Source organism: Xiphophorus hellerii, chromosome 24, assembly GCF_003331165.1.
Source record: "Xiphophorus hellerii strain 12219 chromosome 24, Xiphophorus_hellerii-4.1, whole genome shotgun sequence".
NCBI classification, from domain to species: Eukaryota; Metazoa; Chordata; class Actinopteri; order Cyprinodontiformes; family Poeciliidae; genus Xiphophorus; species Xiphophorus hellerii.
In genome coordinates this window covers 12,104,793-12,169,502 of record NC_045695.1, presented here as the reverse complement: position 1 = coordinate 12,169,502, position 64,710 = coordinate 12,104,793, and the positions used below count along the sequence as shown (strand labels likewise).

General features: G+C 39.0%; 3 protein-coding genes across 3 annotated transcripts in view; all 3 read right to left on the bottom strand.

Annotated features, from left to right (window-relative positions):
* Nucleotides 1-11,097: 11,097 nt before the first annotated feature.
* LOC116716311 (NLR family CARD domain-containing protein 3-like) lies at nt 11,098-27,448 on the bottom strand. Its single transcript, XM_032557231.1, has 8 exons — nt 27,211-27,448; nt 18,562-18,622; nt 18,463-18,514; nt 14,947-16,214; nt 13,516-13,695; nt 12,358-12,531; nt 11,669-11,821; nt 11,098-11,149 (listed from the first exon to the last, which is right to left on the bottom strand). Exons 1-8 carry the CDS (start codon nt 27,446-27,448, stop codon nt 11,134-11,136), a joined length of 2,142 nt encoding a protein of 713 aa, XP_032413122.1. The 3' UTR covers nt 11,098-11,133.
* A 33,439-nt stretch (nt 27,449-60,887) lies between these two features.
* On the bottom strand, nt 60,888-63,482 carry LOC116715946 (ribonuclease inhibitor-like). The gene is made up of 4 exons (XM_032556721.1): nt 63,298-63,482; nt 62,146-62,319; nt 61,457-61,609; nt 60,888-60,937 (listed from the first exon to the last, which is right to left on the bottom strand). Exons 1-4 carry the CDS (start codon nt 63,351-63,353, stop codon nt 60,928-60,930), a joined length of 393 nt encoding a protein of 130 aa, XP_032412612.1. The 5' UTR covers nt 63,354-63,482; the 3' UTR covers nt 60,888-60,927.
* Nucleotides 63,483-64,203: 721 nt separating this feature from the next.
* The window catches only part of LOC116716310 (secretin receptor-like), a 2,342-nt gene continuing 1,835 nt past the window's right edge, over nt 64,204-64,710 (bottom strand). The window contains exons 5-6 of the mRNA XM_032557230.1: nt 64,547-64,679; nt 64,204-64,458 (exon numbers count right to left, since the gene is read on the bottom strand). Coding sequence (XP_032413121.1) covers nt 64,291-64,458; nt 64,547-64,679 — 301 coding nt within the window. The 3' untranslated portion in view covers nt 64,204-64,290. The remainder of the gene's footprint in view (nt 64,459-64,546; nt 64,680-64,710) is intronic.

Below are 64,710 nucleotides of genomic sequence, written 5' to 3'. Positions count from 1 at the left end.
TGAAAATACATATTTCACCAAATGCTAAATAATAAATAATAGCACTTCAAATTGGACCCATATGGTCAGGATAACAATCGGGCCCCAGATGGTATTTACCACAGATTAAGAAACTGACTGTGGGTTTAATGTACAACAACTCAAATTACATTTATTTGGCCTGAAACATCAGTTCTGCATTCTGGTTTAAACAGCAAAATATTCTTAGAAAAACATGGAGCAGGTTTGTTTCGACTTTAAAAATAAATTTGTTGCATAATTTGGAATATTTCTTCCTACAGTAATCACTGTGTGTGAAGTATCTGGTGTTGGATCATGAAAAACGTCAGTCTCTCCAGAACCAGGAGACTCTTTGTGTCTTGAAAGCCTCTCATTGGTCAGGAAAGGTCCAGAGAGCCGAGAGACACGGAGGGACTCGGAGCAGCAACACTTACCTCTGTTAACAAGTCAACAAGTTATTTCCATCCTGCGGGTCAAAATGGACGCTGTTCTGAAGGAGACCAAAGTTGGTTTCAATTTCTTTTTCACACAAAGTCACACTTGTGTTTTCTTCAGCGTCTAGAAATAAAGTTTAATTCATCTGAATAAATATTAACTGTTCAATTTGAGTTTACAGAGTGAAACAAAACTAGAATAAAGATAGAAAACTTTAACTGTTTCTGTTTGCTGTTAGTGATTTGAAGCTGAGAAGCTTTTTTCATGGATTCAGCAGAAAACCAGCAGAACAAACTATTTTTATCTTTAATGGTGGATTATGAGCGCTCACTGCCCTCTGGCGGTGAACTATCGTAACTACAGGTATTCCTATTCATGTTGACTCAACCAGATCATTTGTTTAACTTAATTTGTTCTCATTTTCACTTTTATCAGTTCAAATAAAATCAACTTAAATTAATGTTGTTAAAGAGCCACTACAGGGTTAATAAATGGAAAAGAAAATTAAACTTACTTCAGAAAAATCTTCTCAAAAAGATAAACTGTCGGTAAATATGAGAATCAAAGCCTGAAAATATAAACAATGAAAATGTGCTTGTGATAAAATCCAACCCGCTGAGATCAGAGCATTGAGCAGGATGAAAATATCTAATGGAGAAAAATTAAATATAAAAAGTTAAAGTTTAAAAATGTTTCTAGTTAATATTACTTAGTTAATTGTATGACTGAATTAATCTGTGAATAAATTTATTACACATAAAATAATATGTTGCTGCTATTAATTTTATTTAAATACTTTTATCTGTTTGACATGACTATCTAGGAATAGGAAAATTATATAGTGGTGGTTGAAAACCTCAGCAGTTTAATTTGGTGCTTTTGAATAAACATTTCAGGGAGGAAAAAGAAAAACTAAAACGTTATTTAATATGAAAGCTAACCGAGAATATTAACTCGTTTCTGTAGCTCTTAATGTGAAAGTACCTACCGGAAGTGAATATGGTTTGTAAATTCTCTAGCTTATTAGAGAAGCTGTAGTTACCATCTGAGTCCACTAGAGGGCAATAACCGCCCTGCTCTGAGAGAAGTTCAGTTTGCTTCTTCTGCATCAATCTTCTGAATGTTTCCAGGATAATTTAATCGATCATAAATATTCTCCTAACTTCTAACCGCAAAATCAGCGTCTAAACCAGAGTTGTAGAGCTTCGTTTCAGCTCTGATGGAGCCAAAGCTCCTCTGAAGCTGCTGCCAGAGTCTGTTAGCATCGCTAGCTCCGTTAAGAGTCTCTGCGGCTGTTTTCAACTCCGTGGAGCTGCTTCTAGTTCACACTGACCGATAAAACACTGATTGCATGTTAAAGTAGGCAGAAGAGTTAATATTAACATTAAATTATTCATTTTAATATCAATATTTATAATGAGTGATATAAACGTGATCAACTTAGAAGTCAGAAACCAGCTGCAGCTCTACAAACTCACCTCTAGATTCAGAACGGGATATTTCCGCCCCCTGGTGGCCATAGTGGGAACTACAGTCCTGATAATGCTGCATTATTTACATTTAATATCCACTTCTCCACTTTATATAGAGAAAAACTAACAATCTTCCTCAGTTATATCCGCCGTTTTCCGACTCAAATATGATTTTGAAATATTTTAAATATATTTGATTTTATATTTGTAATAAAGAGTTTTAAATCATAAAAGATAGCTGATGTGTTAAACACTTTACAGGAAGTTTTGTGACTCTAATTTACGGTACTAACATATGCTGACTTGATAAAAGTGAAGATTAAAACAAAGATAAATAAACATCCGGCTGAAAAATGTACTTGAAGAATGTCTGTAGTTACGACAGTTCACCACCAGAGGGCAGTAAGAACTCACTCAACCATCATAAAACTGATCAACTTTATACTTTTCACGAAACAGTTTCTAATAACTATATTGACTTAATTCTGTAGACAGTAATCTGCAGAATTAGGATTCATACTTTATGTTATTAGAACTGGAGAATCTTTATTAAAATAATTCAAAACGGAAGGTAAATAACAGCTATTTAGAAATAGTAACGGCAGGTGGAAATGTAGTTACCTAAAAAAAAAAAGAAAACGTTAAATTTTATTCAGTTAAAATCCTTACAAAAATATTAACTGTGGGTAATTTTGAGAATCAAAGAATGGAAAAACTATAAACATTACGAAAAATATATTTATTAGTGATAAAAGTCAACCAGCTGAGATTTGAGCAGAATAAAACCATCTAAAGGGAAAAAATAAATAAATATTTTTAAAATTAAAAACTCAATGAAGCTTTTAAAAATATTTGAGCACTGTAGTAAACAGAAGATTATTTACATTTTTAGGTTTGTTTTAACAAGTTACTCACTCTGTACTGCCCTCCTGTGGTGACACACTGTAACTACACACTAAAACCATTCAGACGAGTTTAATGATAAAATTGAATAATGATAAAACTTTGATCAATGATCAGTGAACTGAAGGACAGTCGCTGCTGTTCAGCATCAGAGTTTAAATTTGCAGCTGCTGATAATCAGTTTGTGTGTAAAACCAGCTGCTGGAGCCTGTTAGCATCGTTAGCATCGTTAGCTCCGCTCAGAGTCTCTGCGGGCTGTTTTCATCTCTGTGGAGCTGCTTCTAGTTCACACTGACAGATAAAACATTGATTTCATGTTAAAGTCGAAAGAAGATTTAAGAAATAAAACCGCAGAAACACGAAGAAAGCAACACGGGCTTCATTAGCCAATCAGGAGCGGGAAACTAGCTAGCTGCTAACTTAGACTTCTGCCCCCTAGTGGACGCAGTATGTAAATACAACCAGAGTAAAGCTAGAGAGTCGATATGTGAATAGCACTTCCTGTGGATTCCTTCAAAGTAAAACACAAGGAACCAAATTCTCCTCTAAGTACATTTTAGCTTGTTAGTTATTATTTATCAGAAAGCATAAGTGTGTAATTTTCTTAGGATGTGATATAAATTATATAATTGGGCTCTGAAGCAAAATTATCATAATTATTCTGTTTTCCAGAAAAAAATAATATATCATAAATATTCTCCTGACTCTAAAACGGAAACTCGGCATCTTGGTGAACAAACCAGTTATTTATTTCATCAGGAAACATTAATATGTAATTTATTTAGGATATATAGATGAGTTATCTGTATGTAAATAAAACATCTATATATTAAATCAGCTGTCAGTCCTTTAGACAGACCATAATAATATTAGTATTTATAATGAGAAAGATATAAACGTGATCAACTTAACAGAAGTCAGAAACCAGCTGCAGCTCTACAAACTCACCTCTATATTCAGAGCGGGGAATTTCCGCCCTCTGGTGGCCACAGTGGGAACTACAGTCCTGATAATGCTGCATTGTTTACATTTAATATCCACTTAATGTGGAGTTTAGAGAAAAACTAACAGTCTTCCTGAGTCATATTGACAATTTACTGACTCACATATTATCCTGACATTTTTTTTAACCGTTTGGAGTTATATATGTAATAAAAACAGTTTGAAATCATAAAATAAAGCTGCTGTGTTAAACTCTTACAGGAAGATTTTTCTGGTCAGACTGAATAAAATCCTGCAGTGACTCTTATTAAACGACAGTAATGTAAGCTGACTTGATCTGACTTTATAAAATTTAAAATTAAAACAAAGATAAAAATCCCGTTGAACAATTTACATGAAGAACGTCTGTAGTTATGATAGTTCACCAGCAGAGGGCAGTAAGAACTCAACCAACCATCATAAAACTGATAAACTTTAAACTTTTCACTAAATAGTTTCTAATAACAACAGCGATATTAACTTAATCCTATGAATAATAATCTATATATTTTATATCTGTATGTTATTAGATATGGCGATTAATTATTAAAATAATTTAGAGACAAAGTGAACAACAACTACTTAGAAAGTAACAATTTCTATTACTCTAGATGAAAATTTATTTGAAATAAAATTACATTGTATTCTGTAAAAATCCCAGAAATATTAATTGTGGGTAATTTTGAGAATCAAAGTCTCAAAAAGCTACAAATATTATGAAAAATATATTTATTAGTGATCAGCTGAGATCCGAGCATCAAGCTGGATAAAACCACCTAAAGTACAATTAATAAAATTAAAACGTCAATGAAGCTTTTAAATATATCTGAGCACTGAAGTAAACAGATTATTTAACTTTTATATGTTGGAAGAGACTCGCTCTCTACCGCCCCCCTGTGGTCAGACCCTGTAACTACACACTAAAATTCTTTATACTAGTTTAATAATAAATTAATGAGCGATTATTAATTTCCTTTGTCCTTTATACTAGTTTAATAATAAATTAATGAGCGATTATTAATTTCCTTTGTCCTTTATACTAGTTTAATAATAAATTAATGAGCGATTATTAATTTCCTTTGTCCTTTATACTAGTTTAATAATAAATTAATGAGTGATTATCAGTGAACTGAAGGACAGTCGCTGCTGTTCAGCATCAGAGTTTAAATTTGCAGCTGCTGATAATCAGTTTGTGTGTAAAACCAGCTGCTGGAGCCTGTTAGCATCGTTAGCATCGTTAGCTCCGCTCAGAGTCTCTGCGGGCTGTTTTCATCTCTGTGGAGCTGCTTCTAGTTCACACTGACAGATAAAACATTGATTTCATGTTAAAGTCGAAAGAAGATTTAAGAAATAAAACCGCAGAAACACGAAGAAAGCAACACGGGCTTCATTAGCCAATCAGGAGCGGGAAACTAGCTAGCTGCTAACTTAGACTTCTGCCCCCTAGTGGACGCAGTATGTAAATACAACCAGAGTAAAGCTAGAGAGTCGATATGTGAATAGCACTTCCTGTGGATTCCTTCAAAGTAAAACACAAGGAACCAAATTCTCCTCTAAGTACATTTTAGCTTGTTAGTTTATTATTTTATCAGAAAGCATAAGTGTGTAATTTTCTTAGGATGTGATATAAATTATATAATTGGGCTCTGAAGCAAAATTATCATAATTATTCTGTTTTCCAGAAAAAAATAATATATCATAAATATTCTCCTGACTCTAAAACGGAAACTCGGCATCTTGGTGAACAAACCAGTTATTTATTTCATCAGGAAACATTAATATGTAATTTATTTAGGATATATAGATGAGTTATCTGTATGTAAATAAACATCTATATATTAAATCAGTGTCAGTCCTTTAGACAGACCATAATAATATTAGTATTTATAATGAGAAAGATATAAACGTGATCAACTTAACAGAAGTCAGAAACCAGCTGCAGCTCTACAAACTCACCTCTATATTCAGAGCGGGGAATTTCCGCCCTCTGGTGGCCACAGTGGGAACTACAGTCCTGATAATGCTGCATTGTTTACATTTAATATCCACTTAATGTGGAGTTTAGAGAAAAACTAACAGTCTTCCTGAGTCATATTGACAATTTACTGACTCACATATTATCCTGACATTTTTTAATTCACTTTTTGGAGTTATATATGTAATAAAAACTGTTTAAAAATAATAAAATGCAGCTGCTGTGTTAAACTCTTACAGGAAGATTTTTCTGGTCAGACTGAATAAAATCCTGCAGTGACTCTTATTTAACGACAGTAATGTAAGCTGACTTGATCTGAATTAAAATAAAGATAAACATCTGGTTGAACAATTTCCATTGATGATGTAAATAATGAATAAATCCAGAAAGACGGCAGGGTGACCGATGGAGAATGTGCTGATATGTGATGAAAATCGACTGTTTCATCTCATGTAGATCTGAACATATAAACTCATATCCAAGCATCATCATAGGTGGAGTCGTTGGTCCCGTCCGTATTAGCGCTGAATTTTCCTGCTGCCCTGAACACATCTTCAGTAAAACCAGCCTCACTGAGGCCAATAGACCAGCGCTACGTTGCAGGAAAACTCTGAAGCTTCTTGGCTGGTTTTGGCCTCTAAACTGAGACGCTCTCATATGACGTGAAATGTTGCACATTTAAGGTGCTGGAGATGACCTTTAACCCTTGCTGTCCCAGGTTTTAGGTAGTGTGGAGGTGAAGAGCCAGACTCCTGATCTGCTGTGAGTGACGTGACGCTCGGTGGAAGTCCTGCATCCTGTTCCATCTTCATGTTGGAGACGTGAGGCTTTGCTTCTCCTGTCTGGGATTTGATGGGAAACGAGTCACAAGATTCAGATGATTTCACAGTCGTCACTTTGACGATGCAAACTCTGGTTCCTCTCAGTGTTTGGTCTGTCAGAACGCTGCTCAGGTTCCTCCTCAAGGTTTTACTGCTTTTCTTTAAAGTTGTTCGACTTTAAATCCACACAAATAAACCAAGAAAGTCGGTTATTATCTCATCTTCTAATGCAAATTTTTGTCCGTCAACAAAAGCTGGAAAACAAAACTGTTCTACTTGAACAACAGCTGTGCAAACTGATCCCATCAGATCTGTGAGCAACATGGAGTTTATCTTTGTTTCATTTCAACTTTGACCTTTTGTTCCTTCCTGTTGCATCAGAAACTTCCCGTCCTTAAAGTGAATCAGACGGTTTGAGTGAAACCAGGTTTCAGGTGGACTGAAGTCGTCTTCACTGTGAACTTCATCAACTTTCTGCTTCACAACAAAACCTTTCAAAGCCAAACACACATCCAAGCAGCTGAGTCACAAATGATCCAAGTTCAAATCTTGTGTTTCTTTTCTCTGGAGGATCTGCTCAGGACGTCTGGATCTGTTCTGAAGTGGATTTAATGCTACAGATCCGGAGGAAGTTTTAGTGTTTGGCTCTGAATCTATAGAGCTGCTATCATGTCTCATTTTAGCTCAAGTTTTTTCACCACAACAGAATAAAATCACATTTTGCCCCATTAACATGCTCTTTAAAGCTTTTTAAATGAAATTAATACTTCATATTTCTGCTGAATTCAACTCTTCTAACTTGAACTCAGAGTATCCTCTCAGGAACCAGAGTTCCAGTGTTTTATCTTCAAACATTATTTTAAGATAAATATAGCCTTCTCAAAAATAAAAACACTTTTACTCTGAAGAAATTTAAAGAACTAATAAAATTAGAATTAGTTTTATTATAATGAAACTATTTTGGATAAAAACCAAATTAAAAACTAAAACTTTTCATAATAATGACAAAAAAGAATCTGAATTTGTAATAAAAACAAAATAAAAAGCCAATAAAAAGAGAATAGTTTTTAAAGCCATGAAGCCAGAACAAGATTTAATCCTGTTCCTGTTATTCCATGTAACATTCTGGAATAAAACCAGGGATTTAATCCACACAATGTTCAGATTTTTCTCCTTCCATGTTTCCAGCTGGTGGCCTCAGAGAACAGAAGATGTTTTAAAATCAAAACTTCAAACCAGAATGAAAAACAAAAGCAGCATCAAGCTGCATTGTAGCTGAAAACCCATTGAGCTTCAGTGAAGCTGCTGAGATGAATCGTTCTCACCTCCATGTCCAACTGGAAACTCCTGACAGCAAAAACTGCAGAAAGTTTTAATCCCGTCGCCACTGACAGGCTGAACCAGATTCTTTGCTTCTCATTCCTGCTGCAGCTGCAGAGTCTCTTGTTCTTTCTAGTTTCCTCCATATGAATCTAGGAGAGAAATGTTTCTAATTAGATGTGACCTCTGACCTGAAGAATCCTCTGCAGACGAAGCTCATCTGCACTTTTTTCTTCTTCTTCTATTTTTATGGAAGTTGGCAAAAAACTTAAAGTGTCGCCGACACGATAAAACCACTGACATGATTTACAAAGATGAACTATTGACCTTTCATTGTGTGGACACAAAAACCTCCATCATGTGACCTGAAGGCCTCTGATTGGTCGCCTCTAGTGATGTCATCAGAGGCTGGTTGTTGCTCTGCATGAGACAAAGTGTCTAAAGAGTAGTGATGGTCAAATGAAGCCTCATGAAGCAATGAAGCTTCCCGGCCCATTGCTTTGCCCAAAAGTTCATAACTCGATGCTTCATTCATTTCTCACTAGTGACATCTGCTGGTGAAACTGTGGCAGCCTTGTCACTCAGATAGACATATTTAAAAACAATTAGTAAATGCAATATTGTCAAAGTTCTTGTCAAACTCACGTTTAGTAACAGGAGAGTCAATTAAATCCTATTTAACTCATCTTTATTAGTTATTACAATCATTTGTAGTCAATCCTGATATATGTTGACGGTCAGTGGCTGTTTTCTTTGTCACTGACTGATTTGACAATAAATATTGTTTTAGTGGATTCGGAGTGCAGCGCTTGTTGGGGCAAACAGTTTTCTTTGAGTTTTGATTTGCCTCCTGAAAAACTAAAATTCTTCAAAAGTTATTTTTCTTGGATTTCTATTGGCTCTCTGATCTGATCCCTTATATTTTTACTCATCAGCCAGAATTTTACTTTTCCAGCAGCTTTAAGTCGTTTCTGCTGTGCAAGACTGATATATTTTTGCAGAGCAAAGAAATAGTGGAAATAATTTCAAGAAGGTGAGAATTTTGGAGGTGAAGGGTTTAATTATTGTTTTTGAAGAATCTTGTGAGCGAACATATCAAGTTTTCCCTGATTTTTTCTTCTTGCTGGCTCCTTTTCAATCAGGTTTATTTGTGTAGCACATTTCAGCAACAATGCAGTGTCAAAGTGTTTTACATAATAAAAACACACAAATATAAAGTCACAAAATAATCAACCATTGAGAAAACTGGTAACAAACATTACATTTGTGAAGCCATCATCAAAATCATTAATACACATGAACTATAAAAGGTTCCTTTTATTTCGGCCACTGATGAAGACAAATATTCCTCTGATGCGATCAAATACAATAACCCATGAAGCTGCGGCTCATCACGCTTTTATTGTGAAAACCGACACGCAAAATGAAGCAGGAGGAAGAGCAGCAGAACCAGTAAAGATACTGGAACCAGTTCAGCTCAGCAACAGGAAACTGCAGCTTTAAGAGAGCTTGTAGAAATCTGCTGTCAGTTTGTTAGTTATGATCAGCAGGAAACCAGAACCCGACCAGAACCACAGCTCCATGAAGCCAGCAGCTTGGCTCTGAAGGAGAACCGGGCCGAGTTCTGGTTCTGGTTCCTCCACAGAGAGAAAACCCAGAGAGGAAAACAAGAAGAAGTGAAAACTCACCTGATCCAGACTCTGCTCTGCTGCTGCATGGAGTCTGAACCGGTTCTGATCCAAACCTGACTAGAGCTGAGGCCCCGCCCCTTCACTCACCTGAGGCTCCGCCCCCTTCCAGGTGATATTAAATTCCTTTCCTTCCATGTTTCCTCTCTTTGTTTTCTCAGTGAGTTGAGCTGTAAAACTTTAGGTCAGATTTGAACTTTTTCAGGTTTTTCTCAGTTTTCTGCTCATTTCCAACCAACATTTTATTGCAGGAAATCATTTCAGGAAGGAACCAGAAGATTCAGGAGTCTGGGAGATGAGACTGTAACCGACCTGAACACTGAGGCCCCAGAGCGCCCCCTGCAGGATCTGCTGCACCATTAACCAGACAGAAATGGCAGTTTTATACAAGTTATTATTCTAATTCAATAGCTGATTTAATTAATCGAGTTTTGATTGAAAAGATTGGTTCTCATCTGTTTTATTAAAAAAACATCTTCAGTCTGAATACTGCAAAAATAAACTGCTGGCTAAATTAGTAGCTTAAAGCTGAAATCAACTTGAGATGTTTCTGCTTTTACTAATTTAAGCTGTGAAACTAAATGTGAAAACTTATAATACAGCAAAAATGGCCTGGAGGATTAAAATGAAGGTTTAGTTATTATATGTGTACACAGTCAGCTGCATAAAAAATACACAAAGATTTTTTAAAAACTTTATTTGGTCGTTAAACGTCCAGCAACCCACATTGCATTAGAAGAATTATGAAAATCAAACATGAACCAATCAGCACATTATCCCAGTGATTCTCTGAGGTTTGAATAAATCAGTAAAATCACAGTAAAGAGCCTGAAGTTCTCTAGAAAACTCAAAACATGAAATATGGAGTTAAAAAAGTAAAAACCAAAACAAACAGAGAAATTAAAGCTGAGAATCAATGATGACGTAAAACTTCAAGATTTAGTTTTTACAATGAACATAAAATATAAAATCTTTTTTTTCCAGGTTCCACATGTTCCTGAAAACTGCTCTAAGATCAGAGTTTCTGTAGGACATCCAGTTCTAAACTGGTTAAACTGGTTTCTGTGATGGAAGCTGAAGTTTCTCTGCAGTTTCCAGTAAAGCATCTTTTTATCTGTGGAGCTTTGAGGAACATTTTCATGTCAGCAGAAGGAAGAAGCAGCAGAGAAAAGAGGTTTGAAGTGTCTTTCATGGCTTCAAAGCTGAACTGAAAATGATTCCCATGTTTCCATTCTCAGACCATTTCTGGTTCCAGGATGAAAATGAATCAGAGAGAAAAAAGATCAACTTTCCAGTTGAATCCAGTTCAGATCAAAACTCCATGAAGCCTCTAAATGGAGCCCAGTTTGAATTGGATCTTTATTGATCCAAAGAGACAAACAATATCAGACACTAAATGACAGACATGAGAAAATAAACGAGAGGAAAACCTTGGAGGTCAGAGGTCATCATCATGATCCAGTCAGAGTCTCTAAAGACTCAAACTGCTGCAGCTTCAACCTCTGAGGATCAGCAGGACACTGAGACCATTCTCTACTTCACACAGGCCAGAACCTGCAGAGAGAAGAAGGAAGGAGAGAGCAGATCAGTGAGTGTTTCCAGCCTCTCTCCAGCAGCAGTCAGTGACGCAGCACATCCACTAGATGGTTTCCAGGCTGCAGTCAGACTGATCTCAGAGCTGTGACCAAGATGAACCCGATCAGTTGTTTCCTGTTGAACTGAGAGAACAAACAGATCTGAGATAAGATCTGCTGCTGCCACAGTTTGATGGATGAGGACCACTGTCTCTAGACATGTTGGACGGCTGGACGCTGGAGTCCAGCTGGACTTCCTGGAGACATGGACACAGCAACAACACTCATCTTCACACCAACACAAACGCAGGAACACAGCAAGCTGCTGCTCCTCTGATTGGCTGATTGCTGTCTCTGTGTCCAATCAGGAAGCCTGAACCATTCTCCTCCCACTGAGAAGCTGCAGCTTTACTGGGAACACTGGATCTTTGCTTTGATGCTAACTGGGTTCAGTTCAATATGCTGACAGGAGATGGACTCACTAGAAACATTTACTTACTCTAAAGTCTTTACAAGCTTCTTCAGCCGCCGAACATTTGAATCCTTCAGGTTGTTTCCTCTCAGGTCCAGATATGTCAGACGGGTCGGGTTGGACTTCAGAGTTGAGGCCAAATAATCACAGCTGATCTTTGACAAACTGCAGTCAAACAATCTGAATAAAGAATAAAAGATGTGAGCTGAAGCCAACAGGATGCAGGTTAACCAGTCCAACAGAACCAGTTAAAGATTCTCATCAATATTAATGCCAACAAGCTGCTGCTTCAATAAAGACCTGCTGACTTCAGAACCAGAACCAGAACCAGAACCTGGTACTGGGTCATGTTGTGTTGGAGGATTTTAGTCAGTAAAATCATTCCAGGTTCTGATCAAAGTGTTGAAGCATCAATCATTGATTATTGATTAGTTCCTGTCAGATTCCAGGAATTCACTTTTCTAGACTGGGTTGAATGACCTTTGACCTGCTTCACATGAGGGGGATTTCTACATACTGGGGGTCCGAATGCTGTCCTGTTCTGACCTCAGGTCAGCAGGTCCAACTCAGTTACACAGAGGGACTAAATTAAACTCTGGATCCAAGTCCAGGAACAAACTCAGAAAATATTTATTAGAACAGAAGAAATTAATTTGATTTATGATCAATTATATATAATTATTCACAGAATTATCAATAATTATAGAATTAAATACCTCAATGTCTCCAGTCTGCAGCCTTCAGTCTGTAGAAAACCACAGAGCTCCTTCAGTCCAGAATCTCCCAGGTTGATGCTGGTCAGGTCCAGTCTTGTCAGATGGGTCGGTTTGGACTTCAGAGCTGAGAACAGAGAAGTCCAGCTGGTCTCTGACAAACTGCAGTCCATCAAGCTGAATAAAGAATAAAAGATGTGAGCTGAAGCCAACAGGATGCAGGTTAAAACTGAAACATGAACAAATAAATAATAAAAATGTAGAAAATTAATTTCCCTGAATGTAAAAGAAACATGATGAACTGATTCTAACATCTGATCCAGTCAAACTGGTTTAAAGAGTCCAAACCAGCAGAACCAGAACATTTGATCAATAAAGAAACTCAAAGTTTTCTATCAGCCTGGATGAGTTGAGCTATTTCTGCTGGTTCCTGATCATCAGCTGGAGACCCGACTTGGTAACTGGATCAGAACCACTCAGTTTCTTCATTAATGGCCTTGGGTTCTTATTAAAGCTGCTGAAAGCCAATGGAGGCCATTATTTCCTAAGGAGACGTGACCTGATGAAGCATCATCACAGAGACGAGGCTCCAACCGACTGACAGCTGTCAGACTGAAGAGGACGGTTCCTCTCTGACCCGGCCCAACAGAACCACAGCTTCAGGACAAAGCTGAGGAACCTGCTGCTGCTGCAAACCTCACTTTCATTCATTTCATCTAGATTTGCTTTTCTACAATCAGTCATTTCTTAGATTTGCTCATTAATGATGATTTGAACTTGTCAGTGTTTGTGGCTCGACTCTGGAGGAAAACATTTCATTCTGGATGTAAAGATGAGAATCAGAAATGAGAAATAAAACAATCTGAATCTTTACCAAACCAAACTGAAACATCTCCATCATTAATTTACATCATTTGAATTATTTTACTCATTTTGTTCATCAGTAAAAAACATTTTAAAGTAAAAAACTGAAAAACAAAGTTCAATAATCTCAAAGTCTGATATAAGAAAAAAATAATATATAAGGTAAAAAGTTTTAGAGATTTTATTCTGACATTTAAACAGGTTGTTATGAAATAAAATGTTAGAATAAAAGCATTAATTAAACTAATGTTTAAAGTATAAATGAATGATTTTATTGTATAAATAAAGAAAACAAACCTCAGAATCTTCACTTTACTGACTGAACTCTCCAGGATCTCAAGCTGAGGCTTCAGATCAGAGTCTCCACCTTTATTTATGAAGATCTGATTTATTTCCAGTTCAGTCAGATCTGGGTTGGACTTCAGAGCCGAGGCCAAAACTTCATATTCAGCCTTTTCGAGCGAACAGCCTCCAAGTCTGTGATTAGAGAAGAAATAAATTCAGTTCTAATGAAATCAATCTGGATCATAAACAGACTAAAATATGATAACAGTGATGTCATCATCTGATCAACATCTGATCTTCAATTTACTGAGTTTGACCCCACAGAGAATCTGTGCAGTTCCTGGTTAAAGTTCAGGTTCTGGTTCTGGTGCTGGTCCAGGCTTCATGTCCTCAGACCTTCAGCTGCAGTCAGATGTTGAAGATCTTCTATCATCTGTGAAGGAAAGTTCAGTTTTCTGCAGCATCTGATGGAGCTGCAGCATCAGAGCCTCAAAGGAGCTGAAGCAGCTGATGAAGAGGCTGACTGAGCTGATGAAGGAAACTACTGGAGATGATGGAGAGGAGGAGGAACTGCTCACAGCTCGGACTTGGACTAGACCGTGTGGCTCAGAGGAACAAAGGTTTGGATGTTAGACGAAATTGTTGCTAAACTCTTAAAGAGCTGAAGACCAAAACAGAGTGTTTGGGTCCAGCAGCATTTTTCATGGTGAAGCAGTGAAAGTTCTCCAGTAACTAGAAGAGGCTGGGATGTCTAAAGAGTTGAAGCTCATGTCTCTCCAGGTCTTCATGGCTAACAGCTTCAACAAAAGCTGCAGATGAAGAGTTGATGAGGAAAATGGTTCCAGCTCTGGAAGCAGAGTTCTCAGAGCTTTGGGAGGATCTGACAGAAACTAGGACTTTTTCTGGAGCCAGACAACAATCACCACATTTTGCTCTCATTTACAAACTCAGAGGAAACTAGTGGGGGAGGAAAAGTTGGTTCACTAAGTTTCTAACTGGTTTCCATGACAACAGCAGCAATGTGGTTATTTGAAAGTGTCCATCAAACCTAAACAGTGATTTTATTTTTAAAAAAAGACAAAGATCCTAAAAGGAGTAGCGGCTCAATGAGTGAAGAGGAGTTTAAAGTGTAAAAGTCTCTCTGGCTGATTGGATCTTTCAGACAAATATATTTTTTTCTAGAGTTCAGGGTTTTCTATTCATTTAAACATGAAAACTGATAAAAAGATAAATATTTTTAAAATGATCAAAATGTCTAAAACCAGAAGCTGCAGCTGTCCTGGATGAGCTGAATGTTTAGATGGTTGAATGTCTGAAATAGTCCAGAGGATGAAGGAAGAAGTTAAAGACCAAAAACATCCAGAAGCAACTTGAAGAAGAAGAAGAAACAGGAGGACAATAGAGCTGAATCAGCATTCACACAATGAAAACATCTGGACTCACCGAGCCTTTCTGCAGTTCCTCACAGCTGGAACCAGTCTCAGTCGTCCATCTGATGATGTGTTGTACTTCTCCAGGTCCAACTCATCCAGAACCTCTGACATCTGCAGCATGAAGGCCAGAGCTGAACAGTCAGTCTCTGAGAGCTTCTTCCCTGAATCCAGCAGCCGTTGGATCTCCTGATAAAATGAGACGTCGTTCATCTCCACCAGACAGTAGAAGATGTTGATGCTTCTGTCAGGAGAGATTCTATTAGTGTTCATCTCCTTCAGGTTGATGATGATTCTCTGGATGGTTTCTGGACTGTTCTCTGTCTGACCCAGCAGATCTTCTAAGAGTCTCTGGTTGGACTCCACAGTGAGACCATGAAGGAAGCGGACAAACAGGTCCAGGTGGCCATTTTTACTGCGGAGGGATTTCTCCATGACTTTCTTCATGAACTCATCTAGAGATGTTTCTCTGTATTTTTCTCCCAGAAACGTCTTGATCACCTCTGACTTCCTGCTGGTGAAACAGTGGAGCATGTAGACTGCAGCCAGAAACTCCTGGATGCTCAGATGAACAAAGGAGTAGACGGAGATGTCGCACGTCCCTCTCTCTCTTTTAAACATTTCAGTGAACACTCCTGAGAACAACGCAGCATCTTTGATGTTGATGCCGCACTTTTTGAGCTCTTTGTCATAGAAGATCAGGTTTCCCTTCAGCAGCTGCTCAAAAGCCAGTTTTCCTAGAGACTCAATCAGCTTCTTGTTCTCTGGACTCCAGATTGATCTTGTCTTTTTTCCTCCATCATACTTTTCCTTCTTGATTGCGAAGTTAACCTCCAGGAATGCTATGTACATCTCAGTCAGAGTCTTTGGCAGTTTTCCTCCCTCTCTGGTCTTCATCACATCCTCCAGAACTTTAGCAGTGATCCAGCAGAAAACTGGGATGTGACACATGATGTGGAGACTTTTTGATTTCTGGATGTGGGAGATGATCCTGCTGGCCTTCTCTTCATCATCTCTGAATCTCTTCCTGAAGTACTCCTCCTTCTGGGGGTCAGTGAACCCTCTGACCTCTGTTGCCATGCCAACACACTCAGCAGGGATCTGATTGGCTGCTGCAGGTCGTGTGGTTATCCAGAGGAGAGCAGAGGGAAGCAGTTTCCTCCTGATGAGGTTTGTCACCAGAACATCCACTGAGCTGGACTCTGTAACATCAGTCAGGATCGGATTGTTCTTGAAATCCAGAGTAAATCGACTTTCATCCAGACCATCAAAGATGAACAGAACCTGGAACGTTTCAAAGCTGCTGATTTCTTTGGTTTTAGAAAATAATTTATGAATCAGTCCTAATAAACTGAACTTTTCTTCTTTCAACATATTCAGCTCTCTGAAAGTGAATGGAAATATGAAATCAATGTTCTGGTTGGTTTTGCCTTCAGCCCAGTCCAGAGTGAACTTCTGTGTTAACAGTGTTTTCCCAATGCCAGCCACTCCCATGGTCATCACTGTTCTGATTGGTTGATCTCTTCCAGGTGGGACTTTAAAGATGTCTTCTCTTCTGATTGTTTCTTGTTTCCTGGATGCTGTTTCAATGTGTCTGACCTCATGTTCCTGGTTGACCTCTCTAGTTAACCCCTCTGTGATGTGGAGCTCTGTGTAGATCTGGTTCAGAACGGTTTGATTTCCAGGTTCAGCGACGCCTTCAAAGAGACTCTGGAACTTCTTCTTCAGAGACGCTTTATGGTCACTCTGACACCGTATATCAAAATCTGAAGAAAGAGACAAAGACAGGAGAGGAGACACTTCAGCTGAACATAAGGAAAACAATAATTTTTTGATATTCTCAGAGACAATTTGTGCATCAGCTTTAATGGATGAGAAAAAAGTAAATCAATAAATAAAAAGCCCAAATTTTATAAAAACTCTGCATGGTAAGAATAACGAAAGTCACGACTGTAACTACGGTTCGATGAATCCCAGATGACCGCCAGAGGCGGTGCTTAAAGCACTGAATGATCTCACCTGAGTGAAGTTGGCCCCCCCACCTTCTTCAAATCAGACGAAATGGGTGTCAATCAACTCGGCTACGTTTGTGCAGCAAAGATTTTCATTTGTGCTCCTATCATTCTAAAGATATAAAGAAAAATGTTCTCCAGGGGTATTTAAAATATATATATATTAAATATTTTATGTTTTTGTATAGCAAAAATTGTCATTTGTACTGCTATCATTTTGTAAGTTGCTAACCTATGAATATGAATACTTTAATTTTAACCTGGAAGAAATTCAATTCAAACTTGGTCTTATTTCGAATGAACAGGTTGCTACAATGCCTCCCAAAACAATCTTGGTGACCTGTATCTTAGCTTCTGATCACTAGAGGGTGCTATTAGACAAACTGTACTTTTTAAATACAAAAAATAAGAAAATAACCAAACATGTGCTTGGCATGTACTCAGCCCTTTTGAGGTCAATGTTATGAATGACAGCAACACTTCTTTTCAATACTTCATAGCAGTGCATCAAGGTAAGTTTGTCCACTTGCACCTGCAGTATGCAAGATTCATAAAAGGAATGTATTTTTACATATTTTCCAAAATTGTTACTGTTTCAGTACAGTATGATATAAGACAGCTCATCTGTGCCAAAATATATATATACATATATTCAGGCTTCTCCTCCAACCTATGCTATTGCAATCTGCAGAAATGCACCCTCAACAAACCCTCAGAGCCAGGAGATTGTCTCAACGCTGTGATAATGGCAGAAAAACAATGTACTGACAATAGATTTTCTGCAGTCATCAGTGGCTATGCTAAGTAGCCAGAGCTGTCATGACATGCAATGCTATTGGGAGAAGGCTCTAAAATAGCAAAGAGTAAAGTGGTTTGCATAGACATTTTGAATGTCAAGCAGAAAAAAGTCACCAGGTGTTGCACATGGAACCTCTACATGCCTTAGTAGTGAGTTTTGCTATACAAAAACATAAAATATTTAATATATTATATTTTAAATACCCCTGGAGAACATTTTTCTTTACATCTTTAGAATGATAGGAGCACAAATGAAAATCTTTGCTGCACAAACCAGCACAAACGTAGCCGAGTTGATTGACACCCATTTCGTCTGATTTGAAGAAGGTGGGGGGTCTGGTTGACCTTTGATGACCTCTAAAAACATTTCTTTATATCTTTAAAATGATAGCAGTACAAACAAAAAATTTTGCTGCACAAACCAGCACAAACGTAGCACAAACGTTTGACACCAATTTTGTCTGATTTAATAAAAGTGGGGGGGCCAACTTCACTCAGGTAATGATCTCTCTTGCACAGGTCGAGAATCTTATACCAACATGGTCACATGTGACCCCCGGTGACAACAGTAAGTCTATATAGTCACGTGACAATGACAGCTCAGTCCCTCAATCTTCTCGTGAAACACGATGATTCTGAGGGACCGAGCGCTCTGGCGGTCATCCGGGATTCATAGAACCGTAGTTACAGTCGAAACTTTTGTTCTATTTCATCCCTACTGACCGCCAGAGGCGGTGCTTAAAGCACTGGATGACGATTACCGACAGAGTCCTGAGAAATCACACACAGAAAAGAAACAACCCCGAAAACATGCCCACCTCACTGGGATGATGATGAGCGCTGGGATAGGATCCCAGGTGAAAGGTGGCCCAGTTAACCCTGTAAAACCCAGCAAAGGTATTTGGGGATGACCAAGAGGCTGCTGCACATATAGCCTCCAGAGTGACCCCAGACACCCAGCATCTCACGCTCACAGGACTCGGTCAGGTCGAGCTGAAATCGCCACTCTTGACCCGTAAACCGACGAGCGAATAGGCCAGGAAACACGGCTGCACAATGTAACAAAAGCAAACCTGAAGCAGCTACGATAATAAATAAAGACAAGCCAGATATGGAGGCACAATATAAGAAAAAGCAATCCCAAAAACGGAAATTAATTGAAACCTTCAATTCATCCATGTGCTGAAGATGTTTGACCATCAATCTGCAGGCTCTCTGTTCTTCTTCATCACAGCATCTATTTTGTTGCAGTCCTTGTCTGCTCTGGTTTGGTTCTTCTCAAGTTTACCTTCTATCTCTGAATGTTTAAAGACGCGATCTGATAGAAGGTCATCAAGGAGCTGTTAACTCTCAATATTATTGGTGAATATTGTGATGAAAATATTGACTGATTAACAAACATTTTCATCACTTTTTTTCTCCTTTCTTTATCATCACCAGCACATGAGTTCCAGTTACACCAGCTGAAATAATTGATCACTAAAAGACTTTTAAACCTTAAATTTCCAAATCTCAACTAAAGACGTGGATCTGGTCCAACAGAGACGACAGGAAGCTCTGATTGGAGGAGTTCAGTCTCACCTGGAGAACAGCTGCTCTGATTGGCTGTCGGCCGTTCAGCTCCTGTTCTGGGTCTTTCTTCACACTTCCTCCTCCTGTAAAGACATTTCTTCATCAGTGAAATATTTCACTATCAACAGGCTGGAGCTGAACATGTTCATGAAGGTCCACCACAAACTAGAGACCAGAACTGGGTCAGAACAGAACCTGAGATCGTTGATGATCTCTGGTTTGAAGTTCTTCATTGTATCATATCTGGTATCATGACTGATACCAGTGTTCCCAGTCTGGAAGCTCCAGTGCTTCACTGGGTTTAGAGACAATCTGAGTCGTTGCTCCTCACATTGTTGGTTGTTTTTGTTTTCAAGAAACATTTTCATCATTGATTCATTCAGACTTTCATTCAAACTCTGATTTACTGACCAACATCCTTCATGACTAACTTTAAATTAATATCTCAGAAAATTAAGTTACTGTTTATTAAAACACTGAAGATCAACCAGTTAATATCTTTTATTTTATATCTCTATAGATTCACATGAATCAGTTAGAAAATGGTTTCTTACTTTCTGTCTGATGGTTCAGGTTCATTACTGAAGTCTGGAGGATCATGTTTGGACCGGTCACTCCTCATAGATGGACTGATGGGTCCTGGAGGTTCTGCTCTGTCCTGATCTTTCATCTTCTGGCCTTTTGGAGAGAGAAACCAGAACCAGTCAGTCCAGTGATCCGGTTCCAGTAACTGTCCTGTGAAGCAGAAAGCTGGTTCCCATCATGTGTTCAGAGGATCAGAGTGAATCATTTGAATGAATGAGTGAACATTTCCTATGAACTAGTGAACTTATTTAGCTCCCAGTGGACTTGAACGCATCATGACTCTATTGTAGCTCTGTATGGAGGGAGTCAGTGAGCAGAAGGTTCTGAGGGAGCAGCAGCTCAGGTCGGGTCCACAGCTCTCCTCCAGACAGAACCGGGTCCAGCTGGGATCTCAGCAACATGTCAGCCTCTGTGTGCAGCTCAGCAGGATTTCCTCTCAGCTCAAGAGACACAAAGCAGCTTTCGGGGACCACAGCATCCAGCTGAGGTACCAGCTGGACCCACTGCAAGGAATCATGGGTAAACAGCTGCTTCAATAGGGGGAAGCCCCCAAACACTCAGCGAGGCCTGAAACATATTTAGTCTATTGATCTGATTGAACTTCAAAATAAAGAGACACATTAATGCAACTCTTTTAGTTAGAAACTAGTTTGTTACAACTGATCTAAAATGTTTGTGAAATTATTTATTTTATTATTATTGCTCCATTTAAAAGTATTGTTATTTTTAGGGTTGAACCGACTGCAGTTTTCTGGCTGATCGATTCCGATTTTGCAGATACTGATTGCTAAACACAGCAACCTTTCAGGTAAGAGTCAGTCTGGATCTGGATGCATTTTTCCAGCAGAGCTTTGAGAGACAAAGAGTTTCTTCCTGCTGAAAGGAACAACAAGAGGAAAACCTGGAAAAAGATCAAACTCAGTGAGGAGGAAGAGAGGAAATCTGTGGACGGCTTAAAGCCGGTTCTGATCCACAGACAAGAGAAACATCAGTTTCTGCTGAACCCCAGACTGATGAGGGACGGAGTGATGTGATTCACTTCCTGCTGATTTCAACAAGCAGAGAAACTAGTTTACAATGTTTTAGTTCTGCTTTTTAGGTTAAAACACCAGAGAGAGTCGCTGCAGCAAGAACTGATGGACTGTAAAAGTTACATTAAGTTCTCAGTTTATTTAGATTAAATCTGAAAAGTTCATTATTGCTCCACACAAACAGATCAGCTTTAGATGCTGCTGTCATGGTAGATCATAGCTGATCATTCACCAGGTTAACTGCGCAGTAACTGAGCTGTGTGTTTATAGTGTGTTCAATATTTCTCTTTTTGTTCCTTATAGTCGCATAATGTAACCTCACTTAGCATCACTTTATAAGCAGCAACGTCTCACAATAAAGTTTTTCATTTGATCTAATTCCTTTCTAGATCAGGCCTTCAATAAAGTAAACAGAGCGCTGCTGCGGGGACCAGGCCCTATGAGAGCCGAGCGACCCAGGCCGAGGTGACTGAGGCCCCGGGAAGCCTCGGTGGGTTCATCGGTTAGAAAGGCTCCAGAGAGCCGAGAGACACGGAGGGACCCGGAGCGGCAACACTTACCTCTAGTAACAAGTCAGCAAGTTATTTCCATCCTGCAGCTCAAAATGGAGGCTGATCTGAAGGAGACCAAAGTTGGTTTCAGTTTCTATTTTCACAGGAAGTTACGTAACTTGTGTTTTCCTCTAGAGCCAAAGTTTGATTCATCTGAATAAACATTAATAGTTCAGTTAGATTTAACAGAGTGAAAAAACTAGAGTGAAGATGGAAAAGCTTCAGTATTTCTGTTTTGCTGTTAGTGAAGCAGATCTGAAGCTGAGCAGCTTTTTTCATGGATTCAGCAGAAAACCAGCAGAACAAACTGCAGTTTAACAGGCGTTTGATGGAGGATTGTGAGCGCTCACTGCCCTCTGGTGGTGAACTATCGCAACTACAGATATTCCTCTTCATATTAATTACAGTTTATTTGATCTCATTTTCACTTTTATCAGGCCAAATCAAATCAGCTTACATTAATGTTCAATAAGAGTCACTGCAGGGTTAGTACATGGAAATGAAAACTAAACTTACTTTAGTAAAAATCTTCCAAGAAAGATTAATTGTGGGTAATTTTGAGAATCAAAATGTAAATAAATGTAAATGTAAACAATAAAAATGTGTTTGATATATAATCCAAACAGCTGAGACCATAACATCACACAGGATGAAAACACATAATGGATAAATATTATATGGAAAAAGTTAATAAAGTTTAAAATATTAGTACTTAATATTACTTAGTTAAATGCAGTATTTTGTAGAACTGAATTCATTTCTGAATAAATGTATTACACATACAACAACATTATGCTGCTCTTGTTAATGTCATTTAAATACTTTTATCTGTTTTTACAGACTGTCTATAGAAATAACAATATTATACAGTGGTGGTGCAAAACCTCACCGGAGTTTGATTTGCTGCTTTAAAATAAAAGTTTCGGGAAGGAAAGAAGAAAAGTAAAATTTATTATTTAATATGAAAACTAATTGAGAAAATTAACTCGTTTCTATGGCTCTTAATGTGAAAGTACTAACCGGAAGTGAATGTGGTTTAACTTTATCTAACTTTATCAAGTAGCTGTAGTTACCATCTGGGTCCACTAGAGCAGTGGTTCCCAACCACCGGTCCGCGGACCAATTGGTACAGGGCCGCGCAAGAAATAATGAACTACTTCCGGATCTTTTATTTTGAAAATCCTAAACCGGATTTGACCGGTTACGTCTTGCGAGTCAAAATTGAGCCAACTTGCAGCAGAATGAGTAACAAAACAACATCAGAGTTCAGTGAACCCTCGTTATATCGCGGTTCACCTTTGTGTTCTGCATTCTGATTGGCTAAACAGTCTCTCCGCTTCTTCTCTACCTGTGTGTCAACAACGTTGCGGTTTAATATGTAGGCCTACACAAACGTAAAACAGCTTGCCAAATTTAACATAATCGATGGTGGCATGTCGGTTTATAAGAATCTTTTTGCCCAGAAGAAAAAAGAGCGACAACAACTACCGATAACTATGATCTTCTCTCGAAAAAACACACCTGCACCGCGGGCTTTAGAAGAAAAAAAAACCGCTACAGAGCGGAGTCAGGATGCAGCGGCTCAGTCAGAAGTGCAGTGAAATACTCGTGAGTCACTGTTTGTCCTACTGTACTTTGTTTGTTTTTTTTGTTTTTTCATAATAATTTTTTATTTTCTCCCGTTCTAATCCAATAACTCAGGTCGCGGTGGGGCGGCGCTGATCTCCGCAATTCGGGCACAGGAATCCGCCTTCAGTTCATATTTAAATTATTTTTTACAGTACAGTAGGTATTTGTAAAAAAAAAAAAATTAATTTATACAGTACTTTTTATTTGTTAAGCAAATGTTTGGGCCTGTAAAGAGGTTTTGTTCTTTGGTTTCAATGTATTATGAAATATTTCATTGTATAATAAAGGTTCCTACTTCGCGGATTTCGCCTATCACAGGTTCTTTTTGGAACGTAACCGCCGCGAAAAACGAAGGATTTAAACATCCGGCTGAACAATTTACATGAAGAACGTCTGTAGTTATGATAGTTCACCACCAGAGGGCAGTAAGAACTCAACCAACCATCATAAAACTGATAAACTTTAAACTTTTCACTAAATAGTTTCTAATAACCACAGCGATATTAACTTAATCCTATGAATAATAATCTATATATTTTATATTTGTATGTTATTAGATTTGGCGATTAACTTTAAAATAATTTAGACACAAAGTAAACAACAACTAATTAGAAAGTAACAATTTCTATTACTCTAGATGAAAATTTATTTGAAAAAAAAATACATTTTATTCTGTAAAAATCCCAGAAATATTAGCTGTGGGTAATTTTGAGAATCAAAGTCTCAAAAAGCTACAAATATTATGAAAATTATATTTATTAGTAATCAGCTGAGATCAGAGCATCAAGCTGGATAAAACCACCTAAAGGACAATTAATAAAATTAAAACGTCAATGAAGCTTTTAAATATATCTGAGCACTGCAGTAAACAGATTATTTAACTTTTATTTGTTGGAAGAGACTCGCTCTCTACCGCCCTCCTGTGGTCAGACACTGTAACTACACACTAAAATTCTTTATACTAGTTTAATAATAAATTAATGAGCGATTATTAATTTCCTTTGTCCTTTATACTAGTTTAATAATAAATTAATGAGTGATTATCAGTGAACTGAAGGACAGTCGCTGCTGTTCAGCATCAGAGTTTAAATTTGCAGCTGCTGATAATCAGTTTGTGTGTAAAACCAGCTGCTGGAGCCTGTTAGCATCGTTAGCATCGTTAGCTCCGCTCAGAGTCTCTGCGGCTGTTTTCATCTCTGTGGAGCTGCTTCTAGTTCACACTGACAGATAAAACATTGATTTCATGTTAAAGTCGAAAGAAGATTTAAGAAATAAAACAGCAGAAACACGAAGAAAGCAACACGGGCTACATTAGCCAATCAGGAGCGGGAAACTAGCTAGCTGCTAACTTAGCCTTCTGCCCCCTAGTGGACGCAGTATGTAAATACAACCAGAGTAAAGCTAGAGAGCTGATATGTGAATAGCACTTCCTGTGGATTCCTTCAAAGTAAAACACAAGGAACCAAATTCTCCTCTAAGTACATTTTAGCTTGTTAGTTTATTATATTATCAGAAAGCATAAGTGTGTAATTTTCTTAGGATGTGATATAAATTATATAATTGGGCTCTGAAGCAAAATTATCATAATTATTCTGTTTTCCAAATAAAATATTATAATATTCTCCTGATTCTAAAATGGAAACTCGGCATCTTGGTAAACAAACCAGTTATTTCATCAGGAAACATTATTATGTAATTTATTTAGGATATATAGATGAGTTATCTGTATGTAAAATAACACATCTATATATTAAATCAGCTGTCAGTCCTTTAGACAGACCATAATAATATTAGTATTTATAATGAGAAAGATATAAACGTGATCAACTTAACAGAAGTCAGAAACCAGCTGCAGCTCTACAAACTCACCTCTATATTCAGAGCGGGGAATTTCCGCCCTCTGGTGGCCATAGTGGGAACTACAGTCCTGATAATGCTGCATTGTTTACATTTAATATCCACTTAATGTGGAGTTTAGAGAAAAACTAACAGTCTTCCTGAGTCATATTGACAATTTACTGACTCACATATTATCCTGACATTTTTTAATTCACTTTTTGGAGTTATATATGTAATAAAAACAGTTTAAAATAATAAAATGCAGCTGCTGTGTTAAACTCTTACAGGAAGATTTTTCTGGTCAGACTGAATAAAATCCTGCAGTGACTCTTATTTAACAAGAGTAATGTAAGCTGACTTGATCTGAATTAAAATAAAGATAAACATCTGGTTGAACAATTTCCATTGATGATGTAAATAATGAATAAATCCAGAAAGACGGCAGGGTGACCGATGGAGAATGTGCTGATATGTGATGAAAATCGACTGTTTCATCTCATGTAGATCTGAACATATAAACTCATATCCAAGCATCATCATAGGTGGAGTCGTTGGTCCCGTCCGTATTAGCGCTGAATTTTCCTGCTGCCCTGAACACATCTTCAGTAAAACCAGCCTCACTGAGGCCAATAGACCAGCGCTACGTTGCAGGAAAACTCTGAAGCTTCTTGGCTGGTTTTGGCCTCTAAACTGAGACGCTCTCATATGAAGTGAAATGTTGCACATTTAAGGTGCTGGAGATGACCTTTAACCCTCGCTGTCCCAGGTTTTAGGTAGTGTCGAGGTGAAGAGCCAGACTCCTGATCTGCTGTGAGTGACGTGACGCTCGGTGGAAGTCCTGCATCCTGTTCCATCTTCATGTTGGAGACGTGAGGCTTTGCTTCTCCTGTCTGGGATTTGATGGGAAACGAGTCACAAGATTCAGATGATTTCACAGTCGTCACTTTGACGATGCAAACTCTGGTTCCTCTCAGTGTTTGGTCTGTCAGAACGCTGCTCAGGTTCCTCCTCAAGGTTTTCCTGCTTTTCTTTAAAGTTGTACGACTTTAAATCCACACAAATAAACCAAAGAAAGTCGGTTATTATCTCATCTTCTAATGCAAATTTTCATCCGTCAACAAAAGCTGAAAAACAAAACTGTTGTCCTGGAATAACAGCTGTGCAAACTGATCCATCAGATCTGTGAGCAACATGATGTTTATCTCTGTTTCATTTCAACTTTGACCTTTTGTTCCTTCCTGTTGCATCAGAAACTTCCCGTCCTTAAAGTGAATCAGACGGTTTGAGTGAAACCAGGTTTCAGGTGGACTGAAGTCGTCTTCACTGTGAACTTCATCAACTTTCTGCTTCACAACAAAACCTTTCAAAGCCAAACACACATCCAAGCAGCTGAGTCACAAATGATCCAAGTTCAAATCTTGTGTTTCTTTTCTCTGGAGGATCTGCTCAGGACGTCTGGATCTGTTCTGAAGTGGATTTAATGCTACAGATCCGGAGGAAGTTTTAGTGTTTGGCTCTGAATCTATAGAGCTGCTATCATGTCTTATTTTAGCTCAAGTTTTTTCACCACAACAGAATAAAATGACATTTTGCCCCATTAACATGCTGTTTAAAGCTTTTTAAATGAAATTAATACTTCATATTTCTGCTGAATTCAACTCTTGTATCTTGAACTCAGAGTATTTTTCTCTCTTCTGTTCCTGCAGATCATCAAACAGATCAGATGAAAAATAAAACTGAAAATCTTCAACATCCTGATCGACGTCTGGAAACTATTTGAAATAGAAACGTAAAATGTTCTGAGGTCGGTGACCGCCTCGTCGTCGGCCTGTTGCTACACCTGCACGTGAAACCAGCAGAAACGCTGTTGCCATGGAAACGCTACGGGGACACCTCGGGTCCAAACATGGAGGAGGCGGCATCATGCTGAGGGGAAGCTGGTCCCAGTTGATGTGAGTCATTTTGATGCTTTTCAAGGTCATAGTGAAAGTAAAAGCTTCAACATATAAAACATTATTTTAAGATAAATATAGCCTTCTCAAAAATAAAAACACTTTTTACTCTGAAGAATTTTAAAGAACTCATAAAATTAGAATTAGTTTTATTATGAAACTATTTTGGATAAAAACCAAATTAAAAACTAAAACTTTTCATAATAATGACAAAAAAGAATCTGAATTTGTAATAAAAACAAAATAAAAAGCCAATAAAAAGAGAAAAGTGTTTAAAGCCATAAAGTAGAAAGATAAATAAAGCGTACTTCTTGAGGAGGAGTCGGTCCAGCGCTCCGTTGAGGTCGTCTCCATGGTGACCTTCAGCGTCTCCTTGACCTCTTTGAGCCGAGGGTCTCCGGTCCGACGCCCCGTGGATTTCAGGGGCGTCGGACTGCCACCGCCGGGCCCCGAGGGCCGCTGGTGTCTGGGTGCTGCAGCAGCAGCCAGAATAAGCTGCGGCGATGAAGGCCTGGAGGAGTCTTCATCACGCTGGGAGGTTTCCATGACAACTGTCAGCAAATCTCAGTTTGTTTTCTGCTAATGTCAAAAAAACACAATTTCACTGTTGCAGTGTTTCCATGAAATAAGAAATGAAATTAAAACCACATGTGAATAATTTATCTCCAGGATTCAGAGGGAACCAGAACAACCTCAGAGATCTTCTCTAATATCCAGCTGAATACCTCAATTTAGGCTTTGATGAGAAGAGAGCTGCTCTTTTCTCATCAAAACCTAAACTGAGGTATTCAGCTGGATAATGTTCAGGTTGGCACTTAACACTTGCTTGTCAACCTCTCTGGATGTCCACTCAAGGCGTCACAACACCAAATTATTATTCTCTTTGCAGTTGTGAAACGTTTAAAACTTCCCATATTATTTCATTCCTCATAAATCATTTGCTTACTTAAACAAGCCACTCTAAAGAGAAAACTGTTCTCTGAATTTAGAAAACTAAAACTACATCAAAATCTTGCCTTATGCGATGATCATGACTTCTCTACTGTCAGACAGACCACAAAACAATCCTCACTCCCTCCTTGCATGAACTTCCTCTCACCTACTTTTCTTTCCAGCTTTTAGATAATTCATTATTTTTCATTTTGTTTACTAAATCATTTATTTATTATCTATACTCTATATCTTCAAAATCTTCTTTTTATTTTCTTTCTGTATTTGGTTGCTTAAGAGGAAAGGAGATGGGCTTTTTCTGTTGTTGCTCCTCTTCTATGGAACAATCTACTTTTCCAAATTAGATCTGCCCACAGCCTGGATCATTTTAAATGCTTCTTAAAACTCATTTTATTCCTTGGCATTTAATTGAACTAGTGTTTTGATACTCTGTTTTTATTCATTCGTGTTATTGTCATTCTTGTGCAGCACTTTGGTGCAGTTTTATGCCTGTTTTTAAAGTGTATATAAATAAATTTGACATTGCTTTTTTCTTATAACTCCTACCTGAGCTCCTCCCTGCTCTGCTGCCTGATCTGCTTCATCCTTCTTGCTCTCCTGTTTTATCCTAACTTTTCTGATTGCCTTCTTCTCTTTTTAGCTCCTCCATCCACTTTTCTAACTCGCCCATTCCTTCACTACTCATATTTTTTTGATTTGATTTTTGTTTTCTGTCTACTTCATCCTATAACTCAGTCAGTTCGTTTGAGTGTTTAATTGGCCCTGAAAGTAATATTTTTCTATCAATTATTTAAATTCTTTACTGAGTTAGGGTTTTGTCTTTCCATAAACTTCCAGTCCTTACACTGGAGTTTATCTTTCGGTGTTAATTTGCTATTCCCTTTTCCCATTTTGAGCAAATTAGTCAATTTCGTTCCAGTCTTAAAAACACATAGGGTGGACTCTAAAAGACTGGATAAATTCTTAGCAGGACGGTGATCAATCCCCTGTTGTGGTAATTCCCTCTTCAACCTTTTCAGGTGGGAAATTCTTGCCTACATGCATCCACCAGAGGTTCACCGTTTGCACTCCTGCCGTTTGGTATGAGGACAAATACCTAGTATTTAATTCCTCCAAGTACTCTCACACTCACACACACACTTGGTATTACGGGTTTTTCAGTTTGCGGACTCCGCCGTCCTTCTGTTACCTATCAGTGCCTAGGATTCATGGGGTTTTACACCCCAAAGACCCTCAATGTTCGCTCACTTTTTAATTTAAACGCTACTCACTTGTCCCCCCTTCACGGACGTCCCGTCAGCAGTTGGTTTCCAGCAGGCGTATCGGACTCCGGCTTCGAAGGAGCAATTTATCCATCCATCCATCTTCTTCCGCTTATCCAGGGTCAGGTGGGGGGGTAGCAGCTTCAGAAGGGAGGCCCAGACTTCCCTCTCCCCGGCCACTTCTTCCAGCTCCTCCGGGGGAATCCCGAGGCGTTCCCAGGCCAGCTGAGAGACATAGTCCCTCCAGCGTGTCCTGGGTCTTCTCCGGGGCCTCCTCCCGGTGGGACGTGCCCGGAGCACCTCACCAGGGAGGCGTCCAGGAGGCATCCTGACCAGATGCCCGAGCCTCAACTGGCTCCTCTCAATGTGAAGGAGCAGCGGCTCTACTCTGAGTCCCTCCCGGATGACTGAGCTTCTCACCCTGTCTCTAAGGGAGAGCCCAGACACCCTACGGAGAAAACCCTTTTCGGCCGCTTGTATCCGCGATCTCGTTCTTTCGGTCACGACCCAAAGCTCATGACCATAGATGAGGGTGGGAACGTAGATCGACCGGTAAATCGAGAGCTTCGCTTTTTGGCTCAGCTCTCTCTTCACCACGACGGACCGGTACAGCGCCCGCTTGACTGCAGACGCTGCGCCAATCCGCCTGTCGACCTCCCGCTCCCTTCTTCCCCCATTCGTGAACAAGATCCCGAGATACTTGAACTCCTCCACTTGGGGCAGGACAAACCCCCTGACCCGGAGAAGGCACTCTACCCTTTTCCGGCTCAAAAAAATGGCCTTGGATTTGGAGGCACTGATCCTCATCCCGGCCGCTTCACACTCGGCTGCGAACCGCTCCAGCGAGAGCTGTAGATCACGGCCTGATGAAGCCAAAAGGACCACATCGTCGCAAAAAGCAGAGATGAGATCCTAAGGCCACCAAATCGGATCCCCTCAACACCTTGGCTGCGCCTAGAAATTCTGTCCATGAAAGTGATGAACAGAATCGGTGACAAAGCTCAGCCCTGGCGGAGTCCAACTCTCACCGGAAACGAGCCCAACTTACTGCCGGCAATGCGGACCAGACTCTGACACCGGTCATACAGGGACCTGACAGCCCGTATCAAAGGGCCCGGTACCCATACTCCCGGAGAACCCCCCACAGGGCTCCCCGAGGGACACGGTCGAACGCCTTCTCCAAGTCCACAAAACACATGTAGACTAGTTGGGCGAACTCCCGTGCACCCTCCAGGACCCTGCAGGTAGCTGGTCCAGTGTTCCACGACCAGGACGAAAACCACACTGCTCTTCCTGAATCCGAGGTTCGACTGTCCGACGGATAGTTTCCAGCAGGCGGGTCGGAGACACAGTCCTGGAAAGGATCTGTGAGACTCCTAGGAGCCTGCGGTGGTCACGGTCTTCTGATGTCCGTTCCTCCCGCTGGAAGCCGCAGATTTCTGCCTCTGCTCTCAAGCTTCATCTGAATCTAGCCCTGCTTTTGTGGTCGCTATTTAATCTTATTTCGAAATTAAAATATCCAGGGTGGCACCCAATACCTCAAAGTCCCTGATTGGTACATTTTGATGAACGTTCTCCCAATTATCTGAAATAAATTTGATTTCTCTTCTTTACTTTCTTCATCCGGGGTCTGAATCTCTGTTTGGTCCATCTTTTCTTCGTCAGCCTTTAAATTTTCTTCCCTGGCTTTAAGTTTGTCCATCTTCAATTTAAGTCCAGCAATTTCTTGAGTGAGCTCTTCGTTCACCTTGCCAATCCAGTACAACTGTTGCGATTTCTCCTTCATTGAATTGTTAAAGTTTTTTTTATCGACCATTGTTCCCCATTTTACCTTCTTATTATGTGTTGACAGGGCTTTGCTTTCTGATTGTAATTGTTCAACTGTCGCTTTAGCCTCGTCCAATTCACTATTTAAAGTCTTGAATTGTTGCTTCAAATAATCATTTTTGTTGACCAGCCTTTCATTCTCTGTCTGCCAGGTATCTTTTTTCCTGGCATTCAGTCTCTCAATCTTCAGCCTCAGATTTTCGACAGTTTTCTGAAGCTTCTTGTTCTCTCCTGTAAGCTTCCGGCAGCTCTTCTCCAAACTTTCCACGTTCTCCAGCAATTCATTTCGTGCGCCATCGTTCAGTTTTGTTTGAGATTGAAGACTGCAAATGAATTTCTCTGTGGAACCTGGGAATACAAAGACAGGCGGCTGTGATGTCACAGACAGGATGAGTGACATCACAGCTTCACGTCAAAGCCACAAGAAGTCTGTTGGGTGAGGAGGGAGGGAGAGGGGGGCGGATGTTTTTTTTTTTAAACTTTATTCGCAGACACACTGTATAACGACAGAGTTATGCCTCATTTGTTCTGCCTCAAGAAAAAACAAATACAGATAAACATATTCAAGATAAAGAAAAAGCTAAGGGTTCATTTAAAGCAATACAGATTTTAATTGTTTTATTTTCTGTAGCTCTTTTTCTGTCATCTTCATGTCGAATCTTCACATTCAAAGACAAACTCCCAGGATTTTCTGGTTTTTATTCATTTTTATTTTCACAGATTGTGAGAACATCCCACCTTTAAATGGCTTGTTTTCCGATAGAGAAGAGACATTAAAAAAAAAATTAAGATAGGCAACAAGATTCTATGAAACAGTGTCATTGTTTTTATTGTTTTATACTTGTGCATATGTATTAATTGTTTTTATCTTGTAACCAGGTTGCTATGTATTGCAAATTTTTTGCTCAGGTCCCTCTTGAAAATGAGATCTAGATCTCAACGGGGTTTACCTGATTAAATAAAGGAATATGAATTACACCCATTGAGTAAATATGAATGCAGCAGCGCCCTCTGCTGTTTGACAAAGGTTAAAAAAACCCCCAAAAAACTACTTGCCGCATGTTTACGTTTATTAAGTGTTATGTCACCGAATATCTTACAAAACTCAAACTCTTATGCATCACTTTTTACACAAAGTGATGCATTTCAAACAGTTATTTTCATGATCCAATCAACTTCTATTCAGACACAAGAAAGTTCCTAACAAAGTTGATAAAATGTCAAATAAAAATGATTTTACAAATCCTTTAAACACTTTACTTTGAGCCATGATGGATGGTTTTGATGTTATTTGGATTTGCATTCATCTTTCACTTAGAAAATATCTGTATTTTTACAGACTCTGTGTGCTGATGACCACACCTATGCCAAAACAGCCGAGGCACAAAATGAGGTTAATTTTTAAAATTTACACATAACTAGTAATTTTGATTTGTATATCTTTATGTGCAAATGAGACTAAAACCCTAAATGGTTTAAAAAAATAATTATTGTAATTCATTATTTGGACAGCATTTTTTATACCATTAGAGATGGAAAGGATAATATACTGAGAGATATAAAGTGTTAATTATTGTTTAATGCTCTTCACCATGCAGGTACAAAGGATACCACCAATCTTACAGGTAAGATTTAGTCATAATCATATGTGTCATAGCCATTCTTCCGGTATGACAGTCTTGCAATGCACCAGGTTTTTTGTTTTGTTTGTTTGTTTGTTTTATTTTCAGATGCCTTTGAATGTTCTTGACGCTGTTCTCCAGGAGGTGATACCAGCACAGGGAGACTCAGCTTACCTCACCTTGGCATTGACATGCAAGACCTTTCAAGCCATTGTGTCTGACCCTGTTTTCAGGAAGAAGACTCACTTTGCTTGGCTGGATGGTAAGGACCTTTGACTTTTTTCACCCAAAACATGCGAAATTAGATTTTAACTACATGAAATCGATTTTTCATTAACAGGTGAGATCAACTGGGGCAAATTTTCAAAAACATTCAAGGCAGAAAACCGGATTCCTTTTGCGGTTGTAACATGTTCCTCCTGCAACCGGCAATATAAAGACTGCGTGGGCTTCACCGGCAATGGAAGACGAGGAGAGTACCCTGGTTACTACTGTGATGGCTGACCTGGACTTTGCCCTGAGTGCCAATACTGAATTCTAAGAGAATATAAGTTGCTTTCCACAATCTGTCACACATTTCAGTTGTCACACATTGTTTGTTTTTTTTGTGACATGCCATTTTAAATAATTTCTGATAAAGCACATTTACCTTTTGACTTGTGCAGTCATCCTTTTTAATAATGTGTTCTTTCAATATTATTTACATTTTTGAATGTTCCTTTTGTTGTAGCTCAGTTGATTTACATAATTTAGTTTTCATAGAAATGGTGCCGTTTCCACACAAAGTTACATTGTGGCTGTAATTTGTTGGAGAAAGTAGAACCAATAAAGTAGTTGTAAATATATTCTAACAGCGTTGTTTAACAATAGGATAACCTGTTTTAAAATTTTAATGCAAGCAAATCTAATAACTTGCAATATACTGTGTTTCCTATACATTTTGAACAATTACTGGAATTCAATACAAATTTTCTTTACAAACCTGACATACAGCCAAGTTGTTTATGTTTTAACAGTCAGAATCAACTTGGGCTTTTTTTGTAATAAAGCAGCACATACATCAAGCCGGACTTTATGAAGGGTGGAGGAGATGAGCCCGGCGCTGTTAGACTGGGATGGAGACACCTGATCAGGTGATTGGCTGAGCAGGTGAGATGAAGACAGTTATAGTTTAGAATTTACACACTGGTTTAATTTATGTAACCAGTGACTTTATTCAAAAAGGTTTTCATATAGAACAAAGATCATTCTCTCTGGCAGTTACCAGCGCAGTGTCTACTGCCGGGGTCCGAGCGCCAAAGATTATTTCTTGTCAAATAAACTTTATAAAACCTACTTTCTTTCTGTGTGAGTCTTTCCAGGCTGAAGCTACATTTAAAGTTTTAAATGAATCTCTTTGGGTTTTGCAACAATTGGATATTTAAGGGCTTTATTTTATGAATTGATTGCAATTGGTAGAATTGATATGGGATTTCTAAATGGAATAGTGGGACACCAATCAGTTTACTGGTTGAACTGGAGTCCTTATAGCAAACGTTTCCAATGAGACATTATGGTAAACAATGATAATAGCTGAGCCAGGTCACCTGCTACCAAAAATATTCTAGTTTTCTGAATGGCACTTGTTAGAAGTTCAAAAGTCCTTTGGTTTGTTTGTAAATTATATTCACAATGTGAATAATAAGAAAAATATTTGGCAAATAAACAACAAAAGTGCGCTGTGAATGGACGTACTAAGTTGGCCAAAATTGTTGACTAAATGTTTTACAGACCAAACCTCTTTTCCATCTAGTTCTTATTTAATAAGCCAGAGGCTATTATAGTTTAGATTGTAACTTATTTATTTTAAGAGTACCATTCACAACATCAAAATATATTATTTGAACTTCATTTGTTTATATCTGTTTTCTTAATCTGCGATGGACTGGCGATCTGTCCAGGGTCAGCAGCCCTCATGACCCACTATAGGGATAATTCATGATAATTAATGGATGGATAAATGTGCTCTTAATGTAATGTACATTTGTCTCCAAAATATTGATTTGATTTATGTTTTATTACTTTTGTTTGAGATAGATTGGGTGTAAGGATAGATAAATACATCTCCATAATGTTTCCTTATTGTTGCTTATTCTAGATTGTTTGTTACTAATATAATTTTAAATAAAGATTTAATAAAGATTTGGAAATAAAAAAGTGACTTACCACGTGACAGACATACCACGTGACATATCACGTTTTGTAGCCATTTCTTTACTATTTAATTTGTATTTTTAATGTTGAAAGTCTTCTTGGGTGTTTTAAAAGGCGTTGTCAAATAAAATACGTTATTATTAGTATAATTATTATAACACGGTCGGTACAGGAAATAGTGTCACTAGCGCCCCCTTCATTTCCGGAATGAAATAGTCCCATTTCCATATAAGGTATGAGACTGACAGTGGTCCGTCCCCGCCCCATTCTGTTTGCTGCAGCGAGGTGTACTTGATTCTGTTTGCTGCAGCGAGGTGTACTTGATTCTGTTTGCTGCAGCGAGGTGTACTTGCACTGTCCCCCTGCTGAGTTTACACCGCGGAGAGGCAGGAGGGAAGTCAGACACAAGGTGAGAAACCTCTTCCGGATACGAGTTTCAAAATAAAATAGAAGAAATATGTGAGGCAAATGTTTTTTCGTGTTTTTATTTTTGCTTTAATTCCCTCACCTAAATGTTTAAGACTATCATATAACCCGAGTATATGCGGAAAGGCAGATAAAGCTTTCCAAACCATCTAGAGCTTACTTGCTGACTATAGCTAGATTTGCTACTTTTGTTTGGCCAGATTTTTGGATGCAGTTTCACTAACAACATTCAGCCCCTCCACCACATAATTCAGAATAATAATAATAAAAAAACGTTGAGAAAAAAAGTCATTAAGTGTAATTTTTTTTAAAAAATCCGCCATTAAGATAATCTGGATTTGGACAACTTGCCATAGTTAATAATAATAATAATAATAATAATAATAATAATAATAATTTGTGCTTTCCACCATCCGACCTTAACAGTCGGAGAAACAAGACATTTTAGACCTTTGATGGTGATTTTATGTTTTTATTTTAGATATAAAAGGGAAAAAAATAATAAAATTACATTCGAGTCTGTGCATATTTTTTTAAATATTTTATACTGGCTATTTCAGGTAAATTATTGAAGCTAACAAGTACAAACACACGTCTCCCAGCGATAGTTCTATTTTCCTTTTTGGTGGTTTTATTTTTGAAGACATCCGCTTCGTCCCGTCTTTTCCCTCGTGGCAGATTTCTCCTTGATATACTGACAAAAGACAGGTAGATTCTGGGTCCAAGTGATGCTTTTATGGGCTATTTGTTATTGTAAACGATGACGTCATTAGCTGACATCAACAAGATGAGGCTGCTGCAGGTTTTTTGCACCTTCTGTGTTTTTTTTAAATCTTGTTTTTGTTCCCAGTTTTTTTCTCATGTCATTTTCAAATTAGGACAGAAAAATCCTCACTTCTATAAGTGAGCCTGGTGCTGGAAATTCGACACGATTCGCTTTTAAATATGCGAATCGTACTCAGAAGCATCAACTCAGCTTCTGAGTTGATGCTGTAAGAACTGAAAAACTCCCAACAAGTTTTAAAAGTGTAATATATAGCCCCAAGTGGAGCAGAAACACATTAATCTGATTGATTTAAAAACACAGCGTTTTATCAGTCCGGTGTCTAATGCAGCACTCTGTGTCAACATGACAAAGTTCTGGTCTGGACAAACGAGTTCAGGGAATCCTGGAGGTTTCTGGAGAAATTCTTCATCTTGTCAGAGAGTCTGGCGTTTACCAGCGAAACATGAATGCGCCACCAGCAGACATGGAGGGCGAGGTTTCCAGCGGGAGCGTGTCGGCTGGTTTGAGTCGAGTCCAGGTTCTGGTTCAGATCTGAACTCGCTGCAGTTTGGGTTCTGATGGAGCTTCAGCGGCTTCTCCAGACGCGAAAAGTTTCTGAAGAACAAAAAACATTGCAGAACAGAAGTGAGATTCAACAAACTCTGAGTTTCTTCAGGAAGTCAGGGTTCAGTAATGTGAACGGAACACTTTACTGCACTTTATTCTAACATTTCTGTGAGCAGGTCAGTGTGTTTCTTTGTGTGTGTGTGTGTGTGTGTGTCTCTCCTACAGGTCAGTTCATGTTAAAACCAACAGATTTTAAAAGGCGTTTAGCTAGACCAGGGGTCGGCAACCAATGGCTCCGGAGCCACGTGTGGCTCTTTCATCCTTTTGTTGTGGCTCCCAGTGACTTTGGGAAGTAGAATATTTTATTAAAATTAAATCATTAAAAAATTATAAATTAAAATCATTTTTAAATAAATGTCTAAATCTGAAGATTATGGTAAACTTGTAACATTAAAACAAAAGTTTTGAACATTTTTAGCACCCAAATATACGTCATGTCCGCCGATGTGCGACAGGCATTCCTGGCGAACCCCACATGTCTGGCAGACCGCATTTTTTTAGTGCACTGATTTATTGATTTATTTTGATCCTTGCCTGGAAGATACATCATGAATAAATCCAAGAAAAGGAAACATTCTGAAGATGGCAGAACATTTAATGCTACGTGGACAGATCATTTTGCTTTCACCGCTGATGAAACTGGTTCACCTTCTGCTTAATATGTGGCGAAAGACTGGCAAACAACAAGAAGTCAAATGTTGAAAAACATTTCAAGAGCAAACGCTCTGTCTTTGCTAAAAAAATATCCCGAGGGAGAGGAGAGAAAAAAGGCCGTTTCGGAGCTGATGCGAAAGGCTGAAGCGTACGGAGGCCCCTAGGGGACATGGGGATTTTTTTTCTATTGCGTTCCCTCGCAATACTGTACTGGTCAGTTATGCAGCATAATTGAACACTGCAAGCCTTTCTTACGGTGGGCGCCGTATTTTCTGCTTCAATATAAGGTTATGTGAGGTTTTTCCATGAATGTTAGAATCTTTTTGTGAAATATCTGAAGTTTTATATCTTTCTTTAGGATAGAAAGGCACCACAAACCTACGATATAAACAGAAACCTTCCGTAAGAAAGAAATAAAAATACATCCTAATTTGGACTATTTCTGAGTTATTATCGCGGGTAATAAATAATCTGACAGTTTTGATTGTGTCTCTGTTGTGTTCGTATCTGAATGGTTTAAAGAGCTGCTTTCAGTGCCGCTCCATCTTCGCCTTAACAGACATAAACATGCAGTAAAAAATAAATCGATTTTCAATCAGTGTTTTGCACCAAACAGTTAATAATAATAAACAAGTTTTCACTGAGGCTCTGTAAGAGCCATATGAATGAAATAAGTAATTATTGATATGACAGGAGCAGGAGGCTTTGACACTTAGGTGTGTCGACGTGGGAGTGACGTCACCAGGTATGAATGGGAAGGATACTGGCTTTGTGTGTATTAGGAAGCGGTGAGCGGTCAGTCCTTGCAAAAGTTTGGAGCAACTTCAGATAATCATCAAAATGGAATAAATCGATAATTGTGACAGAACAAAGAAAAGGTTTGGAGTTGATTGATACACAGACAGATGAGATTCCCCGAGTTAACCCAGTGCGGCCCTTTACCATCATTAGTTTGTCGTGTTTTTAATAATAAAAACTTAATAGTAAAAACTGTTTGGTGCAAAACACTGATAGAAAATCAATTTTTTTACTGCATGTTTATGTCTGTTAAGGCGAAGATGGAGCGGCACTGAAAGCAGCTCTTTAAACCATTCAGACTACGAACACAACAGAGACACAATCAAAACTGTCAGATGATTTATTACCCGCGATAATAATTCAGAAATAGTCCAAATAGTTTGGATCTATTTTTATTTCTTTCCTACTTACGGAAACATAGTATCGGTTTTTGTACATGGCATATAGGTTTTATATATATGACGTCAAAATGGGTTGTGGCTCCAAGTGCTTTCTTTTTATTGGGAGGCGGTCCCAAATGGCTCTTTGAGTAGAAAAGGTTGCCGACCCCTGAGCTAGACCTTATTATTACCTGTTATTATTATAGTTATTATTATCGGTTACTTTCTGAAAGATGTGAAACAGAATATAGAAACAATAAGTTGTGTATTGAATAATGTTTAAAACTTGTGCTGAAATGTGGCTTTTTCATCCATGATTCTTGTCATTGTTGTTTGGACGCCGAACGTCATCTTAGCATTTGCTTGCTAAATGGATCATTATCAGCTGCGACCGCAAGAGGGCGGTAGAGGACCAAAAAGAAAATCATCTTTGTTCATTACAGTGGGCTCTTTGCACCTGCCGCGCTGACTTCACAACGCAAATGCGGCTCTTGTTTTCCGCTTTGAGTTCTCATGACAGCTAGAAAAGACAAAGTGTTGTTTCAGACGAAAATAAAACCATACTATGAACATTGCTTTCTTCACACAGCGAAGTTTCCAGCCTTCACTTGACTCCGGATCAACTTCTTCAGCCTAATGAACAAGGTAAAGGAGCCTCCTGAGTTTCTGTCCAAAACAAATAATCCTACAGTATTTATTGTTGTCAAAGGCGTGTGGTCTAATGTTGATAAAGATTTTATTAATTTCTTGATTAAAAATGAAAAGAATTACCTGATGTTCTATATGATTGTTTTAATAGGAAACTCCATCTGAAATAGATTTTTATTCACCGGACGAATAGAATAGCCATATTCTTTTAGAGGAAGCAATGGGTGATGGGAAATCCCCATGGAGATGGAATAAAAATCCTGTGGTCTTCCAGACATGAAGAGGCCCTGGCATGGTGTTAAACTTTTATATGAAACCCTACTTTGTTATATTTGTACAAGTTCAATCACGTAAGAAATCGGTTGCTTGTTTGGAACTGTGGTTTGTGTCTATGCTTTGAAAAACATTGACCCTGGATTCAAGTCCAAGCAAAACCTACGTAGCGGTATTTGTACAAGTTTGAATCGATGAGTTGTCAGTTGCTTGGTTGGCACTATGGATAGAGTCTGTGTTTTGGGCACATGCATCCTGGGTTTGAGTCCAGCTTATTACCTGGTATCTGAATTTTTTTAAGCCAAACCTATGTAGTGGTATTTGTAGAAGTTTTAATGCATTAATTGTCAATTGCTTGGTTGGCACAATGGATAGCGTCTGTGCTTTGGACACGTGCATCCTGGGTTCGAGTCCAGCTTATTACCTGGTATCAGACTTTTTCTTAAGCCAAACCTATGTGGTGGTATTTGTAGAAGTCTGAATGCATAAGTTGCCAATTGCTTGGTTGGCACAATGGATATTGTCTGTGCTTTGGACACGTACATCCTGGGTTCGAGTCCAGGTCACTGCATTGTTTTTCTTTTGGATCTTATGTCAAGCAGCATAGTATTTGTAGACGTTTGAGCGATGCATGTGTTGGGCTCTCTGGTGGCACAGTGGTTTGAGTCTTTGCATGTGGCCCAGTTAACCCGGGTTCAAGACTCGTGCCTGCACAGAGTGAGTGAGTGAGTGTTGGTTCCCCTTTTAGTGACCCTGGGGGTCTCTCCCCCTACTTGGAGTTGAGTGAGGGTCACCTCTCTCTCTGCCTAGCTTGAGTGAGTGACCCTGGGGTCCACTCGTTACCTGTTATCATAATTTTGTAAGCAAAACCAGCTTAGTGGTACTTGTACAAGTTCGAATCGATCAGTTTTCAGTTGCTTGGATGGCACAATGGATAGTGTCTGTGCTTTGGACGCATGAATCCTGTGTTCGAGTCCAGCTCGTTACCTGTTATCATAATTTTGTAAGCAAAATCCGCTTAATGGTACTTGTACAAGTGTGATATTATTTTAAAACAATGTGGTTGCAAGGAAGTAAATTTGGTAAGACTTTATTTGAAGGGGTGCATGTAAAAAGAACATAGGATTCTTTATAAATGTTGAATTAGGTTTGAATTAGGTCCGCTGTATTTTATATTTCTGTTTTTTTGTAAATGTTTTTGTAGCGATCTGGAAAGGTAATGTCCTGTTCTGCAGTGCCGGGGGGCCAGACGGGTGTAAAGATAATTTTCTGGACCCGGACTCAGACCTCAGAGACGCAGAGTGATGGATCCTCTGGGGAGTCAGAGGCAGGAGGCTTAAATGAAGTGAGCTCTGCTACGTGAGCGCTGAGGATTAGAACAAGCAGAAACTATTATTAGTGGTTTATTGTGTTGCTGAGCAGAAACTTGGTGCAGCTTTGGCTATTTTATAAAAGTCTTTATAGATAAAACTGAATCTGATCAACTTGAAAATCTTTATTAATTTAATGAAATAGTAATGGAAAAAAAATCTTGAAATGTTTAAACATAAATAATCTTTACACTGAAATGTGAACTGGTTGTTATTTTCCATTTATTTCCTGGTAGTGATGATCAGACAGGATTCTTCTCATTAGCAACACACCTCTGCTGTGAGAGGGGGCGGAGCCTCAGGTGGGTCCGGTTCAAGTTCTGGAGAATCGGGTCCAGTTCGTTCCGACTCGGTTTGTGTGAACAGAAGGAGAAGCAAAGATCTGATCAGGTGAGTTTTAACTCCACATTCTTCTGGTTTCCAGTCCTGACTGGGTTTTCTCTCTTTGAGCTGCTGGACAGAACCAGAACCAGAACTGGGCCTGGTTCTGGTTCTGGTTCTGGTTTTGGTTATGATGCAGAGCTGCAGCACCTGGTTTCAATCAGGAACTCTGATTTTCTCTGAGTTTTCATCTGTAACCCAGACAACAAGCTGAGTTTGCTCCCAGTTTGGAGTCAAACTGGTACCAGTAGGTCCTGAGTGTTTGTGGCCCGGCTGAGATATCTGGGTTTCTGATTGGTGGATGGAAAATATTTCAATATGAAGTCTATAATTTATTGATCAGAGAGGATTTCTCTGGGCTTTTATCAGTAGAAAATCCAGATTGAATCAGACATTTTGGATCAAATGCGTTACTTTATGGACTTTCTTTAATATGGAAAACTTGACCTCTTTCTGACCATCGCTCCATTTCTGAGTCTTTCCGGTTTTAAATGTTTGCTCATTAGAAAATCATAAAATTGTTGGTTGAATCACAGCAATAATTTCCACAGCTGTTTGCCAACTTGCTAGGAAAGTTGTTTTATGTATTTTATATTTGAGTCACTGAATACAATCACGGACATTTCAAATATCCATGTTTTTCCTTTACTCTGATTTTGTTTTAATGAGGAAAATCAAAGTCCCTGGTGAACTAATGAATGAAACGTATTCATACCCCTTTAAATTTCTCACTCTGTTTCATTGCAGTCATTTGCTAATCTCAGAAAAGTTCATATTTCTTATGTTTCTTCTCATAACTTAACTTAATAAGCATTAGCTACAATAATGCAGAAAACATCTACCGTGCAAGCAAGAAAAACGATTTACACCGCACGCTGAATTGAAGATGAAGACTGAATTGAACTTTGTATACTTCTTTGACTGCCATCAGGGAATCAATGTTTAAAGTGTCTGAATGGTTCTCCAACATGTTGGTAGGTGGTACAAGTCAAAGTAGCGTCTTTGTGACTGGTAGGACTATAGATGTCTCAGCAAAAAACATTTCCTAAACCATTGCACTGCCCCCACCAGCTGACCTTCTCTCCGTAGTGCAGAGTGTAATGCACACCCACCAGATCAACGTGACTCAAAAACCCAGGATGCTTTCTTTGATTGCTGTTTTTTGCTATGCTCATGTGTCCATTGTTGTTTGCCAATAGACAGGGGTCATCAGGTGTCTTCTAACTGGTCTTTTGCTATGCAAACCAGCCTTCACTTTGCCAACAATCACTTTATTGCTTATATGCCATTGTTTCTGTGGATCCCTTTTGTGAAAAACATATCACTACAGAGTAGGAACACCCAAAAAGAGCAGCGACTTTTACAGTTTCAGCTGTTTTCCATTGGCACACATTCCTTAAGATAAAGACCCAACCTATCTATTCATATCCGCTATCAATTGTCTTAACAAGACAATTGAAAGCATTTTTTCTAGACAGGTTGACTGTTCCACTATACCAGTAATGCTGCAAATTATTTGGTGTTGGTTTGCATTTATGTAGGCCTTTGGTATGTATAGGAAGAAGTGTTGTGGTCAGCAGTAAATTTAGGTCAAGAGTGTGTGTGTATGCATCGTTTCCCCCAAGAGGAACAGTATGCAAACCCTTAGTCACCACTGCAGATCTAAAAGGAAGCTAAACTTCATCTTTCATTCCTCGAGATAGTGACAGTTCTTTGCTGGAGAATGTTTATTCTTTTAAATTCATATATTAAGTTTATTTTAATCAAAACTTAAAAAGAACAGTGCAAATCAGTGTTAATTTTGAAGACTATTAATTTAATTCCTTTAACCCTCCTGTTATGTTCGTTTCTAGGGTACAGCAAAAATGTTCGTGGGTCAATTTGACCCAGGGAGTGTTTAATCATGCAATAGTGTCAGAAACCAAAAAATTCCTCCAAAACATTTTTGTATCTGATTATTAACTCCAATACTAACCATTTCAATCAATATTTGTGCAATGATGTTTTATTATTTCTCAGAAATTAAGGATCAATGACGACAACCTGCTCATTTACTCATTTGGACATAAAAAATGGAATTTTAGATTAGAGTTAGATTAGTTCAAAGTGCTTTACATCATTACAAACACAGAATCACAATGCAATATAGAAGTCAAGTTACATCAATAAATTTGTAATTGATTACATTTCAAATACAGTTCTAAACAGGTAGGTTTTCAGTTGAGATTTAAAAGAAGTCAGTGTTTCAGCTGTTTTACAGTTTTCTGGAAGTTTGTTCCAAATTTGTGGTGCATAGATACTGAAAGCTGCTTCTCGTTTGGTTCTGGGGATGCAGAGCAGAACCAGAACCGGAAGACCTGAGAGGTCTGGAAGGTTGATACAATAACAGCAGATCTTTAATGTATTGTGGTGCTGAGCCGTTCCGTGATTTATAAACTAGCAACAGTATTTTAAAGTCTATTCTTTGAGCTACAGGGAGCCAGTGGAGGGACTTTAAAACTGGTGTTATGTGCTCTATCTTCCTGGTTTTAGTGAGAACGCCAGCAGCAGCATTCTGGATCAGCTGCAGCTGTTTGATTTGTTGGACAGACCTGTGAAGACGCTGTTGCAATAATCAATACGACTGAAGATAAACGCATGGATGAGTTTCTCTAGATCTGGCTGAGACATTAGTCCTTTAATCCTGGAAATGTTCTTCAGGTGATAGAAGGCCGACTTTGTAACTGTCTTTATGTGGCTCTGGAGGTTCAGGTCAGAGTCCATCACTACTCCCAGGTTTCGGGCTGATCGCTGGTTTTCAGTTGTAATAACTGAAGCTGTGCATTGACTCTAGATCTATAACTCTACATCTATGACTCTAGATCGTTCCTCTTTAGGTCCAAAAATAACTTCAGTTTTGTTTCTGTTCAGCTGGAGAAAGTTTTGGCACATCCACACATTTATCTGTTCTAAGCATCTGTTCAGTGATTGGATGGGGTCAAAGGTCACCTGGTGGCATCGTAATGTAGAGCTGTGTGTCATCTGCATAGTTATGGTAGCTAATATTTCCTGTTATAACCTGAGCTAGTGGGAGCATATAAATATTGAATAAAAGGGGTCCTAGGATTGAACCTTGGGGTACCCCACATGTGACCTTTGACCTCTTTGATGAAAAGTTTTCAATTGAAACCAAGAAATCCCTGTTCTTTATGTAGGATTCAAACCAGTTAAGCACTGGACCGGAGAGTCCGACCCAACTCTCCAGTCTATTCAGTAATATGTCATGGTCAACAGTGTCAAAAGCTGCACTGAGGTCCAACAGAACCAGCACTGTGGTTCTGCCACAGTCCGTATTTATATGGATGTCATTGAACACTTTTACGAGGGCGGTCTCTGTGCTGTGGTAACCATGGAAACCAGACTGGAAGGAGTCAAAGAGGTTGGTTGTCATGATGGGTGCGTTTTTCAAGCCCACATGCAGAACATCACACAGGAGAGCAATGTGAAAATAAAGATACATTTATTGAAAACACTGCTGGCAGGAATAGTTGGCTCGGGTCGGGTCCAGGGAGAGAGGCTGGTTCAGGGAACAACAGTTCACTAGAGAGGCAGAGGGAGGTGATGAGTTCAGGTTTGTAGGAAATGACAACGTTAAGAGTGAAGGGGCAGATCTTACTTGTGATCGGCAGGTTAGAGAAGTGAGAGGGTAACTGCAGCGTCCGGGGTTTTAGTTCTCAGAGGTTCCAGGTGGTCGTCTTGTCTGACAGCGGGGATCCAGGAGGCAAAGGGAGTACGTCGGAGGGCGGACAGGTAGGCTCAGGATCAGCGGTTGTAGAGGAGCCAGGAGGAAACACCTGGAGGCAGGAGAAGCAACTGTGGCGAGACTAGGTTGAAATCAGGAATATTGGGCAATTTAAATTTCTGAACCCAATTAGGTTGTTCCACAGCGCCACCCTGGGAATTTCACCCAGAGAATATTACCTCTTCTTTTTTTTAAAGCACACAGGTTCGGTTATGCATAAATTGAAACATCTGAGGCAATTTCAAATATACAAACAGCTATTTATTAAATTCTTTAAAAACTCTTTTTAAAACCAGTTCTTTACAACAAAAAAACTAAGGAAAGAGAAGAAACAACAGTAGCTGAGGTCACCGGCAGAAGGGGCCACTATAGGGACGGCATCCACCAAACACAGCAAACAAAAAAAACCGTAAAAGCACCAGACGCAGTGAGACAACCCAAACTCAGGAATCACGGCACACAAAAGAGGGAGACACCGTCACCACACCAGCACCGCCACCGGACCTCAGCAACTGCAAACAAAAGAAAAACAGTTAACAAATACAACAACCTTAAACTTAATACAACAAAAGAAAAACAATATCAGCCCAAAGAAATAAACAATTATCTAAAGGAACCGAAGGGCTGGAAACTAATAAAGAAAAAAATAGAAAATCCAAGTTGAAGATTAAGATCCGGTGTGGCTCTGGTCACGCCACAGCAGGAGGCGAGCTCGGCGCGCCGATGCCACACCCCAAACACCGCTTCAATGAAGGCGTGTAGGCGCCACCACAGTCCGAGTTTGACTGATGACGTGCAAAATCCGGGATCCAAAAGAGCAGCAATGGTTCGAATATGGGGAGACCTATGAAAGTTAATCATTTAGACAGAACTGCAACAAACTGGAGCTTACAATGAGCGTTAATTATTTACCTGTCAATCCAGGCAAAACGCACACACACACTCGCTGAACGAGGAAGCAGAGGAGAGCAGCACAATAGCGTTTCACCTACAATCATACTTAAATTTAGATTTTCTAACAAAGATCAGCAATAGTGCAGGGAGAGAGGAAACCTACCACCAGGGAATCAAAGCAGCATGCACCACACTTGGCGATATGTTGCCTTTTTTTTACCGCCGGAACCCAAGAGACGCGGGCCACACAGTGGATGATGAGGAAGACACATGTCTGACTGGGCACAGCGGCCGCTTATATACCCCGCCCACTTTACCCAACCGGAGCGTCACACCTGGAAACTATTTGTATAGGAATATGTATATTTCTATACCACTACACAACAAAGAAAACTTTCACTAGGAGCAGATCAACAAGGCAAACCAGAAGCAAGCTTCTAGGGGCTCAGAGGTACCGTGACTGGCTAACACTCAGGCGCCGAAGGACTGGCAGTCAGCTCCTCTTGAACATCTCGCTGATGAGCCAAAACTCGCATCAGGTGTGGGATGACGTCATCCACGCCCTCCGACGGAATGGTAAAGGCGCCATCTAGTGGTGGAGAAAAACGAGTGCATGCACAAAAACTCCACAAAGGAGCTAAAAGACCCCGGAACATGACATTGGTTATAGTTAGGAAGCTAGTTAATTGTTTACACACAGCTTTTTCAATAACTTTGCTGATGAATGGGAGGTCAAAGGTCGGCCTGTAATTCTGCATTAGTGATTTGTCCAGATTGTTCTTTTTTATCAGTGGTTTGATTACTGCTGTTTTCAAAGCCTGGGGGAAAACGCCTGATGAGAGCGATGAGTTTACTATTTGGATCAGATCAGCAGCAATAACAGGAAGGACTTTCTTAAAGAAATGTGAGGGTAAAACATCCAGACAGCAGGAACTGGAGCTTAGTTTACTTATAATTTCCTGTAGGGTTTTATAATTAAGTAGTTGAAATTGGGTCATTTTTCCTGTATTTGTTTTATTTGGTCACAGCATTGGTACTGACTTTATAGTGGATGTACAGATTAATCCTCTGATTTTTTTAATTTTCTCTGAAAAGAAGCTGGAAAACTGGTTGCAGGCGGCAATACATTGGAATTCAGGTGGTAACGTCACAGGAGGGTTTGTGATTCTGTCAACTGTTGCAAATAAAGCTCGAGCATTGTTAATGTTTTTGTTTATGACATCTGCAAAGAAAGCCTCTCTTGCATGTTTTAGTGTTAAATGATAGTTACGTAGTCTTTCTTTATAGATGTCACAATGAACGTGGAGTTGAGTTTTACGCCATTTTCGTTCTGCCCTGCGGCAGAGTTGTCTTGCAGATCTAACTGTTTGTGTATTTCTCCATGGAGATTTCTTTTTACCAGACAAAACCTTCATTTTAATTGGGGCAATGGAATCAATAATATCTGAGACTTTAGACTGAAAATCATTTACCAACTTATCTACATCATTACAGCTTAAGGGTGAGGAAGAAGAGTAGATTTGATTAAAAGTTTCTGCTGTGTTGTCAGTGAGAGAACGTTTTGTGATGGTTGCTGTTTGTCCAAGTGGGTTAAAAGATAAAGAACTTTCAAAGATAACAGGAAGTGATCCGACAGGGCGACATCAGTTACAGAGAGATTGGAAATATTCACACCCTTACTGATAACCAGGTCCAGTGTGTGTCCTTGAGTGTGTGTTGCTTGTTTGACATGTTGTGTTAGACCAAAAGCCTCTAAAATATTAGCGAGCTTTTTTGCCCCTCTGTCTTGGGGGTTGTCAACATGAATGTTGAAATCACCAACAATTATTAAACAGTCATAATCAATACATATAAGAGATAGAAGTTCATTCAAGTCAGTAAAGAAATTTTCCATAAAAGTTGGAGTTTTGTATAGAGTTACTGTCAAAGTTCGTTTGTGGCCTTTAACCTCAATTCCAAGATACTCAAAAGAGGTGAAGTGACCCAAAGAGATTTTACTACTATTTATGGTATTCTTAAATATTGAAGCCACCCTAACCCTCGTTTTTTCGTTTTTTGTGTTTTCTATTCTCACTGAAGAAATTGTAGTTAGGAGGCGCAGATTCAATTAGTACGATCGATTCATTATTATCATTCAACAATGTTTCTGTCAGAAACATAACATCGATGTCATGCTCAGTGATGAAATCATTAATTAATAGAGCTTTAGCACAGAGAGATCTTGTATTTAAAAGAGTTTAAGTGACTTGGAGGCCAAGAAATCTTCAGTCTGAGGTTCCTTTAGGAAGGGGATCAGTCTGATGTTTGAATTATGTCCCCTGTATTTTATGTTTCTGTTTCTTGTAAATTTTCTTGTAGTTATCCGGACAGGTAATGTCCTGTTCTGCAGTGCCAGGGGGCCAGACACATTCTGGAGCAAGAAGGGTGTAAAGATAAAGTCTGGACCCCGGCCTCAGACCTCAGAAACGCAGAGTGATGGATCCTCTGGGACGTTAGAGTCAGGTGGCTTAAATGAAGTGAGGTCTGCTACGTGAGCGCTGAGGAGAGACGTCCCAAGTAAAACTTGTTGATTCATTCCATCTGTAAATTTAAGAAACTCCGGTCCAGAAGACATTTCTCCATGTGTATCTTGTGAATCCTGTGAATGAGAGGGTGAGCAGAGAGGGAGGGGAGAAGGAGGACGGGAACCAGTCGCTCCGTCTCCAGTCGATGTATCAACTTGTTTTTGTTCCTGATAAGGTTTCTTCCTAGTCAGAAATCCTTGAGCCTGTTCTTCTGAAGCGATGATCACGTTGCTGTCCTTGTTGATAAAGTGAAAAAGATTTGCAGTGAGCAGCTTTATCCCATGTTTATTAAGATTGCGTCCACTTCTTCCAAAAAGGTGAAAGCGCTGCCAATAGATCCAGAGGTTATCGATGAAGATCACTGAGCTGGCAGAGCAGCTTTTAATCAGCCATTTGTTTATCATGTCCAGCCTGGAGTGTTTTTCGTCTCCCCATTGAGGTGATGGAATTGGACCACTGAGAAATAACTTCATTTTTAACTTTCCCATAGTTTTCAGAAGGATATTAAAGTCCTTTTTCAGAATCTCAGATTTCTGCTTTGCCAGATCGTTGGCTCCAACATGCACAACTGAGGACTCAATATCTGGCTGATCAGCGGTTAGCGAGAGAACTTTACGAGTTAACCCTCCTGTTATGTTCCGGGTCAAATTGACCCGTTTTAAAATTTACAAATTAAAAAAAAAATAATAGAAGCATTATTTTTGCATGAAACGTTTTCTATTTGTCTTAATAGGTGCACTCTAGACATAAGTTGAAAATTTATTCATTTTACACATTTGTACCAAACCCTAGGTCTACTTTTTACATCGATACTGTTCGGGTCAATTTGACCCGGCAGTCAGGTTAAAGTGCAAAAAAAGATTTTATAATGTCCAATTTTATATGTTTCCTTGCAGTTATGAACCATATTTCACCACACACACACTCACACACAAACACACGCAAACACACACACACAAGCCCACTTTCTCACTATTCTCTTTACTTCACTAGGAAACTGCGAGAAAGCAGGTGTTCACACAACCTTTGACGGGAATCTTTTCTGTTCCTGTGGACAAACTCCACCCACACTGAGTGGACACTCAGCAGAAGTGGAGAAAAACATAAATACTCTCTGCATGACTCATTTATCTTGATTTTAATCAGCGGGTCAATTTGACCCAGAACAGTATGTGTGTCTCAAGTTCAATTATAAAGATCACCCTTTGGTAAAAAAAAAAAGTATAATATAAAATAATTTACCAAAGGTCAACTTCAAGGAAATTATTGTTTTTTTGTGTCTAGGTTTTTTTCAGTGGACATTAAAAATCAAAATTCCATTTTTTATGTCCAAATGAGTAAATGAACAGGTTGTCGTCATTGATCCTTAATTTCTGAGAAATAATAAAACATCATTGCACAAATATTGATTGAAATGGTTAGTATTGGAGTTAATAATCAGATACAAAAATGTTTTGGAGGAATTTTTTGGTTTCTGACACTATTGCATGATTAAACACTCCCTGGGTCAAATTGACCCACGAACATTTTTGCTGTACCCTAGAAACGAACATAACAGGAGGGTTAAATCAGATACAGTGTCACCAGGAAAAAAAATCACTCTCGTTTTCTTGGGATTGCAAACGTGACTGATTCCATTTACTGCCTCATCTCCAACAATAAGCACTTTTGGCATACCTTTCGTTTTCCTGGTAGCCGCTTTGTCCTTTGGAGCTTTGGGGGGTGGATGTGTTAGACTTGCCTCATTGTTGATGTTTGAAAGCGAGGTTTCACTCAGAGGCTCAGGCTGGAGTACAGAAAATCTGTTTATCAGTGGGATTCCCACAGAGTCAGAATGTTTTGAGGCCCGGGCTGGTCGCTCTGTCCTTGGGAGCGGGGTCGGTGGAACCGTTTTGGTTGCAGCTGCTTGTTTGTTTTTCTTTGGTGGAGCAGGTGTTGAGGTTGAAGGTGGGTTTCGGCTCAGAGCCGGCCACGCTGATTCGTCCAGGTGAGGGGTTCTCCCTGTCAGTCGCCTCATCGGATCTGCGGTGTGAGACTTGCCAGGTCTCTGGCAACTCTACTGTTGCCTTTAATCATAGCCTTACCCAGTCAACTGTGTGGCTGTTTGGCGCCAGCAATATTTCTAAGTTGCGTCCTCTTTTTCTGCTTGGCTTTGAAAATTGTAATATGATTTTCAGTCTTTTTTTCCCCTTCATGTTATTAGGAGAAGGAGAACCACAAAAAGATATTTGCTGTTAATTGAACTAACTTTTTTTTTGTTTTCGTTCATTTATTTTTCTCTCCACAGAAGCTGCACCTGATGAGGCATTCAGTTTCGGCTGTGGTGCCGTACTGGAAGAGGACATTGGTTGAGATAATGCTGTCATCAGCAAATCCTTCTTCATATTCTGCTCTTAACTTTTTATGAACATCAAAAATAATCCAACATCAGTTCTGCTTTTTTGTTTGTTTGTTTTTTCGTGTGTGTGTATCTGCTCCAATCCCCAGTCGGTCGTCATCGCTTGTATTGAGCCGGGTTCTGCTGGAGGTGTCTTCCAGTTTAAGGAGAGTTTTTCCATTCCACTGTCACCACTTGCATGACGGACCACTTTAAAGTCAACAACTCAATGCAAGCGGTTTCCTGCTGTTGCTACGTGCTCATCCAGGAGGAGTGAATGATGAAAATCAATAACTCGATACCATCTGCCAAATTAACCTTGCTGTATTGTTTAACTAGGATGAATTGAAATGTATCTGTGATAGAATTGAAATGATTGATGTACTTTTTGTGTTGCAGATGCTGCCATATCACAGTGCAATTGGAGCTATCTGAACATTGCACTGATCAGATGGAAATAACGAAATGAGTTGGTCCTTTCTGATCAAATAAAAACATAAATTTCTTCTTTTTGTAAGCAGAATGAGCAATGTAAAACAGGCAACTAGCAATATACTGCTAAAATCGGAGTCTGTAGCATATTTTATGTCACATGGCTGCAGGTGGGATGGGAACTCGGGTGCCAACGCTGCAGCTTGAGAGAATAAGGTGATGCCTGTGCCTGGCTGGTTTTGTCTCTCCAAAGACAAAAACTAAAGCTGTTTGAGAATATTTCTAATTGTTTCACACCAAAGAAAAAAACTGCTGCGCTCTTCAGTTAAGTTTGATTCCATGTATGTATGTAATCAATGCTTGTTTTTTTTTTTTCTTGGTGCAGGGGATCATACCCAAATATAGCTTTACCAACCTTCTTTTTACGATGACGTTTCATAGAATTGAAGATGCTGCATCCATCCATCGACTTACCCAATGCTGGAGCCCTTCATCATGTTGCTGATGGATCCGCTACCAACATCAATAATCTATCTACAAATCAATGTCACAGACGTTTGCCATATAGAATATTTTTTTAATGTTTTCTCATGTTGAAAAACCTAAGGTTTGTGCTAACCATAATATGTACACAACCCACAACCCTGTGCATGTTTTGTTCTAACTCTGAGCATGTGTATGTGTTAATATCTAAATTAAGTCACCAAGAAACCAGGCCATACATGTCAAAATGAACTGCAGAATAGCATGGTGCCTCTCAACTTTGCTGTGATAATAATATCAAGTCTTTTTTAGCAATTACATTGACTGCTTTGAGTGTGGTAAGTACCAGAAGAGCAGTGGTTGTCAAATTTGCTACTTAAGGTATTAATGAGCAGTGACTCTTTTCTCCAAGATAAGTGCTCAACCATAGTTACAACTTAAATGTTTAAGCACATGTACACACAAATGCTCCCCACTTTTTGTGAACGTAAGTGGGAAAACAAAAGGTAATTTGTTGTTTAGGAATGGTGCAGTATGAGCATACTTCAGCCTGGGATAGAACTTTAAATTTTTCCAGTGGAAAGCAACTTAATGAACAAAACTATCCTAACTTGGATAGCGCAGTCGATTACATATGTGCTTAGTACCTAAAAATACTAGGTTCAAGTCCTGTTTCCGACAGACACCGACCTTTAAAAGTTGGAGTTCTCCCAACTTTTTTGTAAACAGGACAAGCAAAAAGTCATGTTTTCATTAGAAATGCTCAAATTTGCACTCCCAACATTGTGGAAAATATTTTCAGGAGAGATGAAGATGTAACGGGTGGGTCAGTGACATTAAGCATTTGTTGTAAAAATTGGGTGTTATTTGCATTGTAACTAATGTCCTCATAATGAGTCTAATATCTTTTTCTACAACCCAGGATGAAAAAAAAGTCAATGTTTAGTGAAACTTTACGAAAAAATACAAAACCTTTTTACTTGCTGTTAATCACCATAAAAGCATTTCAGCCAGAAAGAAAATCAAAGGATGACAGTGAATCACATTTGTGGTATTTGTAGAAGTTTGAGCGTCTAGGTTGCCAGGTGCTTGGATGGCACACTGGATAAAGACTGTCCTTTGGTCCCGATGATTCTTAGTTCAAGACCTGCATGGTTTTAAAATTTCACAAGGAAAACTGACTATGTGGTATTTGTAGAAGTTCGAGCGTCAAGGTTGCCAGTTGCTTGGATGGCACACTGGATAAAGACTGTGCTTTGGTCCCGATGGTTCTTAGTTCAAGACCAGCATGGTTTTAAAATTTCACAAGGAAAACTAACTATGTGGTATTTGTAGAAGTTCGAGCGTCAAGGTTGCCAGTTGCTTGGATGGCACACTGGATAAAGACTGTGCTTTGGTCCCGATGGTTCTTAGTTCAAGACCAGCATGGTTTTAAAATTTCACAAGGAAAACTAACTATGTGGTATTTGTAGAAGTTCGAGCGTCAAGGTTGCCAGTTGCTTGGATGGCACACTGGATAAAGACTGTGCTTTGGTCCCGATGATTCTTAGTTCAAGACCTGCTTAAGGCATGGTTTTGCTGCAAAATATTGTTAGGATGAACAGGTAATTCCCCCCCCTCCAATCAGGGGGGGGGGGGGGAAGGGGGGGGGGGGGAGGAGAGAGGAGAAGGGGGGGAGACGAAGAGTAGGGGGTGGGGTAAGGGGGGGGGAGAGGAGAAGGGGGGGAGACAAGAAGAGTGGGGGGGGGAGAGGAGGAGAAGGGGGGGGGACAGGAAGGGTAAGGGGGGGAGAGGAGGAGAAGGGGGGGGACAGGAAGGGTAAGGGGGGGGAGAGGAGGAGAAGGGGGGGACAGGAAGGGTAGGGGGGGGAGAGGAGGAGAAGGGGAGGAGACAAGAAGAGTAATGGGGGGGAGAGGAGGAGAAGCGGGGGGAGAGGAGGAGAAGGGGGGGGACAGGAAGGGTAAGGGGGGGGAGAGGAGGAGAAGGGGAGGAGACAAGAAGAGTAGGGGGGGGAGAGGAGGAGGAGAAGGGGGGGACAAGAAGAGTAAGGGGGGGGGGACAAGGAGAGTGTCCACCCTCCCCCTCCCCCACAAGAAGAGTGTCCCCCTCCCCCCCGTAGGGGGGGAGGGGGACACTCTTCTAGTAGTGTCCCCCCCGTAGGGGGGGACACTACTAGAAGTGTAGGGGGGGGGACAAGAAGAGGGGGGGGGGGAGGAGGGGGGCACAAGAAGAGTGTCCGTCCCCCCCATAGTCAGTTTTCCTTGTGAAATTTTAAAACCATGCAGGTCTTGAACTAAGAACCATCGGGACCAAAGCTCAGTCTTTATCCAGTGTGCCATCCAAGCAACTGGCAACCTTGACGCTCGAACTTCTACAAATACCACATAGTCAGTTTTCCTTGTGAAATTTTAAAACCATGCAGGTCTTGAACTAAGAACCATCGGGACCAAAGCACAGTCTTTATCCAGTGTGCCATCCAAGCAACTGGCAACCTTCACGCTCGAACTTCTACAAATACCACATAGTCAGTTTTCCTTGTGAAATTTTAAAACCATGCAGTTCTTGAACTAAGAACCATCGGGACCAAAGCACAGTCTTTATCCAGTGTGCCATCCAAGCAACTGGCAACCTTCACGCTCGAACTTCTACAAATACCACATAGTCAGTTTTCCTTGTGAAAATTTAACGCCATGCAGGTCTTGAACTAAGAATCATCGGACCAAAGCACAGTCTTCATCCAGTGTGCCATCCAGGCAACTGGCAACCTTCACGCTCGAACTTCTACAAATACCACATAGTCAGTTTTCCTTGTGAAAATTTAACACCATGCAGGTCTTGAACTAGGAATCATCAGGACCAAAGCACAGTCTTTATCCAGTGTGCCATCCAAGCAACTGGCAACCTTGGCACTAGAATTTCAACAAATACCACAAGTTCGGACCCAGGAACGCAATCTTTTAAAACAATCCCTTAAGCAGGTCTTGAAAACCTTTGAATCCCTTAATATTGCACCTGCCTCAAAATGTGAATTTGTATCAAAGAATCAGCATACTTCGATAGCTGAGGTTTAATTAGAATGTTCTGGTTTGCACAAAACATCTTATTTAGACCCAATCAAATGATGAATGCCATCATTTTTTAATAAGCTACAAAGTGCTTTGTTTTTTGGTTTTGAAAGGCTGGAAATTGATACCACACTTATTTGTTCCAAAACGCAACATGTTTGAAAATTAATTTCAGCCACAACATGATAAACCACAACTGATTTAAAAATAATTCTAATCGTCTCATCTTGAATGTGAACAAAAGAAATGTGATGATTGTAGATTTCAGGAGGAACAGGATTAGCTCAAACACTGTTCCCATCATGGCAGAAGAAGTGGAGATGGTTGAGGAATATGAATATCCTTGTGTTCACCTGAACACCAGACTGCAGTTGCAGTAGGGAGGCCGTCTACAAGAAGGGGCAGAGGAGAATGTAATTTTTGAGCAATTTAAAGGTCTCATCTCTTCTGCAGGCAGCTGTTGGTGTAGCAGCATCAGACCCAGAAACATAAAAAGGCTCAAAATCCTGATAAAGAATGCTGGTTATGTTTTGGGGTCGACTGTATAACGTTTGGAGATAATGCAAAAAGGATGAAGAAAATTATGGACAACCATGACCATCCGCTTCATGAGTGTCCTGGAAAAATGGTGTCTTCAGTCAGAGGCTTCTTCAAATTTGATTTCAGACATACCGCTAGGAAAGATCTTTAATGCCAACACCCAACTCTTTGAAGAAGTTGAATTAATGAGGTAAGTTTAATTTCCCTTTGGAATCAATAAATAATTTTTGAATTTCTATAAGGGATGGCTGAAGATGGTTTTTCAGTGTTTCCAGCCGCCTTCAGCTAATCACATTTATTGAACTGCCCCCTTTTATGATAACTCCCGGCACAAGGAGTTATATTTATGGTGTCAACTTGGTAAATTTTTAGTAAAAGCCTTCACCAGGTAAAAAGGTTAACTTACGTTAACAATCTACTTTAAGTATTCTCTGTTCATTAAAAAGTCTGTATGCTAGATGCATGGTGTGGTCATGATTCACAGCATACATTATGCCAAGAAAGATTTTTGCTGTGTCAGAAGGAAAGCAAAACAAAATTTTAATTCAGGAATTTAACCTCTCTGATGGTCAGATTTTTTTTTTTTTAAATAGAGTCATTGAATGGAAAAAATATATACATATACAGTACCTATTGCAACATTTTCATTCTCTGATGTGTGTTGCTTCCGCATCATTTTAATACTAAGTACACATGACCAAAAAAACCACCTACCTTCAGACCGGAAGTTCAGCATATTAGCGTCTAAACCAGAGGTTTTTATTTATTTTTTTTTATTGAATATACAAAAATAACAATAACAATCTCAAACAACATGTCAATAACAGACATTACAAAAAAAAACTAATATCACAACTCCTGCTGTTAACAAAACCAATTAGATGCAAGGCTAAAACAAGTATTAAAATAATGAAAAAAAAAAATAAAATTAGATAAAATAATAATAATAAATAATAATAATAATAATAAAACAACTTAATCAGAGGGGACTCCTAACTGAAATCCTTCCATTAACTCAAACATTTTAATTGTGTTTAAATTCTGCATCTTTCTCAGAGATCTTTTAAAAAAGGAAAGATCATTTTTTAGAGCAGAGAATGAGAGGGAGCATTTTGCATAGCGACATTTATGGATATAATATTAGGTTATAATCATTAGAACATTTACTAAAAATTCAAAAAAATTTTCTTTGATAGATAAACCGAATTTAATGTTTTGTAAGGAAATAAAATCCACATTTATTGTTTTAGAAGACAGAGAGTTTCGAAGTTGATCCCATAAGTTTAATACTTCTTTACATTCATAAAACAAATGTTTAGTTGTTTCCAATTGAGTTTTACAAAAACCACAATTCTCAACATTAAACTTAAATCTCTCTCTTAAGAACTCATTTGAAGGATATATGTTATTTATTATTTTAAAATGTAATTCTTTATATTTAGGAGGAATTGGGAATTTCAAATAATTTGTCCTAATTTTGGACAAATTTTGGACTATCATAGATTTGTTAAACTTTTGTAAGAGAACTGTGCTTTTTGTTCTTCCTGGGTACATAATATTTATAGAATACTGATTCAAAAACTTGTTATTGCATTTATTATCTCTAATGTCCACATGCTCAATTTGAATCTTATGAAGTCTTGGAATAAAGAAATTAGGTAAATTGTTTTTAAGTGACTGAATGAGGACATTAGGGATACTACGTAAAACTTTCTTATAAATTGTTAGTGAACAATCAGCTCCATACTTCCTGTTAAATTCCTCCAAACTTAGAATATCACCATTTCCATCCAGTAAATGAGTAATTGACCAGATTTGTTTATTCCACCAATCTTCTAGAAAAATAGATTTTCTACACATAGAATGGCTCTGTTGTTCCACAGACTGAAGTTATTTAAACATTAACTTCCACTGTAACAAAACCTGTTGGTGGAAATTAGAGGGTTGTAGGGAGTTTTGATCATTCAAAATCACATTTCAATAACAGCTCAATACCTCCAACTTTTTGAAATACAAACGACGGTATAACAAACCAAATAAGATCACCGTTTTTTAAAAAGGACTGAAGCCATCTAATTTTTAAAGTACCCTTCATAATTTCAAAATCGATTGCCTTGATACCACCTTCCTCAATTTTTTTTAGCAAATCACTTTTTCTGATGTAATGGTGCTTGTTTTTCCAAATAAAGTTAAAATTAATTCTGTTAATCTGTTTTATGATATTTGGAGGGACGGCTAAGGAATATGCAGGAAACGTCAGCCTGGATAAGGATTCAGTTTTTGTTAATAAAGTTCTACCAAACAACATCAAGTCTCTTTGAAGCCAAATATTTAAGGTTTTGCCACATTTATCAATGTTGTCTTGTAAATTTTTTCTAACACTGGTAGCTCTACACTTAGTAATCCACATGCCTAAGTATTTAACTTCATTTTCAACTGGAATATTGAAAATTGAAGAATCAGAACTATTATGGATACTCATAATTTCACATTTATTTACATTTAGCTGCAGCCCTGAGGCTTGAGAGAAAAATTCTATTTCCTTTAGAGCTAAAGGAATTTGTTCTTTGTTTTTTAGGAAGAGGGTTGTATCATCTGCGAATTAGCTAATGATTATTTTCTGATTAATTATTTCCAGACCTTCAATATTAGAGTTTTTAATTGTTATTGCAAGTAGTTCTGTGACTAAAATAAATAAGAGAGGCGAGATACTGCAACCTTGTCTGATTCCCCTTTCTACTTTGAATCTGGGGCTTGTGCCCTGTGACAGAGACACACAGCTTAATATTAATATATAATAATATATATAAGTGTTAATATTGGTGTTTAACATGGTAATCATATTAAGAAAACTATTTCCAAAACCAAAATGTCTCAACGTGTTAACAATAAATTGATGTTCCACCGAATCAAATGCTTTGTGGAAATCTAAAAACAACATAAAACCAAAATCTTTCACTGTTCAGGACTCCTTCATGTTCTCTTTGGAGAGTGTATCCACTTGTTTCTCAATTCTATTATTTTCTTTTTGCAATCGTTTAGCTCCTCTGAGTTGAGCTGAACCGATTTAGCAATAGCCGCTAGCATAGCACTGTGCTGCTTCATTTACATGCCAACTTCTTCCATGCGGTCATCTAATTTCTGTCCTAAGGAACTTATAGCGCTCAAAATAGCCTCAGTGTTCATTTGATCCTGGGACGAACCTTTGGTTCTTTTTTCCATGTGTGTATTTTTTTCCGGAGTGCTGGTCAGGGTTCTGGTCGGGGTTCTGGTCAGGGTTCTGGTCAGGGTTCTGGCTTCCCTTTCCCGTTTGCCAGCTGCAGCTGATTCCATTGGCACAGAATAGTCGTGATCACTTTTAGACTGCAAAGTCTTGACTGCAGGTGGCATAAACTTATTGCTTTTCTTCATACGTCAAGATGGGAACTGATTTTTACAAATATTTACTAATAGTTTTACTTCATAAAGTAATTTAGAGTCGGGACCTCTTAGGGAGCTCAGAGAAACATGACTGCACTGTCCGCCATCTTCTCGGAACTGTCTCTGTTAGTTATAAAGCGAAAACAGCGACACCTACTGTCGTTTCTGTAAAATATTTCAATCCGTTCGGCTTTTGCTCCGTTTCACTTGATATTTTTCTCCACTTTTCGCCAGAATGACAACCACCAGCTGACTACAACAACAATGCTCAGTGAGCATGCGCACTGTACACGGTAACATGCTCGCTGCTTCTATTCCAAGAGAGAAGAGAAACAGCGCGGCCGCTAGCGCCCCTAGTGGTGTGAGGTCACAACTGCATTCTTACAGAAACATTTTCTACATCCAGGAATACTGATTTTATATTTCATTCATTAATTTAATCCGAGTTATATTTGATCTAAGGGCAGCTTGATAGTTTTGTTCAATAATCCACACAGTAAAAGTGTAAACTTTGTCCATTTTTTGGTAAATAATGAGATTTTTATGCACATTTACACTAAAACATTACATAAAAAGTCAATTAAAAGTGTAAACCCTGTATAAAAAAAGTGTCATTATTTACAAAATGACATTTCATGACAACATTTATAAAGAATCCTATGTCCTTTTAATGTGCACCCCTTCAAATAAAGTCTTACCAAATTTACTTCCTTGCAACCACATTGTTTTAAATAATATCACACCCTGGTTCACTTACACCTGCTTAGTTGTTAATGCTGTGGTTCTGATCCAAACATGACTAGAGCTGACACACCTGAGGCTCCAACCCCTGACCCAGCTGAGGCTCCGCCTCCTTCCAGGTGACAATTAACACCTTTATTTTCATGTTTTCCTTTGTATGAGTTGAGCTGTAAAACTTTAGGTCAGATTTGAACTTTTTCAGGTTTTTCTCAGTTTTCTGCTCATTTCCAGCCAACATTTTATTGCAGGAAATCATTTCAGGAAGGAACCAGAAGATTCAGGAGTCTGGGAGATGTGACTGTAACCGACCTGAACACTGAGGCCCCAGAGCGCCCCCTGCAGGATCTGCTGCACCATTAACCAGACAGAAATGGCAGTTTTATACAAGTTATTATTCTAATTCAATAGCTGATTTAATTAATCGAGTTTTGATTGAAAAGATTGATTCTCATCTGTTTTATTAAAAAAACATCTTCAGTCTGAATACTGCAAAAATAAACTGGTGGCTAAATTAGTAGCTTAAAGCTGAAATCAACTTGAGATGTTTCTGCTTTTACTAATTTAAGCTGTGAAACTAAATGTGAAAACTTATAATACAGCAAAAACGGCATGGAGGATTAAAATGAAGGTTTAGTTATTATATGTGTACACAGTCAGCTGCATAAAAAATACACAAAGATTTTTTAAAAACTTTATTTGGTCGTTAAACATCCAGCAACCCACATTGCATTAGAAGAATTATGAAAATCAAACATGAACCAATCAGCACATTATCCCAGTGATTCTCTGAGGTTTGAATAAATCAGTAAAATCACAGTAAAGAGCCTGAAGTTCTCTAGAAAACTCAAAACATGAAATATGGAGTTAAAAAAGTAAAAACCAAAACAAACTGAGAGAAATTAAAGCTGAGAATCAATGATGACGTAAAACTTCAAGATTTAGCTTTTACAATGAACATAAAATATATAAAATCTTTTTTTTTTCCAGGTTCCACATGTTCCTGAAAACTGCTCTAAGATCAGAGTTTCTGTAGGACATCCAGTTCTAAACTGGTTAAACTGGTTTCTCTGATGGAAGCTGAAGTTTCTCTGCAGTTTCCAGTAAAGCATCTTTTTATCTGTGGAGCTTTGAGGAACATTTTCATGTCAGCAGAAGGAAGAAGCAGCAGAGAAAAGAGGTTTGAAGTGTCTTTCATGGCTTCAAAGCTGAACTGAAAATGATTCCCATGTTTCCATTCTCAGACCATTTCTGGTTCCAGGATGAAAATGAATCAGAGAGAAAAAAGATCAACTTTCCAGTTGAATCCAGTTCAGATCAAAACTCCATGAAGCCTCTAAATGGAGCCCAGTTTGAATTGGATCTTTATTGATCCAAAGAGACAAACAATATCAGACACTAAATGACAGACATGAGAAAATAAACAGGACGAAAACCTTGGAGGTCAGAGGTCATCATCATGATCCAGTCAGAGTCTCTTTAGACTCAAACTGCTGCAGCTTCAACCTCTGAGGATCAGCAGGACACTGAGACCATTCTCTACTTCACAGAGATCAGTACAGCCTGCAGAGAGAAGAAGGAAGGAGAGAGCAGATCAGTGAGTGTTTCCAGCCTCTCTCCAGCAGCAGTCAGTGACGCAGCACATCCACTAGATGGTTTCCAGGCTGCAGTCAGACTGATCTCAGAGCTGTGACCAAGATGAACCTGATCAGTTGTTTCCTGTTGAACTGAGAGAACAAACAGATCTGAGATCAGATCTGCTGCTGCCACAGTTTGATGGATGAGGACCACTGTCTCTAGACATGTTGGACGGCTGGACGCTGGAGTCCAGCTGGACTTCCTGGAGACATGGACACAGCAACAACACTCATCTTCACACCAACACAAACGCAGGAACACAGCAAGCTGCTGCTCCTCTGATTGGCTGATTGCTGTCTCTGTGTCCAATCAGGAAGCCTGAACCATTCTCCTCTCACTGAGAAGCTGCAGCTTTACTGGGAACACTGGATCGTTGCTTTGATGCTAACTGGGTTTAGTTCAATATGCTGACAGGAGATGGACTCACTAGAAACATTCACTTACTGAACAGTCTTTATAAGATTCTTCAGCTGCTGAACATCTGAAGCCTTCAGGTTGTTGTATCTCAGGTCCAGATATGTCAGACGGGTCGGGTTGGACTTCAGAGTTGAGGCCAAATAATCAAAGCTGGTCTTTGACAAACTGCAGTCCCTCAATCTGAATAAAGAATAAAAGATGTGAGCTGAAGCCAACAGGATGCAGGTTAACCAGTCCAACAGAACCAGTTAAAGATTCTCATCAATATTAATGCCAACAAGCTGCTGCTTCAATAAAGACCTGCTGACTTCAGAACCAGAACCAGAACCAGAACCTGGTACTGGGTCATGTTGTGTTGGAGGATTTTAGTCAGTAAAATCATTCCAGGTTCTGATCAAAGTGTTGAAGCATCAATCATTGATTATTGATTTGTTCCTGTCAGATTCCAGGAATTCACTTTTCTAGACTGGGTTGAATGACCTTTGACCTGCTTCACATGAGGGGGATTTCTACACACTGGGGGTCCGAATGCTGTCCTGTTCTGACCTCAGGTCAGCAGGTCCAACTCAGTTACACAGAGGGACTAAATTAAACTCTGGATCCAAGTCCAGGAACAAACTCAGAAAATATTTATTAGAACAGAAGAAATTAATTTGATTTATGATCAATTATATATAATTATTCACAGAAATATTGATAATTATAGAATTACATACATCAATATCTCCAGTCTGCAGCCTTCAGTCTGTAGAAAACCACAGAGCTCCTTCACTCCAGAACCTTCCAGGTTGGTCCAGCTCAGCTCCAGTTTTGTCAGATGGGTCCGTTTGGACTTCAGAGCTGAGAACAGAGAAGTCCAGCTGGTCTCTGACAAACTGCAGTAATTCAATCTGAATAAAGAATAAAAGATGTGAGCTGAAGCCAACAGGATGCAGGTTAAAACTGAAACATGAACAAATAAATAATAAAAATGTAGAAAATTAATTTCCCTGAATGTAAAAGAAACATGATGAACTGATTCTAACATCTGATCCAGTCAAACTGGTTTAAAGAGTCCAAACCAGCAGAACCAGAACATTTGATCAATAAATAAACTCAAAGTTTTCTATCAGCCTGGATGAGTTGAGCTATTTCTGCTGGTTCCTGATCATCAGCTGGAGACCCGACTTGGTAACTGGATCAGAACCACTCAGTTTCTTCATTAATGGCCTTGGGTTCTTATTAAAGCTGCTGAAAGCCAATGGAGGCCATTATTTCCTAAGGAGACGTGACCTGATGAAGCATCATCACAGAGACGAGGCTCCAACCGACTGACAGCTGTCAGACTGAAGAGGACGGTTCCTCTCTGACCCGGCCCAACAGAACCACAGCTTCAGGACAAAGCTGAGGAACCTGCTGCTGCTGCAAACCTCACTTTCATTCATTTCATCTAGATTTGCTTTTCTACAATCAGTCATTTCTTAGATTTGGTCATTAATGATGATTTGAACTTGTCAGTGTTTGTGGCTCGACTCTGGAGGAACAACATTTCATTCTGGATGTAAAGATGAGAATCAGAAATGAGAAATAAAACAATCTGAATCTTTACCAAACCAAACTGAAACATCTCCATCATTAATTTACATCATTTGAATTATTTTACTCATCAGTAAAAAACATTTTAAAGTAAAAACTGAAAAACAAAGTTCAATAATCTCAAAGTCTGATATAAGAAAAATATAACATATAAGGTAAAAAGTTTTAGAGATTTTATTCTGACATTTAAACCAAGTTGTTATGAAATAAAATATATTAGAATAAAAGCATTAATTAAACTAATGTTTAAAGTATAAATGAATGATTTTATTGTATAAATAAAGAAAACAAACCTCAGATTCTTCACTTTACTGACTGAACTCTCCAGGATCTCAACCACAGGCTTCATATCAGAGTCTCCACCTTCATTTATGTAGATCTCATTTATTTCCAGTTCAGTCAGATCTGGGTTGGACTTCAGAGCCGAGGCCAAAACTTCACATTCAGCCTTTTGGAGCCAACAGCCACCAAGTCTGTGATTAGAGAAGAAATAAATTCAATTCTAATGAAATCAATCTGGATCATAAACAGACTAAAATATGATAACAGTGATGTCATCATCTGATCAACATCTGATCTTCAGTTTACTGAGTTTGACCCCACAGAGAATCTGTGCAGTTCCTGGTTAAAGTCCAGGTTCTGGTTCTGGTTCTGGTCCAGGCTTCATGTCCTCAGACCTTCAGCTGCAGTCAGATGTTGAAGATCTTCTATCATCTGTGAAGGAAAGTTCAGTTTCTCTGCAGCATCTGATGGAGCTGCAGCATCAGAGCCTCAAAGGAGCTGAAGCAGCTGATGAAGAGGCTGACTGAGCTGATGAAGGAAACTACTGGAGATGATGGAGAGGAGGAGGAACTGCTCACAGCTCGGACTTGGACTAGACCGTTGGCTCAGAGGAACAAAGGTTTGATATAGCTCCATGTACTTAAAATGACACATTTTTTACAGAAGTATTTTCTAAAACAACAAATATTTTACACATATGGAGAGAAGAACTGGCACACGGAGTATCCACCAAATCCATTCATGTCTCCTTCTTTCCCAACATCTGTACCCAAAAATAAGAAATAATTATAATTTCTGACATTTAGAAATCTAAAATTAAGTAGATGTTTGATGAATATTTTAGTTTCTTACCCTTCATCTTCATAAAAATACTTAGCACATCCCCAGCAGACAATAATAATAAATGGTACCCTGTAAGACATTTAGGAATGCAGTATTTCAGAGACAGCATTGAGCTTTATGCATGTGTTTATAGGTAAAACAAGCCAAAACTGTGAGATGTATTATATTGCAGTACCCCAGCTCAGGAAGATGGACCAGGCGAGGTGTTTCTTCAACGAGAAGAAGGATCGGCTCACCAGCGTGAACAGGAAGTGACCCTCCACCAGCAGCCAGCTGTAGTTGGCAAGGATGAAGTAGTTGCAGAACATCAACACAATCTTACAAGCCACCTGCAGAGAATTGTCAGGAGAGACCAACTCATTTCAGTGGCAAGAAATTCTTTCTTTCTTATTTAAAATTATCGCCTTTCGTCCTTACAGTGGAGCTGTCGCAGTCGTAGAGCTCTGAATCTGTAAAAAGGAGACCGTCCCTGATAAAGATGAAGATGGCTCTCAGGATGAAAGAGACAAACAACTGGATGTGGATGTAGTTCCTGGTACAGTGCAGCTTCCTGCAGAATATATCAACTCTGCTTTAGAGGC

Excerpts from the sequence above, each read along its gene's own strand:
- LOC116716311 (XM_032557231.1), bottom strand. The coding sequence starts at position 27,448 with ATGGAAACCTCCCAGCGTGATGAAGACTCCTCCAGGCCTTCATCGCCG. Across the intron at positions 18,623-27,210 it reads GACCGACTCCTCCTCAAGAA|GGTTAACTGGGCCACCTTTC; the intron begins GTACGCTTTATT and ends TGGGTTTTACAG. Across the intron at positions 16,215-18,462 it reads AGCACCGCCTCTGGCGGTCA|CTGTTCATCTTTGATGGTCT; the intron begins GTAGGGATGAAA and ends ACGTTCCAGGTT.
- LOC116715946 (XM_032556721.1), bottom strand. The coding sequence starts at position 63,353 with ATGAAGCCTGTGGTTGAGATCCTGGAGAGTTCAGTCAGTAAAGTGAAG. Across the intron at positions 62,320-63,297 it reads AGTAAAGTGAAGAATCTGAG|ATTGAATTACTGCAGTTTGT; the intron begins GTTTGTTTTCTT and ends TTCTTTATTCAG. Across the intron at positions 61,610-62,145 it reads TGCAGACTGGAGATATTGAT|ATTGAGGGACTGCAGTTTGT; the intron begins GTATGTAATTCT and ends TTCTTTATTCAG.